This window comes from Cimex lectularius, unplaced genomic scaffold (assembly GCF_000648675.2).
Source record: "Cimex lectularius strain Harlan isolate CLEC.00 unplaced genomic scaffold, Clec_2.1 scaffold33, whole genome shotgun sequence".
In the NCBI taxonomy this organism is placed as follows: Eukaryota; Metazoa; Arthropoda; class Insecta; order Hemiptera; family Cimicidae; genus Cimex; species Cimex lectularius.
This window is the reverse complement of record NW_019392683.1, coordinates 1,959,119-2,020,066: the sequence shown is the minus strand read 5'-3', so window position 1 is coordinate 2,020,066 and position 60,948 is coordinate 1,959,119. Positions and strand designations below refer to the sequence as shown.

The window sequence follows — 60,948 nt, the reverse complement described above, 5'->3', positions numbered from 1 at the left end:
CAGAAACAAGCCTGTGCAGTTATTGCCAAAAATAATGAGAAAGAGCAGAACACGTACTCTGTTGGTGCGAAGACCTCTGTAGGCTGAGATTCCTAATCCTAGGAGAAGAAAAGCCAGGGTCTGAAGGATACCCATGTGAGCCCTTGAAAAAGCTTTTGGGCCTGCTAATAAGCCTTAAGCTCTAAAATAAATAAAAAAATGGAGATAGGCAATAGATCAATACTGGTCGCGGTGTACGGGTCGCTTGTATCTAATCTAATCTAGGACAAAATAGAAACATATCACACAGAATAAGCATAAAGAATGTCGAAATGTTTCTGACGTGTCAAACTTGCGTGCTCGATTAGAAAAATCGAGGACGATTAAAGTGGACAACTCAACACACCTCTCAATAAATTTTAGCAGTGCATCAGTGAAATATCAAATATTTTCATTCGACGAAACAACCGATCAACCACTGCCAGCGACTGCCAGAAATAGGTGGGTCAAGGTGATCGGAGACGATGACAATGCTGCAGGTTCATCACTGCGCACAACGCAACACAGTACGGTGTAAAGTTCTGTAATCAGATAATGTTATTCACAAAGGTGTTATTGATGACCGGTTACTTCAGGCGATTGGTTTTACCTGCAGTTCGAATGGCACACCAGGTCTGGTTTTTCGAAATGCAAACCTGCTCCCTCTCACTTTGCAATTTTCCCTTTCGGCGGGACATCGCTGGCTGAAAGTGGAGCGTATGACGATAAATTCTGCCGAACCTCCGCCTTGTGTTCGTTTAGACGTCCCAGTTTCGTACGGCCGAGACCGGTTTTCGGTCCATTCCCAGTTCCGCCCTCGAGGAAAAGACGATTCAGCCGAATACGCTCGACACATCATATCGATCAGTCTGGAACCCGCGGAACCAGGCCCTTATCAAATGTCTCGGAAAGAAAACAGCCACCCAAAAAAGTACCGTTGACGTTGAACTAGATATTCCTAGTAACTTTCCCAATCCGGATTTACCGCACCGGTTCCAAAAAGTAGGATCGATTATTCAAAACCGAAATTGGAGCGAATGTCATATATCAGGGAGCAGGATTGGACTTTATAAATCAGTGTTTCGTAACGAAGTTGCCTTTGTTCCTGACAATTTACGCCAGGCCTGTTTTTAACACCCTTATATAGCCCAAAAGAACATAAAACTAAAAATCAAGTTTTTTTAAGTTTATTGGGAGTATTTTTTTCCAACTTCTTTAGCGGATCAACTGGTAAATCAACTCGTTAAATTAACTCCAGATAAAACAATAATCATTAGGCTAATTTCAAAAATGTAGCGTCAATTTAGTATTGCACCAATTATTTTTTACCTAATATATCTATCTTTTGAATAAATACAATTTACATCGTTTCATTTTAAATTTCGAAGTTAACACTGACTCGTCGATCATATTTTGAGGAAATTTACAGAAAAAAACCCCGAGCATTTAAATGAGTCCTAAAAAATTTATAAACTACAGGCAGGCTAGACCTTAATTAAAAAGTATTAGTATCTACTTGGCTATTCTTTTGAATTTCAAATTTGTGCGTGAATGACAACTGTATTTAATTTTTTGTTTAAGTGTAGAACTATGCAAATAGAATTTTATGCAGAGACTGTAAAAAAGTATTTTTTCAAATTAATAACTATTTTTATTTAAGGTCTAGGTTTTTCAAATGTTTTTTCTCAAACTAAGTAATATCAGAATGCTTGATCCTATCAGCGAGTATTTGGGCACCCTGTTTCGACTTTTTGAGAAAATAGGACTGGTTTATTGTATTAAATATTTCGTTGTGTGTTTCCTTTTGTGTATGTTGAGAGTGAATGTATTTATTTGAGTAGATGTGTAGTATGAAATAGTGTGACGGCGGAATATTAAGTTCCTTGCACCATTGCATAATATGCTTGGAGGACTACCCTACTTGACTGAATGACAGGTCCAGGTTTTTAGTAATGATGTGTTGATGAGGGGTTTATTTTTTCAGTGAGTGTTTCGATATGTTGTCAAGTGGTCTGTTTAGTTGTTTGTATCGTCTTTTCAGTTCTATTCTTTTAAGTAGAGTTGGAGTTTTCTAGTAAATCATTTGTCGATGTGGACAATGGTCGTGGGAGAGTAACTAAGTTGCAGTAAATTGGAAAAGAAATTATACGCTGAAGACTTCAGGTTGTTTACTGGAATTTCGTCGAATCTGATCATCCATTTCGTGAATGTCATTCACCAGTCTTCCACAGAGGAATGTCTCCAGTGTATATTGAAAAGAGAATGGGACCAATGATGCTGTCTTGCAGAACATCCGCTTTGGCATTGGAAAAACCCATTACTGTATATACATTTGGTATGTAATTCAGTCAGTTTATTCTCCAAACGATGCTGTTTTTCTGGGTAGAAACATAAAACTAAAAGGAAATTTTATAAAAACTCAGCTTGCTTCCAGCAGACTGTTCTTTAAAGTCAATACAGCAAACGTAAGAAAAAGCCGACAAAAACATTCGCCGAATTATTTTTTCATTTGTAATGTTTATAATGGATCAATCAGCCATTGAAAATAATAAACATAATACAAAAGAGATAACACAAGGAGAAAAAGAAACAGTATAGAAGGTACGTTTGGTATGAAATTTAAATACTAAACTAATAAAATAAATGAGCATGTTGGCATAAAATGTTGGTCAATTCACTTAAATCTATATTTTTATTGAAATTGCGTGCAATAAAAAAATGTTGTGCATTGTGAAATAGATGATTTGACCTTTAGGTTTTAAAATTTAAACAGCTTCTTAACTTTGTGCCACGCTAAAACCACCAAATTATAATTTTGAATATAATGTTAGGACAAAATAGAATAAATATCACACAGAATAAGCATAAAGAATGCCGAAACGTCCTGACAGGCCAACCAACCAGCCAGATTAGAAAGATCGTGGACGATTAAACTACAGGTTCATGGCCTCACTGACCTCAACACCATAAATTTTAGCATTTCATCAGTGAAATATCCAATATTCCATTGATCGCGAATAAGGGTTGGAAAAATTTCAGTTCTGTACTTCTGAGGACAAAGTCCTGTATCAAACGTTTATATGGAAAGTGAACGCAATTACAATAATCAATTAAACAATTAACAAACATTGCCGATTTTCTCTCGAGATGCCAATGTTCTTTTTTGGCCGAAGCTATTAATTTTCCCGTCCCCAGTCGTCTGTGTCGATAAACGACTCTCCCTGCTTCCGGGAGACCCCCCCTTCGTGTCCTTGGAGGTTGACCCCCTAACACACATCCTTCCCCGAGCCAGGATCACTCCACCCAAGTTCAGTTCACTGTCAGTGCCCCAGGAGTTAGGAGGGACAGACAAGGAGGAGTTAATCACCATTAGTCACCACGTGGTATGTTGGGAAATTTTTTCCTCCATAAAATCTATTCACTGAAAGACATCAGATTGTGATAATTTTATTTTCGCTTGTTCAATAGTATAAAGAAAAGATTTTAAATTTATTTTATACCTTTGATATTTATTAGAAATTTATTTATTATATAAGTGACCAAATTTTGTAAAAATATTGTGTAAATTTGAATTTTACATATACATCTGAAAGGATTTCAAATTCTTATTCTACATAGGTCCATTATGTCACCAGTTCTTTCTATTCAATATTCTAGTTCTGTGTGTAGCTTTTAGTACCTCTAGGAAATAACAAAAATAATAATAATTACCTGGGCCTGACTGTTACCCTTTCATGGAACTACAAAAATACAAATAAATCTGATCAAATTCAAAATTGTCTTAATTGCTTAATAAATTTTGTCAAACATTATTTAATATAAATTTTTGTGTTGTTATAGTTTTAATAAATCACGTATTATATGTCTACATTATTGACTTTTAAATAATAATAATAAATAGGGTTTTTCAAAGTTGCAATGTATTTTAACTTATTGTACAAGAAAACGTGGAATTTCAAGTACAAGTCAAATCGTAAATTCTTTTGTATTGTACAAGTTCCAAAAATTTTTCTCGACTTCTAACACATTATCAACGAATAGTACGAGAAATTTACAAATTTTTGGAAAAATAATTGTGTATTACTTAAGTATACTGTAAAGCACAGTAAATTGTCTTGAATCGTTTTCTTTTTTGAAAAATAAATGAGATAAATCACAAGGCAAGTTCATTCTAAGGCTAGAGAAATTGCCATTGGCCTAGAATCAATCAAAATTCTATTCTAATTCCTGAGTTAGCTGGATAATCGGGCGAGAGTGATTTCAAATAAGTCTGCTATGAAGTGCAAATAGTTAAAACTCATCAATATACTTTTATTACTGTACTATTTGTACAGTAACTATAATTAGTTGGAATTTTCTCCATGTGTATAGTGTGATTACGTCATACGACAAATTTTGGCAGGTGCTTCTAACTCAAATGCAACAAAAAATATGAACATGGTCCTATTCTCAACCCTCACGCAGATATTCAACATTTTATGTTGTTTTTTTCCGACTTTGTACGATTTTCGTCATAAATCTACTCTTAGCTCTTGAACTATTCATTTTTGGGTAATAATTTTAATCATATCGGCCTGCACATCCTCGCTGCGCTGGTCCTTAAGGCGTTTACACTTTGAAGATGTCAACAACAGCAACTGGTCCTATAAACTTTTTGATTGATTTGTTATTTAAAAGGAAAATTGTGCTTTTCTTTCTTTTCAATCTTATTTTAACCACAATCATAAAATGGTTTAGTTATTTTGATAGCACAGTGCAAAATTAGAATATCACCAATCTTGACATGTTCCAATACTATTTGATAATAGAGTACTTGTTTTGTTTGTGTAATTTATTTTTTTAAAAATTTGCATAACTTAAAAAAAACATCCTTCAGAAACTCCAACTTGAAACTGAATAAATAATGTGATTTACACAGTTCAAAAATATATACATAGTAGTTCATTCCTTATTTAAAATGCGAATGTGAACAAATGTATATTTTTTTCCTACACCTGTATAATCGTTGGTAATGCTTGATTGTAAAATCAGGACAATTGTTAAGGTTTAAATTAATATTATAACAAATATTCTTTTACTTTTATATGATACGAAAGCTATAACTTAATTTCACTTTTTTACTGTTATACAAAAAAAAATTACACAAATATTTACATACACTTAAGAAGCTAGTTAAGACAAAAACAACATAGTGAACAAAAACGTAGTAAAGTATGAACTTAAAAAAGATCTATTTTAAATCTAATCTACCAAAACCAGCAACAAAATTTAACATGATAGAAAACGAAAAGCAATAAACACAGGCATAAAATAGCTGCATTAATGTACAGAACGAAATCAATGGATTTCTTGCAAAAGATGGTTCTACTTAGAGAACTATTGTTCACAACCATCCGGATTTCGACCATTAAACGCTCATCATCAGTTTGAACGAGCCGAAGGAGCCACAAACAATATATAGGTTGCATATCGTCAGGGGTAATTTATGGAATGTATGTTCAAAAAAGAAAAATTAATTAAAACCATCTCGAGGTGGCATTTAAAAATGTATTTGACAATAAAAAGAAGCCAATAATGAAATAGTAAGGTTTAAAAGAAAAAGAAAAAGAAAGGACAAAATATGATATAAAAGTCAATAATTTTCTTTTAAAAATTAAAAAAATCATTTATAAACTATAAATGATTCAATTATATATTTTTTCCCACGGGTTTAACGCCGTAAATACATTTTAATCAAATATTAGATGCGTTTAAATGATAAACTTTTATTTATTTAAAATATCTATTTATTATTTTTTATATGTATGGAAAGAGGCATTGATGAAATATATCGTCAATTTGTTTATGATAATTTATGATAATAACTTTAACGTTTTCGAGATTAAGCTTGTCTTGCCATCAGCAAATTTTGCAGATGCTGATTAAAAATACATTTTTCTCCTATAATATACATTAAAAATTATCATTCTTCTGTTTTTATGTTGAACAGGACTATTCCAAAAGAACCTGCCATCAGAAATCCCGGTTCATAACTGTCCAATTAATGTTTAATATTTTCAACGTTCTCACGCGTATTGTTAAATAGGGCAAAAGTGTGTGCTTTTCCCAAGATTCTATTTTCCCATCATTATCGGTCATCAGAAGCACCTGATAAACATTCGATGCGGAACCGCAGCATAATGCCAGTTTATATGTAAATAAAGACTCGAATTAATGGAAGTTCGACAGTTTAAATATCAGGTCAATAGATACCCAACAGATCATGTAAAATAGAGACAGGATCTTTGTATCTTTCTCTCTTACCTCGATTTCTAATCTAGTTAACCACCGCCCATAGAATTGGCAAAAACATAATTAGATTCTGGCCGGAACTTTCTTTCTGCGAATGAAGAAGTCCTCCAACGCCTTCCGGTTCCGATTAACCCCCATATATATAACACAATCAATTAAGGTTTTTAGTTGAGATGAAAAAAAGTTAATGGCACGAGAGGGATTCGAACCCACGACCTTCGGCTAGATACGCCGCTGCTCTACCACCTGAGCTATCGTGACCTCGATCCACTCGGACATCAACTTCCCATCCCAACCCCACGTGGGTTCGAATCCCTCTCGTGCCGTTAACTTTTTTTTATCTCAACTAAAAACCTTAATTGATTGTCTTGTATTGGTCAAGCGGACCACGAAAATAGTGAATTAACATATATATAACGTTTAACTTTGGAACTTTGGAATTAAAACAGATCGCGAGTTTATGTTTTTCAAATAAAAGTTACAAACGAAACATGAAATTATTATTAAAATTGTTTAACATTCATACCTAGTTAAACTATAATTAAAATTCAATTTATATGTAAATAACTACTTATATACCTTTCTCCTTGAACATTTATATACCTCTCTTGGAAAAATATTTTTAAAAATTAATTATTCTTTCCGTGTAACGTGTTGGTTGAGATAACAAAGTCAGTGTCACGAGAGGGATTCGAACCCACGAACTTCGGCTACATATGCTGATTCTTTACCACTTGAGCTATCGTGACTTCGATCCTCTCGGGCACCAACTCTCCATCTCAATCTGCAACCGTTCGAACCTTCCCTCTTTTAGCCATTTTCAACGTTCATTTTCTGGTTAGAAAGGTTGTAGGTTGAGATGGAGAGTCGGTGTCCGAGAGGATCGAAGTCACGATATCTCAAGTGATAGAGTAGCGGCGTATTTAGCCAAAGGTGGTGGTTTCGAATCCCGCTCGTGACACTGACTTTTTATCTCAACCAAGACCTTACATGGAAAGAATAATTAATTGAAAAATGTAACTTCGTCAATTGACCACTAAAACGTAAATGAATTTTTAAAAGTACTTATATCGATTTAACGGGGCTATCCTTGTCCAACAAATTATTTAAAAAAATAAATGCAAGCTGCCATTTATACCCTTGTTTATTATTCTTTTCTATAGTTAAATCGTTATATATTGATAATTAATAATTAATGCAAAATAATTCGTTATAGAATCCGGAAGTTATTAACTGCCAGTATTAATTGTTCGGTCAATGAATTGCAGTTTGATTGGATCTGATCATCCTGGTCCGTCTATCGTCGCTTGGTATTGTCCGTCAGATGCGTTTGGGCATTTTAATTGGTTGCCTGTGTGTCATTTTATCAGTTTAGATTGAATACGTTTATTGGTCTCCTTTGGTAAGGTTTTGTTAATGGTTTTTTCTGTAGTGTTTTTTTTATATTATCATTGTTTTGTATCCTTTTCTTTATTAGTTTGATGCGTATCAGGATTTCTATTGTTTGAATTTTTTGTATTTTTCAGGTGTTGCTAGTATTGATTTCATTCTATATGTTTTTAGTTCAGATACTTTATATCTGAGTTTAAGTCGTCACCTATGCTATTGTTTTTTGTATATGTCAAATTCCATTTTGCTAGTTTTGGTTTGGTTTTCAGAATAAATATTTTATTTTGTATATATTGGGCTTATTGTTAGGTCTGTGAGTATGTTGGGAAAGTTGTTGTTTTGTGTATTAAGGCTAGTATGAAATTATCTCAATATTTACGAGAATGTTTGTTTTGTTATCGTCCATTGAAAAAGGTGTTATTTTTTGAGAAATATCTCCAAAATTCAGATTTTGAAAAGAAAAATTCAAATCCAAAAATCCAATAGTACCGACTGAAAGAATAGCATCTTGGTTAATGCCGGCTATATCTGGTACACAGATGGCTTTAAGACCGAGTATGGGTTTATGGAAATAAACCAAGGACTTGGACAATACGACACTGCCTTGCAGATGGAGACTAACTATTGAATATTGTGACTGGGAGACCAAAATGACAATGGGCTAAAATAAATCCTCGGTTTAGTGGGAATGGATCAAAAGACAGAGGTTTTCAAAAACAATCATAAAAAGACCGTAGTAGGAAGTAACAGCAGAACGTAGGACATGCTTGTACTAGAATGATACTAGGACTGCTTACTAAATACTGCAAACTCCGTAGTCATATATACTCATAGGACTTGCAGTAGCAAAAACAAGACTGCAGATATTGCGAGGAAGGAGAATAAATAGACAAATACGTCCTCTGTTGTTACAGGTAAAACCAAGGCCTGAAGAATACACACTTGTGCCCATAAAAAAGCTGTTGTGATCTGGTAAAAAGTCTTAAGCTTAACAAAGCGCTATAGTTGCACTACAGACCAGTATCGGTCGCGAGAAATCGCAAACAAGCCGATTCTTAAACCTGAATACTGCAGTTGATTTATTTTAGGATTAAATTTATTTGATCGTGAAAAATAATTTTCCCAATTTCAGTTCAGCTAAACGAGATCATGCGTATCGGATCGGATAAAAAAAATGTATTAGCTTATAAATTACGTGACTAATCTTATGAGAAAATTGATTCATGCAAAAAAAACCTATTTGTTAGACTGGATCAATAACCAGTAACATCAAATTAACGCATTTCCAGCGGAAAGAAACAAAAGTGTATGTGCCCAAATTAACCTACATACGCAAGTGCAGAGAGCGGTGATAATAACATTAATTCTCGACCAATGACGACCTCAAGCAAAATACACACTAAAAGATATTAAACATAGTAATATCATGTTTTGTCAAGATATGATTGATAATGCGGTTGAATAACTTAAGAAGTAAAGGAAATTAACTTTTTTCCTTACACACTGACCTTTTTATTACTATTTTCTCAATCCTTCATCATCAGTCTTCTTTCATCTGTCCGACCTTCTCTATTTGTTTCACATTATCATAATTGACCTTTCTTCTCTACACTTTGTACCTCTCAATCCCTTTCTCTTCTTTCTTGTTTTCTTTTCTTCGCCTGGCATACTTCTTCCGCCCCACTCATCATTCTTGAGGCTCCAATGCGCAATTAGGCTTCAATTAAATTAAGGATTTCTAAATCAGTACGTATTCGTTTTTCCGCACAAAAACGTCTCCAATGTATAAATTAAAATAAAAGAAACGTTAAACTTTTATAATTTTGAACCAACTTGTCTACGAATTTAAAGTCAGTGGAATAACTGCTATTTAGTTTTATCTACTTGAATTCTTATTTCTAAGCTCTTTTCTTATAGTTTTGACTGTTATTATCAGTTACTTTTTAAAACAACAAATTGTAGGTTGAGATGGAGTGTTGATGTCCGAGAGGATCGAAGTAACGATAGCTTAAGTGGTTCGAGCAGTGGCGTATTGAGTCGAAGGTCGTGGGTTCGAATCCCTCTCGTGTCCCTGACTTTTTTTTATCCAAGACCTTACATAAAAAAAATAGTTAATTGAAAGAAGTAACTTCGTCAATTGACCCCTAAAACATAAACGGTTTAAAAACAATGATCATTCTTATGAACTAACGCCTGCTTTTACAGTATTAAATCAAATACACAAAGTACCATTTAAAATAAATAAAATTGAGCATAATTTCCGAATTTATAAAGGGTATTTTTAATAATTTTATTTCTAGCATTTGAAATTAAGTTTGGTAAATATACTTTAATTAGCAAGCTAAAATAATACACAATACAAATGTTCAGTGTACCTTTACAATTTAAATCTACATCATTAATATATTTCTAGGATTAAGAACAACCTGCATGAAATTATCGATTTAGGCAACAAAAAATCTAATTTTTGAAAATTAGAAGGTGTTACAATTAGAATTATGTTTCTGACTGTCAAACTGAGGAAGAAAAGTTTTCTTTTGTTAAGCAGTTTTGTTGTTATCAGCTAAGTACGGATTTTTATTGTTCGTTTTTAATTTTTAATTGGTATAGTGTTTTCAATGATTGAAATCATGTATGTAAACTGTTAATGATTTATGTGTTAATAACTGTAAAAAAATCGTGCGTGTATTTTTCTTTCCTTTTCTATGTCGTTTAATACTTTCATACATGCTTGTTTCTATTGTTGAGGATTTGTGATAGTTTTCCTTTTAATGTTTTGTCTTGTTAAGTTGTCGATTGTGTTCCTGTTTTTCTGTTCTGTTTAATTCTTAATTTGTTAAATCGATTTGTTAACTTGCACGTTTCTATCTCAATGCATGTAATTGTGGTCCATTTAGGGATTTTTTGGTAACATTTTGTTTTTTGTGTGCTTTTATTTAATAATTTGTTAATCTTGTTTCTGATCTAGTCATCTAGTCATTATTCTGGGCTATGGGTTTAATTTCTTTGGTTTTTATCAGCGGTACTGTTTTAGTTTATCTTTCATATCGTTTAGTGCTGCAATTTTGTGTCGGTGGGGGTGGTTTGAGTCAACGTAATTGAAATTGTGGTGAGTTTTGTGATTATTAGATCCCGGTGAGTGGGAATCTCGCAGGTCGCACGGAGAAATATCACAATAAATTAGAGCAATTTAAAAATTTAATTACGTCTCTATTCGTTAAAGTGGGTCTTCTTTCGTTAAAAAGACCCTTTATGAAATTATCGACTTAATCAACATCCAGAATGAAATTCCAATTTTTGGACATTTCCTTGAATATTACAGCAAAAATTAGAAAGTGTTACAATCTGACTTGTGTTTTGCATCTACAAAACTCTATATCCATAAAACTAAAAGAAAAAGGAGCTTCGTGTTAAAGTTACCCTTTATGAAATTTCCGTTTTTGAAAACACCTCCTACTAAAATCCCATTTATAGAGATTTATTTGAATACTACAGGATAAATTAGAACGTAGAATACGAATTGTGTCTCTATCTGTAAAATTAAAGAGAGAAGTGGGTTTTCTCGAGTAAAAATACCCTACATGCAATTACCTTTAATGCAGAGCATAAAACCTGCATAAAAATCCAAAATTTATATTTATACTAAGGCAAAATTACACGTAAAAACAGAACAACTCCGTTGGTTGACCGAACATTTGGTCATGTCTCATTGGTCTCTATATTTTTTTCTTTTATTGATGTTTACACGTATAAAACAATTACATAGGTAAAAATGCTGTAACAAAATCGGCACGAAAAATCTATGAGGAGAACACCCAGTGATGAGCCTATGGGACTCCATTATAAGAAATAAGTAATGACCAATTTTTCAATTTTGTTGTTCGGCCATCGCCATCAGTCGACGGGGAGGTTTATCTGGCAAGGAGGTGGAACTGAGCTGACGGACCAAGGCTTTGTGGTGTGTGGAACGGGATTGATGGAATTTTTTTGTAATATATTTTCGCCACTTCTAAAACAAAGGGAATATTAAGGTCTCGGAGTAGGTGAGGTTTGAAACATAAAGAAGTGGGTTCAAAACTTTTCTTAGGGCTTTTGGTTAGAGTGCTTGATTGACACCGAGAGTTGGATATCAAAAGTCCACATAGGTTTGAGAACCATGGTGTATCTATAAAGCTGATTACAACCAAAAGTATAAACAATTTTTTGCAGTTACATGGATGTTTGGATCGTCTGTCGAGTAGAGGTGATAACAGTTTGTAACGTCCGTTTAGTTCGTTTCATTTTGGTCATGTGTGCGGATTCCAATTAAGTTGTTGGTCCAGGTGAAGTAACTGTGTTTGGCAGGAGGTGGTAAAATCTCGTTAAAGTAAATAGGTGGTAGTGTTAAACATCTGAGTGTGAAGTTAATTATTGGTTCTTTGTTGCATTTATCTTAATGCCTCACGTTTGTGACCAAATGTCGAGGCACCATGTAGGTTTCTGTGTGATGTAACTCGATCTTTATGCGGGGAAAGGATTGCTGTATCGTCAACAAAAGTGGAGAGAATGTTTCTGTAGATTTATTTGAAGGATAGGAATGTCAGGGGTATATATCGTGTAAAGAAGAGGTTCAAGAATGCTCCCTTGAGGGATGCCAGCTTGGATATGAAGCCCTTCAGCTTCCACGAGAAGACCTGTTGCAAACCGTGTCAAAGGCTTGAGCAATATCAAGGAACACCCGGGCAACACTGTTTCTGCTAAAGGGAGCATGAAATGACGTTCACAACACTATGACATCGATGGATTGTAGAGTGTAGGGACCTAAATCCAAACTGGTGACTGGGTAGTTTCTTGGGATTGATTGGAAATAATAGGATATAGAAGTTTTAATAGGTGTTTCTCGTAAAGCTTACTCATAACAAGAAGGAGCTGAAAGGGAGATTGATAAGTTTGATTGGTAATCAAACCAAATCCAGGACTCTTATTGAGGGGGAGAAGGCTGATTACATGTTTAATGTCGGAAGGTGATAAGACTTTAGGAGGAAGAGAAAGCGGTAAAGAAGTCTTCAAGTCTTGTTCGATTTCTTTTGTCTGTAGAGGATTATGAATGTCGTGCGGCATGAAGATGGTGGATATTTAATTTCATTAGGCTTAAATTTAATTTTCAATGGACAGATGATGATCATATGTGTTCACCTGTTAAATTATTACTTAAAGTTGCAAAGTTCGAATGAAGGGGATATATATTGTGGATTAAAACCGAAAATGGCCCGTCGGCTATTCACTGCAGACATAACACCCAAAATAAATTATTGATCATTAATCTGGTGGACGAATAATTGGAGCTCAACAAAAGTAGCCACCCAATCACTAGGCAACATAAAAATATGAAAAGAACAACAAACCTATGAATCACAGGAGCAATGAGAACATCCCATACAAGTGCCCTAGAAATTTTCCAAACCTACCTCCACTGGAAACATTTATACAAGGAGAGGCTAGGAAAAACTCATTTAGGAAAACAATCAAATAGGAACTACGCAATTCAGACACCCATTCTTCCAGTGACTATATGATCCCGGAAATATTCATCAACATCTTGTAAAGTCTCAACGGGCTATAAAGGAGAGGAAGAACTCAGGAGAGTATTAGATACAGGGATATACAGATGGCTCCAAAACAAACGAAGGAACCGGATCGGGCATTTTTTATACAAGCCCAAGATATAAGCAAACAAACTAATTAGGGAAGTACATTTCTGCCTCGCAAGCAGAAATACATGCCATCAAGGCTTCTGTCCTAGAAAATCTTAAAGGAGGTTACACTAGCAAAATATCCTCATAAGATCGGATAGTCAAGAAGCCATTAGCGTGTAAAAAAATCAAATCAAAACTACGAATGCACCCAAAATCTTAAAAATCCGGGGAAACACAACCTGATGATATCTTGGGGCCAGGGCACAAAGGAATTTTGAGTAACGAAAAAGCAGACACTCTGGCCGGAGACATAGGCCCGTATCTATACTTGGGATAAGAAAAACATATATAGAATCCTCCATCGCACGAATGAATCCAAACAAAACAAAAGTAAAAGTGGGTAAACCCTGGCGGTGCTAGACACAATAAACATATGTTAAAACAACCCTCACCAAAACTGGCAAACATGCTGCAGTTGGAGAGGGCTGAGAGGGATAGGACTATTAACCGGACACTGGCAACTGAGACAACATCTACACAACTTGGGCATATACATTGATGATCCCATCTGCCGAATATGTAATGAGGAGGAGGAGGAAACAGCCACCCATATCATCTCCGAATACGCTGCAATGGCTCAATGGAGATTTAACCTAGCATACAGAAAAAAACCTAGAGAATGCAATTGCAGCAACAACAGCCAATGACGTAATACTTCTGAGCAGAAGGATTGAGCGATTGCACTGAACTAGGGACCTAGGGAGGTACACTAAGCCAGCAGGCTGCAGTACCAGGGAAGCAAAAACCCCACTTCCCAGTATCATCATCCTCGAAAGCGCAACGAAGGAACCATGTGCATTAATCTGATTAGCCAATTGGCCATGATCGTTTTTAATTTATAGTTATCCAATCTTTTTGGCTATATATTTAAATACTAGGCAAAATGTTCTTTTTTTATTCTTTATCCGGGTTGGGTTGTCCCAAAAAGTAAATGAAAGTTAAGTAAATAAATACTACAAACTGTTAACTTAAGATTGAAAATGAACACATAATAAAAAAGTGACTTGGGGCGGACTTTTTCATATTCATTTGACACTATAAGAAATTTTGGTTTTCAGTTTTCTTACATTGTACGTGTATACTTTGAATTCTTTAATTAATTCATTATTAGCTTTATTTACAAATTATTGTTAAGTTATTTATTTTTCACCTTTCTGTAGATATTTTACCAATAAATAATCATTTGAAAACATGAATATTACAAGTGACTATCAGTCCGTCAGAAAGATGGCACTTCGACTGAAGGTTCTGCATGCTAAAAGTCTCACTTAAAAAATTGTAAAAGAGGAACGGAAATATTCGGGGATGGGTGAAAAGTAAGCCAAAATTAGAATAGCATCTATTAACAGGCGTACCGTTTGTCTACCTCCCCTGACATGACTCTCCACTCCGAAATAAAAAGGCCGAAGTGTCACGGGTTGTAAGAGCTGCAGACGGAACTGCATTTGCCATTTGCCATTTATGTTCAACTCGTGTCTGCCCAAGTGGCGCATTCCCCGCATAGAGGTGCGATCAAAACAATTCTAATTCGGTCAAGACAATTAAAAATAATTAGAGATTCTGGAGGGGTTTTTGTTTTAAATTCACTCCGCATGAAGGGTTCTCGAAGGATAGGAAAGAGACTAATTAAATTTAGTTGGTTAATTATTATTTTTGTGTCTCCTTCTGAGTGGCATTGATGTTCACTAAATAATTAAAGTTGAACTTTTTTCTAATTGCCTCTACATTTTACACTAATTAAGGATTAATTTATGTTTTATCTTTTAAAAAGCGAAGATTTATAGAGCTTAACCAACTTATCAAGATAAATCAATCATAGATAAATTGTTTAATTGAACTTTATCCTTAATCACCTGAGGAGAGAGAGAGAGAGAGAGAGAGAGAGAGAGAGAGAGAGAGAGAGAGAAGGAAAGAAAGAGAGAGATAAAGAGAGATAGAGAGAGTGAAATTAAGAGAGAAAACTAAATTTTTTTTTTTTTAAAGATGTGCTAATATAATCAGAAGATATTTTTCTCGTTGATGGAAAATTGAGGACTTTAGAAAAGAAGTGCGAGAGAGAGAGAGAGTGAGAGGGGGGGGAGGGAGAGAGAGAGGGAGAGAAAAAAATAAAGACAAAAAGCTGTAGAGTTGTAGAGGAAGAATTTTTTTGTGTGGTGTATGGGGACAGAGAAAAAGAGAAAGACAGAAAGAAAGAAAGATAGATAGACATATAGATAGATAGATAGATAGATAGAGAGAGAGAGAGAGAGAAAGAGAGAGAGAGGGTGAAATTAAGAGAGAACACTAAATATTTATTTTCTTTTAAAAAGATGTGCTAAGATACTCTGAAGAACTTTTTCTCGTTGATGGAAAATTGAGGACTTTAGAAAAGATGTGCGAGAGAGAGAGAGAGAGAAACAGAGAGAGTGACGGAGAAAATAAAGACAAAAAGCTGTAGAGTACGAGATAGAGGAAGAATTTTTGTGTGTGGTGTATGGGGACAGAGAAAAAGAGAAAGACAGAAAGAAATAAAGATAGATAGACATATAGATAGATAGATAGATAGATAGATAGATAGGTAGATAGATAGATAGATAGATAGATAGATAGATAGATAGATAGATAGATAGATAGATAGAGAGAGAGAGAGAGAGAGAGAGAGAGAGAGAGAGAGAGAGATTAATATTTATTATTAAAAAGATGTGTTAAGATTATCATACTCAATATACGCCAAGGATGAAAGGAGAGTCTGACCTAAAATGCAAATGGTGAATAATTCTCCAATGTTGGTTTTGAAGAGGACTTTAATTCGACTAAGTCATAAAAGCTAATACCTCCAAGTTATGTGCAAGGGTTCAGACATAGTTTGAATGTGGTTTTAAATTTGTAAACCAAGCTAAATTCTTTGGATACCAACGTCCGGCAGCACTTTTGAATTAAGCTCTCTGCTAACGTTTCTAAACTGATGTTGGAATTCACAGAAAAATGCTTCTGGCTTCTAGCCCTATGACTTTCATAAATGTTTCAACTGAATTAAAAACCACTGAGGATATATAAAATGGGCGAATATAGAAAGAAATAAGAGGAAAAATAGGTTAGCAGCATAACTACAATGAGATTGTAGGAGTCCGTATTTCTTTTCGGGTTACAGAGGCGGACGGCTTTTTTCATTGCAAGGTTGACATTAGAAATCTGCTTCTTTCCGACTCACAAAGCTGAAAAGGAGACGACCCTACTGGCCACCTTTCTATTTATTCTGCGACGTTTTGGAGTGAAAGTTTACCGGACGTTTGAGGTAAGTTGGCGATGTGATTGACGCCGGGTTCAAGAGTCGGCTAAAAGTGGGCTTTTTATCCGGGTCAGATCCCTCACAATTGATTCACATAATGACGCCAAAGCCGTTAACACTCGACTGATGATCATAATGATTTTAACGATTGAAAGGTATTTTTCCCAATACTTATCTTATCTTGATCTCCATCGAGATGCATTATTGATTCTGTTATGTACAAACTTAATCGTGTCGCGTTCGCCTTACCTATTTGTCAAGCACAGATGGCTAATCTTAAAAAGAAACTTTCATCTTCTAAAAACTAAACGTATGAATAAATTATGTACCATTGTAGCGTAAATAATTAAATGCTAATAATTATATTGCAAAAATATGGTTGAGCAATAATTGTAAGTTTAGTGGTGCAATAACAAATAAAATCAGGCATCAATTATTCTAAACGTACTAAATGACCCCGGTTACATCATTTGCAACAACCTGTACAATTTTCAGAAATGGGAAGAAAACATCAAGAGAAAAACAAATACAATTATATGGTGTACCGAAGGCACCAAAACCCATGTTGAACAAAGTCAGATGTATTCTATGCAAAACAAAATATGAGCAATCAAACTGAAGCAAGTGCACCTCGGTCTTTCAAGCTGAAATACTTGCTATCAATGTTTGTACTATAGAAAATTTTCATAGAGGCTGAGAAAAAATTCTCCTAAGATCAAAAAGCCGAGCAGCACTAAATGTAAAAGCACGTAAATCACTGCCAGAATGGTCGGTGAATGACCTCACTATCCTCGCTGGGTTCGTCTGTCAGAATGTTTAGGCAATTAGCCAAAAAACCAACACTGAAGATGACGAAATTTCAAAACATCTGAAACACTACCCCAGCGAGGTTAGGCAGAACGAGATGATCGGTAAGGATCAAATTACAGGTTCTACAGGAGAAAATCGCATTAACATGGGTGCCAGGGTACAGACATATTTCGGTAATAAACAAGCGGACACATAGGACAGAGGATCTGCAAGAACAACTATAGGCCCAGAACCTAATTATGATAACAAGATCAAACATATCTAAGCAAGGTAAACCACGTCGATTCAAAAAGCTCTGGGGTCACTAGCATCTGAGAAGATACTTCCACACAACAAGGGTATTTTCAACGATGGGTTTACACAAAGCAAAAGGAGAGATCAACGAACTTTATAGGTGTCAGAGATGTTTAAAGAAATCGTTAAATCGTTAAAACGAACACATTGCTACATCTAAAAAGGGTAAAACTCTATAGATTTACAGATCCTAGTCTCTAGGGATCATTGGCATCTAAGAAACCACCTTACACAACATGGATATATGTTCAATAATGACCTCATTTGTAGGTCATGCAATGATGAAGAAGAAACTGCCACCCATATTATTATGAATGCAAGATGATCCGGCCAAAAGAATTGCAACAATGATAGTCAATGACCTACTGCTTACAGAAGAGATTGAAGTGCTTGGAGAATACTGTCTGTCTCCGGGTCTTAGTACATACCCAAATCATCATCATCAAGGCTTTTATTAAAGATAAATTAATTAAAAATGTCGTGCTGCCATTTCTCGAATAAAGACATTATTACGTTTTAACTGTTTTTCACCAACTTTATTAGGTTAATACATAATACAGAAAAAAAGATACAATGGGTACAAATTTCCTAGTACAAAAGAAAAATATATACATTTATGTAAAAAAAGTTGGAGTTACAGTCACCCTTGAGGTAGATCCTGTTTTATGGCTGCCAGCAATACAATGATAAAAGAAAAGGCATGAGGTGAAAACTACTGAACGGAGAACATAACATTAGTAATTTTTTAAAGGTGTCCATCCTAATTTTGTTGAACTCCTTAATGAGGTGATAGATAGGAAAGTATTATTGTGGAAAAGACAATAAATTTCTTACCCATCAACTTATAACATAACTAAACGTGGAGAGAAAAAATAGTAATAATAAACTTGTAAGAATAGATTAAACAAACTTGAAAAACTAGATTACCTTAGATACCTATATCTAATGATGGTACTCAAAGAGCCAACATTAGAATTCCTTAGAAAATGTTTAAGGTTGGTTACATACAGAAAACATAATGTTAATTTTAGTTGGTTGAATTTACAGCGCTTTCCCTGAGTTAGATATCAGGCTAATAAATAACAGTTGTTTAATATTTATAACTGCTCGCTCATAAAGGAACAGTAGTACTTTTGTAGGCACCGATGAAAGTAATTTTTGCGGCTCAGTGTTAATAGTTAAGTGAGTTAATTAAAAATTGGACTTTTGTTTGGTCGTCTCCGATGAATTTGATCTGTCTACCAGGGTACCGGTCTTTCTGACCAAGGAGGATAGAGAAATCATAATGATCCAGTAGACCCCATGATGAAATTTCAAAGTTTAAAATTAAGAACTTTTTAGTTTTTACCCTGTATTTGATATTTATTTTGAAAACTTGTTGATGAAATTTCATTAATACTGTTTTTTTTTCAGGCAGAGATGTTCAGTTGAGAATGATTATATTACTACTGCTTCTGGCAGGAGGGACTTTGGGTGATCCAACAGCAGGAGAGGCGACCACTATCCCTCCGGCGGCTGTTGGGCCGTCCATTGTTTCTGAAAATCCTCACCAATCGTCTGATCTCGCTTTGGCGACCAACTTAGTCGAAAATGCCGAAGAGTCGAAGAAAGTCAACGCCGCCGAGCCCGAGGAGGACTGGCCGGACTTCTCGTCGGCGGACGCACGTTTCATAGCAAATCACTATATTATGGACATCCCGCTGACCTCGATCGCCAACGCGACGTCCAATTTCATAAAATCACGTAAGTCAAATGGTAACCACACGTCGTTGTTAATGACATCTGCCGGCCGATTGCCCCCTGAGGCGGCTAACGGAGATTTCTCCTTCGAGGTTACAGTGACAACTACTAAACTGGCATGCTGCTCTACTCGAATGAACTTTTACAAAAGTGAAGATTGAAAACGATTATAACAAACCAATGAAACAAAAGTCTTAGTTTATGCCGACTACTAATCAGTCATCGTTTCCAATAGGACCTTAACAAATGACCTAACATACTATCCAATAACATAAAAGATTAGCTTGCATTTAGCTAATTTTATCTTTGGTATAACCATCGTCAAAATAGGTAAATTTTTATAACTTTTGTAACAGTTAACCATCATTCTGCCTAACCTTTAGCAAGATGGCCTAAGTGAATCCACCAGGACCACCTGTTTTCGCTGATTTCGTAGTTCGAAAGGAGACCACTAGTCTTCACTAACAATAGCTTTATAGTCTCAGAGCAACCAGAACCGATTATTTTTCCCGATTTTGTCCGAAAAATTGATAAAATTGTAAGTGGTTAGGCTGGAGAAATGCTCAAACGTGTCCGATAGACAAATCTAGCTTGAAAAGATGGACGAGGATGAAAGGAAACCACCATTCAGCACTAACCATTAGGTGGATGATCTCAGTGCATCCTTGATCGCTTATATTCGCTGTTTTTTTCCCGGCAAGTTGCATTTTAATTTATTAAGGATGGCGAAATTCTAAAGCGCGCCCGATCGACAAATCTAGCGGGGAAAAGGCGGATAAAATGTGAGATGATCATTCAACACTAACCTTTTACTTGACGATCTCAGTGCATCCGGCACCGCCCGTTTTCTCTGGTTTTGTCCGACAAGTTACGACATTTAGTGATTAGCAAAAATCTAAAACGCGTCCAACAGGTAAATCTATATAGCAGGAAAAGGTGTAGCAGTAGTAAAGTGAACCAGTTAACCAACCAAAGTGACTAGGTTAATGATGGATGTCATCACAAATGTTAGTCTTGGATCATGTTGTCATTTCATCCTGGTTCGCTTTATAACGCTAGATTTGTCGATCGGACGCTTTTCAACATTCGGCCAAACTAATTTTAAATTGTGTAACTTGTCGGACTACGCCAGTGAAAATAGGCGGTGCCGAATGCACTGAAGCCATCAAGCGAAAAGTTAGCGTTGAATATTTTTCATCCTGGTCCGCCTTGTCAAGAAAGATTTGACGACTTTTACCATTTCACCATTTAAAAAAAAAGGAAAATATCGAAAATTGTCGGACAGAAGCAGCGAAAATAGGCGGACCAGTTTATAAAATAAAAGATAAAATCGAATTTTTAATCTACGGCATCTACTGCTCATACAAGTCGCCTTAAACAAAATGTTGCGTGCTTCGGAACAAGTACGTGCTCACCTTCGTCCAAAGAGGAGATTTATTTATAGCATTGCTTGTAAATTTATAAATTCCGTATTTTTTCTGTTGACTATTATTTTCCACGCCATTCCGTGGGGTTTCGAACGAGCTGGATGTTACATGTTCTTTTGGGGATTTTTTTATTAGTAGGTTTGTATTTTGTGTTTTTTTTTCTCTATATTCATTCTTCTAGTTTAACTCACCTACATTCTATAAACTAGACAAGCCACCTTTTCAAGTTAAATTAAAAATTATAAACGAAACATTTCAGAAAAATAGTTTACAGATGGTTTTTGTTATAATAGAAGCTACAAGATGCCAAGAAATGCCAAAAGCTAAATAAGGATTTGAACAAAACGCCTCTACGTGACAACGTTAGGTGTGATAAAAATTCAGAAGACGTGACTGTGTAAATTTTTACTTTGTGCACCATTATTGAAGAAGCACGAAGAACATCACACTAATGGTTAGTGCTGAATGATGATCTTCTTTCATCTTCCTTTTTCCGGAGGGATTTGTCTATTGAACGCTTTTTAGCATTTCGCCATTTTAAATACCTGAAAATGTAAATTGTCAGTACAGTTAGTGAAATGAGGACGAACAACCCAATTGTTGAAGGCGCGGTATTAAAAGCTTCAGATTCGTTTAATCCCATCAGTTTCATATCACCCCATCAGCAACTAATGTTTTACAAAATTAATGTATTGTAAACTTTATTTGTTGTTTTACGAACCCTGGAGAGTGGAAAATTACTGAGAGTTTGATGGCTTTACTTTTAAATGGAGTAAAATTGAATCCTTTGATCTCGGTATAATCATAAAAAATTTAATAGGTCAATTCTAAGGTTCTAGAGGGTTGTAACCTGCCGGCGGTCGTACCAAGGCCGGATCCTACCACGATTAGTTTAATTAAAAGAATTAAGAGATACACGTCTCTTCGTGCACGTTGAGCAGCTGACGGTAAGTGGAGCGTCCCAAGGCTTTCAAGCTCGGCCTCTGACACTTCCTAAAAACTTTCTAACTCTCGAATGTTTTCTTTGACAACGTACAGATGGGCTTTGGGGCACCGCATCCACAGAGGGAATTCCATTTATTCCAACGTCGGCTAATAAATCAACGTATCAACCCGTTACTATTAGAACTATACGAATATTTTGGCCGTCCGTTCTTCTCGATTACGAAACGCATCGGAATCCAGACCGTTAGGGTCAAGTTAGTTTCCGCATGTCAGCACCCTCTACCCATGATCCATATTCCATTCGGGTTTTTGGGTGGCGGTTGTTTGTTTAGATGTCATAAGGGAATGACCTAGATAAAATACATCCTAGTCAAATATCCTATGCACCACGCCTTAAACCATTAGTTTTTTTTACAGTTGTTTATATACATCAATTACTGCACTAAATTTGAAAGCTAGTTTGTCATGTAATGTTTGTCGATCGTGTTCTTTATATACTTCAAGTTCATACCTCACTAACTTCTCTCTCTCTCTCTCTCTCTCTCTCTCTCTCTCTCTCTCTCTNACACACACACACACACACACACACACACACACACACACACACACACACACACACACCTCTATTTCGCGATTATAGTGTTGTCTTAAGAAACTTTCGCCATGGAGGTCCTGGCCCTTTAGGGTCGTCCATGGTCTCTCAGGGTAACATGAGCCTAAGGCCAGTGTACGGCACACATGCACACTCTGGGATAGGTTTCTGATTCCATGAAATGCTAATTCTCCTGGGAAGAGAGGGATCGGGATACCCGCTGTCGGGCTGGGGCGACTCGGTTTTGGAGGTTTCTGGTCACAAACCCATCAGCTAATCGATAAATACATGGCAAATTTGGAAGTGGCTGAGCACTGAAAGGAAAAAAGCTGATGTCTTATAGGTAATAGACCTGTACTTTGAACGTTTCTAATCGTCCTGTTCAGATTATGGAAAGTAGTCTCGGTCGAACCAATTAATAACCTATATAAAAGCCTTTAAAAATATATGTTTTACAAAGTACAAATGTAGAACTTATACTTATTGAATGGTCTCAATTAGAAAATGCCAGGGTTTTTAAGTTTTCGAAAAGATTAGTAACTATTTCTTAATTGTTAGGAAAGGCTTATTGTCAATAAACATCATAAATCGAAGTATCGATCCTCGGGGTGCCGGTGTTTTTGAACAAAAAGCCCATTTGTAAGTATGTTAGGTTCGAATAGACGGCCGCTGGATTCGAACCCTGGACCTTACACCTTACAGTGAAGAACGCCGTGTCAACGCCTAAACCATTGCGGCCACCGCCGCCCCCAATAAACTTTTATTATTTTGGGAAACATGATCGTTAGGACGTGATGATCTTTGATTTTGTGTCTTGTGATTCTTGTCCCATAGAGGCCCTTGGTTCAGTTCCCTGCTAGCTTTTGGCATTTATCTTGTAGCTTCTTTCACCGATAACTGTACTTTTGGGGTTTTGTAAAAATACCATCTGTAAACTATTTTTCTGCTATATTTAGCTTTTAGTATTGAGGTGGAAAGGTCTAAAGGCTACTGCACGCTGCATCGCATTAGAAAGGTGCATAGAAACAGAGTCCCGCATGGACGAAGTCGTGGGTAAAAGCTATTGTTTTGATAATGATTCTTCTTTAATCTTCAGGTCAAAGATGAGTGAACATTTTTGTTGTGTTTTTTTCTTCATTACTGTTTTAGCAATGTTATATCAAGTTAAAGTGGGCAGTTAAAGGTCTGAAGGAAGTTTAGCCAGGTGATCTTCTGTTTTATTGCCTTAATAACCAATGGTCACAGATCCATTGTAGAGTTATCTTCATTCATTTCTTTATGGAAATTTCTGTTATATTTTTTTGGTATGAATGGTCAATAATGTTGTAAATTTTTTTCCAGCTCGTATGGCGTTCGGAAAGAATTCGTTTTTGACCGGATTCGGTCTCGGCTTCTTGGCGTTCGGCCTGAAGAAGCTTCTTCTTCCTCTGTTCATCGGTGCGCAGATAGTCAAATCGGTCCTGGTCGCCCTTTTCCTCCCGACGATCCTGAGCCACATCGGCAAGCTCGTCGGCAAAGGGCTGACCAACGTGGCCACCCAGTCCGGCTCCTCCGGGTCTCACGACCAAGTGGCCGACTTCGAGTTCAAAGATCCAACAGGAGGTGCAGGCGGCTACGACGCTGAGCCAGCAGGATCCGAAGGGATGGCCTCTTGGGCGATGCCAGCCCAGAGCAACGCTCACGCCACCCTAGCTGCCCTCAACCCTGGAAGGACTCCTGGCTACCAGATCGGTGTCCTTCCGGCGTCGTCGCTCGGCAAGCCGACGCAAACACTTACTGAAAGGTACATTTAAAAAAAAATACGTAAGATAAATAACACGAGAAAAAGCTTTCTCCTTCTTGAAGTTCTTGTTGAAAAATGATCAATAAACTGAATTGATGGCCTCTTTAAAGACTGGTTTGCATTTTTTTACTTTCGTTCAACACCAGTCAAGATTATTTATATGGCAAAAGACCCTGATTTAAACTATCCACATTTCTCAAGTAAACAACGCAATTTGTCTTTTCCGATCATTATGGTCTGCCTATCCGCTTTTGATAGTTTTGGTCTGTCAGACACGTTTCAGCTTCTCTACATTATCAACAGAGTCATCGCTGAAAATGGTGAGAGACTAAATCAAATCGAAATCGAACGAACTACCAAATATATGTCTGTATTTGTGTGTGTGTGTATGTGTACATACAATTTTTACCTGTGTATGTAATTTTACATATTGCGTATTTCCAGTGAGATCAATGAGTCAGTTCATATTGATGAAAATGATGAAATATGTAAAAGAGAGAGAGAGAGAGAGGGTGGGAGGGAGGAAGGGAGGGAGAGAGAGATGAGAGAGTGAAAGACGTGGAGGGAAAGGGAGAGACAAAGAAAGGGTGAATGAAAGGGACATAGATAGATAGAGAGAAATAGAGGAAGAGAGAGAAAGAGAGTGAAAGATAAGGTGGGAAAGAGAGAGCGAGAGAGAGAGAGCGAGAGAGAGAGAGTGAGAGAGAGAGGGAGAGAGAGATTCAGAGAGAGGAGAGAGAGAGAGGGAGAGGGAGAGGGAGAGAGGCAGAGTCATAGAAAAAGAGTGAGAGAGGGAGAAGGATAGAGTCAGAGAGACAGAGAGAGAGTGATAGGGAGAGAGGTAGAGTCAGAGAGAGAGGAGAGACAGAAGGAGAGAGACAGAGTCATAGAGAAAGAGTGAGAGAGATAGAGCCAGAGAGAGAGAGAGGGAGAGAGAGAAAGATAGGGAGAGAGAGTCAGAGAGAGAGAGAAAGGAGAGAGAGAGGGGGAGAGACAGAGATAGAAAGATAGGGGGAGAGAGTCAGAGAGAGAGAGAAAGGAGAGAGAGAGAGAGAGAGAGAGAGAGGGAGAGCGGCAGAGTCATAGAGAAAGAGTGAGAGAGAGAGAGAAGGAGAGAGAGATAGAGTCCAGAGAGAGAGACGGAGAGAGGCCGAGAGAGAGATGGGAGAGAGAGAGAGAGAGAGAGAGTGGGAGACAGATAAAGTCAGAGAGAGAGAGAGAGAGCGAGGGAGAGAGGCAGAGTCATAGATAAAGAGTGAGAGAGAGAGAGAAGGAGAGAGATAGAGCCCAGAGAGAGAGACGGAGAGAGGCAGAGAGAGATGGGAGAGAGAGAGAGAGAGAGGGAGACAGATAAAGTTAGAGAGAAGGAGAGAGAGTGAGAGTGAGAGAGAGAGAGAATGAGAGAAAGAGAGAGTGAGAGAGTGAGAGAAGAGTGGAGAGATCTTATTTGTTAATTACTTTGTATCTGTGTTTTTGTCTGTTTGTATAAATAGTGATTTAACAGAAACGAGCCAGATTATTCAAAACTTGATAAAACGTTAATTTGACAGTTATGCTGGAGACAATTTCCAAAGGATATTTTTTCCAGCATAACAAACAAATGTTCTACGTATTTTCTCTTCTATTAGACGAAGTCAAGTATGTCGGTTCTGAAATCGTCCGGATTTTACCAATACACCTTCACTGGCGGCATCTGGGTTTCGGGGCTATTCGAAATTCCTGCCCAGACCGTTACAGGACTCGAAGAAATTAAGTGTTAAATCAAATTAATATTGCTTATAATTTTTCTTCTATCGGGCATCGCTTTTTAAAATGTTTGACTTTGCATCAAAATAACTGTTATCGCTGTTTAGAATTTTAATTGGTCGAGTGGCTGATCACTTTTTTTTCTGCTTTCTTATTTTATATTTAAATTGATCTATTAAAGTCATTTTAGATCCTTTAATCGAGCATTAAAGTTATACAAATATATGTAAACGACCTTTTTAGATTTTCAAATGCTAAATGTAGCTAGCCGACGTTCGGATCAGTTTTGTGTTTTTTTTAATGATTAATTGCTTTTTTTAAATTCCAAAGTAAAAAAAGTAAAGTGGATATGCTAGATTATACCCTTTAAACTGCCTTGTTGCCGATTCTCGACTTACAAGCTAAAACGATTAGCACAGTTTCCGTGAACCCCTGTTTCGTTAAGGTAAGCGAGGTGTTAAACCCGTACTTTTATCGTCCGTCTAGTCTCGCTGATTTGGCCAGTCATGGTTGAAAAATTTACTCATTTATTTCAAACGATTTTTAATTAGACAGAACTTTAAAACAACATTCTGCTTTATATATTAATTTAACGGAAAATGATTTATTTAGAAAAAAAAGCAGTCGGTCCAATTATGTTTGTTCAATGCTGATTTACACCAATTCAAGTTATCAGTTATCCTGTTTATTAAATAATGGTTATTAATTAAAATATTTAATTAACCTTTATGTAAGGTATTGGTTGAAAAAAGTCAGCGTCAAGAGCAGGATTCGAACCCACGACCGTCGGCTAAATACGCCGCTGCTCTACCACTTGAGCTATCGTGACTTAGATCCACTCGGACACCAACTTTCCATCTCAACCGACCTTTCGAATTTTCTCTCCTTTTTGCCATTTTTCAAATGTCGTGCATTCTATTCGATTCTCGGCGACAAATGAAATGGCCATGGAGAGCTTTAGTGAAGATATACTTCATTTTTTAAGGCCGACGGTCGTGGGTTCGAATCCCGCTCGTGACGCTGACTTCTGTATCTCAATTAATACCTTACACAAACATTAATTAATTGAAAAAAGTTATTTGGTCAATCGGACCATTGGATTTAAAGTATTTAATGCTAGATATTTTGGCAGTTTCTATTCGACCTACGAAAGCATCTCGAGTTTGCATATCGATAACAATTGTTTATCACTTAATTGCAATCCACTTGAACACAAAGACGGTAGGAGAGAGTGTTAAAAAATCAGTATTGATGTTCGTGACAGAGCAGTTTAGGAGAGCGTATCAAACATGATTAGCGACGGCCGATCAAAGTGTTCTATTAGATAATGCGATTTTCAGTCTTTCTGAGCATTCAGCATAATTCGTTATAGCCGTAAAATTCGCATCAAAGCGAATTGAAAAATTTAAATTGACTAGAAATTTGTTTTATAGCCATTTTGATGGTGATTTTTTTTCGCTTCGGAGAAATTAGGGCGGAATTGTAAAATATAACGCAAACCTTTCTCGATTCACTTCCAAAACATTTATTTGAGGGCAATTAAAATTTATAAACCGGAATAAACCGTAGCCAGGGGAAAATATGATTAGGCATCCGACGCCCCGGTAAAAAGGGAGATTTTCATTAGAAAGTGCACGAGAGTGGGCTATGAATGCAGGGTGACTGCAGCCTTGTTTCCGGTAGACCTAGATGCCCAGACCTCTTCGTCCACGCCCTTTTTCACTCTTCCTGCTCGCCGTATGAGCTTACTTTTATGAAGCAGACATAAAGATCCGTTAACATATCGCCTAAATGGACTGTGAACACGAAATCTCCCAAGAAGTTCTAATCACCACCACTTCTATACTGCTTGAGTTTAATCGACCATATAAAATAAGAAAACCTAGAGAGCAATGCCTTTTCACAACACACATAATACTGAATCGGGAAGTCTTTTATATAATTCATGTCTCATCATCAAATTTGTTCAATCTCATCGGAAATTCCCTCCATGTCAATACTGATTCACCATCACAGTGTCTAAAATCACATACGTGAAATAAAATGAATAACTATTAATAGTTACAGTTTTTTCGATTAATTAATCTTTTTATGTAAGGTTTGGGTCGAAATGAAAAAGTCAGTGTCACGAGCGGGATTCGAACCCACGACCTTCGGCTAAATACGCCGCTGCTCTAATACTTGAGCTATCGTGACTTCGACCCTCTCGGACACCAACTCTCTACTAATTTTCTGAAGGATGTTTTTTAGGTTTATGCAAATTTAAAAAATACAAATTATACAAACAAAACAAGTGGTTTTATTGTCATACTGCTATTGGAACATAACAAGAGGGGTAATATTCTATTTGCAATGTACTCTCAAAATAAATAAACCATTTTCTTATTGTAATTAAAATAAGATTGAAAAGTAAGAAAAAGGGCAATTTTCTCTTTAAAAAAAAAGTTTATAAGACTATTTGTTGTTGGTGACATCTCAAAGTGTAAATGCCTCACAGACCAGCCCAGCGGATACCCAGCCGAAGTTCGTGGGTTCGAATCCCGCTCGTGACACTTGACTTTTTCATTACGATCAAAACCTTTCATAAAAAGATTAATTAATTGAAAGAAGTAATTTGGTCAATAGACCACTAAATATAATGGAGTTATTTACAGTAACAAATAAATGTTTGAAATTGGGCCAAAAAACTGACATGGCTTCTGCCGTCTCCAAGGAGTTCACTATACTTAAGCTAAATCACAAATTTATGTATATTCACTCAAAGCCAAAAAGCGGACTCTTGTTTCGTTTATTTTACATAATAACTAGGAATTATTATTATTAGTTACTATCATTATTAGTTTACATAAAAAGTAAACACAACATTAATAACATAAATTTTTGTTTACCTTTTTGTATATGTTATTAATCCTTTCATACTCTTTAGATTAAAAATTTAAAAAAATCAGTTCTTTTTCGGTTTGGTTTGTGGCAATCAGTTGAGGAGGACCGTGTGGGGAGAAGACTTAGAGTACAAGCGTTCTTCATGTGCTTCTTGTTCTTCAACTACCTTGGGCCACAGCCTTTTCAAAGACAGTCAGTTAAGGTGTGGGGTGGAGTCCATGCCCGTACCAAAATGATTATCATACGGAATGGAACATGGATCTCTTACAACTTCGTGTTAATGCTAGCTCGAGTTGTCACCCATTAAATGGAGGACATAGGGATTAACACAATGAATTGGCCAACACATTGGTATTAAAACAATAACAAACGAGAAAAACCGCACGAACCTTTCTGGTTACGTAGTATTTAGAAACGCAGCTGGATCCAATTCATATAAATTCGCGCCAACTAGATGCATAGATACTATACGAACATAGATTTATAAATGTTATTGCAAAAGAAAATGTAAAAGAAGAAATGTTCATGGTTGGCTCAATGGATCACTTTGACTAAAAAATGTAAGGTGTCTCTGCATGAAGCATTTATCTCAATAGAAGTACTTAACCTAGAGGACGTTTTGCGCTATTCAAGTGTTTGTAAAAATAATGAATCGTTCATTTTAGGGAACAACCTAAAGTCGTGACAAACTTTTACACTTTGATTATTTGGAGGCTGTGAGATGCGGTCTGGTGTGACGTAGGTTTTAAAAAAAACATTTTCTTTATCGTGCCAACGTTTCGATCTTTATTGAGATCATCCTCAGGGCTCAAAGTGTTTGTTTTCCGTGTAGATGTGTCATTCTTGTCTGTCGTGTTGAAAATCAACACTCACAACAATCACTCTCAACACGACAGACAACAATGACACATCTACTCGGAAAACAAACACTTTAAGCCCTGAAGATGATCTCAATAAAGATCGAAACGTTGGAGACGGCAAAGAAAATGTTTTTCTAAAACCTACGTCAAACCAGACCGCATCTCACGATCTCATCGCATCTCAATCATTGACTAACGGTCACCACACACTTTTACAATTTCTTGTAATCAAATAAATTATTTCTTCGCTTCAGTGTGTTTTTTAAAAAGATCCTTTACGATCGCTTAACTATTGCTCTACAAAATGGACAAAAAAAAAAATCGTTTCAATATGATGAAGTGCTTACGAGAAAAATGTACTTAAAAAAAACTTTCCGAGAAAAGCGTTTTTCTGATCAAATTCAAATTTTCGACGGTAAAAACGCAATAGTTGAAACATGGTTTCACTCAATAGGTTTAACAGGATCCGGATTTCGAACATTAAATGCTCCACATCGGACTATGCAAATAGTCTGAAGTGACTACTTGATAGTATGTTAAATAGATGTCGATATTAGTTTTGATGATGAGCAATGCTCAAAATCCCTGTCTCTTGAAAATCAGTTCATGAGTAGAACCATCCTTTTCAATTTTTGAATTGGTAACTCCCTCCTAAAAAAAGTTTATTTTTTCTCCTTGACTATAAACAAATGTAAAATCTGGCAGTGTGTGTGTGTGTGTGTTTAAATATCAATTTATACAGGCACTTTTTGTCGGTTTAAATATAATATTGTTAGTTAAGCACTGTAGTTTTTCTTCTGTTTTCGTATAAACCGTAAAGTATATATTGCCTAAAGCATGCCAAGGATTCTGAATCAATTTTTTTAATCTGTGCCAATGGTGAAGTTTCGGAGATAAGTTAAGATTAAAACTGGCTAATTAGCAAGTCGAATTGATCCCATTTCGAAAGCCAATTTTTCTTATAGCTTCCCGGTAATTTCTTCTCGGGGCAGGCAATCGATGCCTCGGCTTGATCCACTTCCAAGTCCCGCCGATTTATTATTCAAGCCCCACACACATAGGAACGCCGTGATTAACACCAATATCATTTCGATTAAGTCCCGATTTTTCTAATTTTTTTTTTAAATTTCAGGTTCACGTCTAAGCTGCCGTCGCTGCAGGTGAAACAGCACTTCGGAAGCTTCTACTCGAAGGACCCCCATTCGGACTTCAAGGTAATTAATTAACTACGCTTAGCTTCTTTGGTAGAGAAGGCCGGTAAGTGAAATTCCGCCTCAACCTTCCTCAAGAAAATGACCCATTTCTTTTTCTTTGAAAACAACCTTATTATTAAAAAAAGCGAAGTTGGTCAGGAGAGAAATTATCCAAGTCGAATCGAATAAAAATAAGTTTTACCTAAGTATCAACAAAAATATTATAATCTGAGGATATTTATTAAATGTTTCATGTAATAATGACAACAGGGGGCGTCGGAGGCCGCATCGGTGCATTGACACGGCGTTCATCACTGAAAGGTGAAGGTCCCGGGTTCGAATCCAGCGGCCCTGCATTCGAACCCGACATACTTCAAACGGGCCTTTTTATACAAAAACACCGACAGGTTGGATATGACCTTTGCTGTTGCGAACCCTCATAAAAAAAAAAAAAAAAAAATCAGTAATAATAATAATCTGTCCGAGTGGATCGAAGTCACGACAGCTCAAGTGGTTAGAGCAGTAGCGTATTGAGCCGAAGGTCGTGGGTTCGAATCCCGTTCATGACACTTTTTCATTTCAACCAATACCTTACATAAAGATTATTAATAGAAAGTAGTTATTTGGTCAATCTGACCACGAAATATAATGGATTTAATAATAATAATAATAATAAGGGTCTAAAAATGAAAGTGGTAGGGTGTGGGATATTTGCTGATGAGTATAACTTCAGTTGGTCTCTATCGAATGAGGCTGAACTTCATGCAATCAGAAGATCATTGAGCATTATAAAGGAATCGCCAGGAATTTGTAATGCCATTATTTGATCTGATTCGAAAAGTAGTCTCGAAGCAATCAAAAATAATTTCTCGGTTTACCCTTACATCTTAGAAATTCACAAATATCTCTATGAAATCAGAACTCTCAACAAACATGTGATATTTGTTTGGGTTCCTAGTCATGTCGGCATTTCTGGAAATGAAAAAGCTGATCAACAGGCAAGAAACGCTGCAAACCATGCACAAAGAACAGATCAATTTCCTCTTCGCCCAGATGATAAGCCGTTTATGTTAAAAACATTATCAAACGAAAGTGGGCGGCAAGATGGAATGTCTGTAGAGATAGTATGAAAGAAATTAAGCCAGTTGTACATAAATGGCCAACTGAGGAATTTGAGAGAAAAGAACTTCTGATTCTCTCTAGATTGCGAATAGGTCATATCAGGCTAATCCATAATAGGCTTTTAATAGGCAACAATCTTCCAACTTGTCCTCGATGTATGCGAAGTGGAGAACGCATCATTTTGACTGTAAAACATATTTTGGTCGACAGTCCCACTTTACAACCCTTTAGGCAAAGGCTCAACCTTTTTAGTGATTTACAGGAGTTACTGGGTCCCCAGTGTTTCTTTCGAAGAGCACTTTTCAGCTTTCTCAAATTTATTGGAATTTATAATGAGATTTAGGCCTTTTCCCAAATTGTTATGCCATTGAATGCCTGCTAATGTTTGAATAAAAGTTGTGCGTGCAGGATTTCTTTTTTCAGAGGTTTTTGAGGCTGCCGGAGCGGAAAAATGAAATGGAAGAAAATACAAATTGCGGGGTAATGAACTGCAATGCCTAAAATCGCAATTTAAATAAGAAAAATAGCTCCCTTAAAAAAAATAAAGAAAAAGAAGTGTTATTGTGTTTTGTTTCTTATTATTGTTATGTAGAATTAGTTTATGTATCATATTTGAATGGAAGAATAAAAGGATTAGGATGAGCCTATACTCATGCTGAGGCTGTTGCTAGTCTGACTCCATTATTATTATTATTATTATTAGCCATACAAGCCTATGGGAAATGTTTAAATTATGGAACAAAAATTCACAATTGTAATTTAAAAAAAGGAACAGAAATAAATTTTATATGTAATTTAAAATGGGATTTGACCTTCCAAATTAAGAATTTTAAAAAGAAAAATTAAAGCTTGGATGGCAATAGGATAAATTAGTTTACGAGTGAATGTTTGGAGTCAGAGCTTTATAGCACTCAGAAGAGATATAGCTAACCTAAGATAGAAGGTTTGGATGTTAGGGCGTGAAATGACCTTAGCCGTTAAAACGCCTTTAAAAATTAATAATAATAATAATAATAATAACAAAACAGGAGAATAACTTGTTATACATTTGTACCAATATCAAAAGATTTGAACTTCAGCTTACTTTTTAATCACATATCTTCATATATTTTTTAGCTCCTAAAGAGTCATACCTAATTATAGAAAAATTAGTTTTATTAATTATTTATGCTTATTATTTATTCCATCCTGAGTTTTCAGTTTTTTCCAGGTGATGTTCTTAAAACTAGTACAATCTAATGCTGGTTCATTACCCTTCAAGCTAGCAGACGGTCTAAATAACAGTTTCTAATATATATATAATTGCAGTTTTTTCTAATAGCCCAAAAAAGCAACCAGCGAGAGGGGAGCAAGTGGAATCTACTTATTCCTCAACAACTGACCCAGTTGAGAGTGAAAGAACGACAGATAATTAAGGATCGGTATCGGTTCAATTGTTGATTGCGGGCGAGGCATCCGTTATAATGATAGATTGTGAGAAAATGTTTAACCTTTTGTACTGGAAGCCATTTTTCCCCCACATTTCCTTTCAACCAATACTTAGCATTATTCTTATATCAACCGGGTCGAAATCGCCATATTGTGGTTTATAAATTGGATTTTATGATTATCCACCACTAACCAACTTGTTCTCTGATTGTCTGAGTAAAGTTAAGTTAATGATTGCGTTGTATTTCAGGTTTTTAACAAGATACCCACATCTTCCCAACTTTTGGCTCACTACGATCCGTTTTATTCTCCTCTTCTTTCGAGGCTGGACGCGGTTTTTAAGCAGCTTGGAACGACGTCAGAAGGATGCAGGGAGCGTCTCGTGTGCGACATGTACAGGAATCCGGCTAAATTCGCCCCTTTCAGCAACCTCGTCTCCGCCCAGCTGTCCAGGTAGGGAAAGAAAACTGCGAACGTCAATCTCGAGTTTTCAAAAAAAAATTATTATTATTAATTTTTTAATTTACACGAATTATTCAATGCAAAAATTGATCTAGTATTTGATGGTTTGCAGAAGATATAGGCCAAAAAGGAAAAAACCTAGGCATTTTTATTCGAAACATATTATAAATTTAAAGATAAATATAAGATAAAAAATAAAGATAAATTTTGGAAAAATCCAAATGAATCTTACGACAATAATGATCCAGGTGTTTCCTGATCAACCACTAAAAATTTTGTCAAAATCGGCATAGGTTAATTGAGCCCAAATGAGTGAATAGTGCTGTGTGAGAAAGTAAATAGCATAAGTGAATAACAGTTTTTAGAAATATTATATTTTTTGGCTTTTATTATTGCTTCCGCTTAAGAAATCCGCTCTTGAAATATAAACAAGTAGTGCTTTGTCAGAAGCTCCTAAAAGCACATTTTCTAAGATTATCTCGATAGGAGATTAAATGCTATTATCCTACGATCTTATTAATTCTTTATTCTATTATGCAAGTAACTTAGGAATGTTATTAAAGAAAATAGTTTGGCGATAGCCTCACAAAGCACTTCTCGTTTATGCGTAAAGCAGATTCATCCCAAGGATTTCAGTATTGCAGTATTGTATTGCATTCAGTATTCAATAATTTAATCACTTATCAATATATTGAAAGCAATATTCACTGGACAACCTCTCAACAAGCGAGGTTTTCTAAGAGAGCCAAAAAGATAATAATTTTGAACAGTTTTATTCTATTATTCGATAGGATTAATGAGAAATTTCTTTCAGGAGCGTCTCACAAAGCACTATGTGTTTGCTCCTAAANAGCACCACCCAAAAACACAATATTTCCTGAATCAGTTATTCAATTATTAAGTAACTTATTGAAAGAGGGAGCCTCTCACAAAGCACTACTCGTTTATATTCTTAGAACTGATTGATCACCAACGATTCCGACAATATTTTGAGGTAATGATGAAAATCCTGAAAAGTGTTATTCAATCATTTATTCTCTTATCGATACAATCAAAGACAATATTCTTTGGGGAACCTATCACAAAGCATTACTCGCGTTAGCTCTTCAAGCGGATATCTCACAAATGATTTCCGTCATATTTTGAAGAAATAAGCACCACCCAAAAACACAATATTTCTTGAATCAGTTATTCAATTATTTAGTAACTTATTGAAAGAGGGAGCCTCTCACAAAGCACTACTCGTTTATATTCTTAGAACTGACTGATCACCAACGATTCCGACAATATTTTGAGGTAATGATGAAAATCCTGAGAAGTGTTATTCAATCATTTATTCACTTATCGATACAACCAAAGACAATATGCTTTGGGGAACTTTTCCCAAAGCACTACTCGCGTTAGCTCTTCAAGCGATATCTCACAAATGATTTCCGTCATATTTTGAGGAAATAATGACCACCCAGAAACACAATATTTCTGGAAACAGTTATTCAATTATTTAGCAACTTATTGAAAGATGGAGCCTCTCACAAAGCACTATTTGTTTATATTCTTAGAACGGATTGATCACCAACGACTCGAACAATATTTGAGGTAATGATCGAAATCCAACAAGACGATATATTTGAAAAGTGTTATTCAATCTTTTATTCACTTATCGATACAATCAAAGACAATATTTTTTGAGAAACCTATCACAAAGCACTAGTTTATTGTTTAGTAGTTACCTATCATCTTGGTCTTTTTCTACAAAAATCAGTGATCAGTTAGGCAGACCAAGACGATATTTATCAACCAGTCTTATCACTCTGCAGAACACAAGAGGAAATCTCATTCTTGTTCTTTTTGGCTTTGATTGTTTTTGCAAAATATGGCTTGAATCCGCCCTAGAATCATAAATGAGTAGTGCTTTGTGAGAGAGTTCCAAAAGCACGTTTCCTACGATTATCTCGATATAGGATTAAATAATTGAATAAACATTTTTTTTAAATATAGTATTTTGTGGTTTTGATTATTTTCTCCAAATATTGTGGAGATCTTTGGAGATGAATCCGCTCTAGGAACATAAACAAGTGGTGCATTGTGCTAGGCTCCCAAAAATTTCCACTGATATCTCTAAACTTTAATTAAAAAATTAAATGCAATTTGTTTATTCCTTGAAATTTTGGGATGTTATTATTGCTCAAAATATTTTCGATTAGTAGCACTCCTAGTCAAAAATGAGTACTCCCTTTTGCAAGGCTCCAAAACACATTTCATTTGACAACTCGAAATGAGGCTTCAAAAATTCAAAAACTGACTTAGAAACATTTTATTTTGTGTTTTTTCACTGCATACACAAGATGTATTTTTGAAAATATTGTTATAAATATGAAGCTTTATGAAAAACACATTTCCATTTATTCTCATTGGTATATGTATTATGGGACAAAAGATTAGGTCACATGATTCAGGCAATTGAGTGATTCAATTTGAACAGTGGACGGGCAAATTGTTAAGCATCCATCATTCCGCATAATCGACGTCTAGAGAAACGCAAGTCGACTTTGACGATCCAAAAAAATACTAGAATTGAGGTGAATGGAAATGAACAGGCGGATGCACATGTTCCTTAATGAGCTCCTGTGTGATGAATCATTCTGCAGAGTAGGAATGCACGAATAAAACTTTTTATAGCAGATGACAAGCAGTACCGAGTTGGTCCTGCCTACTTCTGAATTTCGTGTAAAAGTGAATGATATAATGCCTAAGAGCAATATTCATAGCATGACGATGATAACCAGAATGAATTTTTTGTCAGGACACTCCACTGAAAGACAATTGGCATTAACGAACTCATGTAGATTCAGTAGACATAGAACCTGAGACACTGCGGAGAATATTTGTTATTTTCTTTTACGAGGTCACCACTTAGAATGAAATAGTTCTTAGAGTCGGCAAATTGGCAGGGTTTATAATGGATGCACTAATTCCTCGATAGCCCTATTTAAACTTTCTATCGTTTGGAGATGAAAGTTTTTTTCGAACTAATTCAAAACGAGGCAAAACTTGAACATCTTACTTTCACCGGGTTATAGGAACACATTAATCTGCGACGAGGATCCTCGCAGGTTGACCGGAAGTCGTTTGAAAGCGGTCCCAGAATCCGTACTATGAGGTCAATCTCGCCACTGTTTTTATCGGTGAAGATTTAGAGAATGAAAGATCCACCGAGAGACTGGAATATCGTACATTTCCGAGCCGGAAACCTTTGTGTACGGAGTTAACTATTGACCTCGTTCGACTTTCGAAAACGACGAATGTGTGCCGGGCGTAGGCAAAGCCAAATAGGTCTTGACAATGTATAATGTTGATCAACGGCAGTTTATCAACAAGAAATTTGAACCTAAGAGCTTAGAATGTTTAGCAGTATTATATCTTCGTTTAGATTAAAAAATGGAATAACTTTATTAAGTAAATTGCGTAGTGATTCAACTTAAGTAACCAAAAATGCATAAAATTTTTAATTACTGAAAAATACGACTATTTTATTGCCAATGCTGCTTGAAAAACTTTCCATTTACTCTTAAATAGCAAAAAGGGAAATGTATTCTACTAAATTTTATATTACGTTACTATATTTTCATAGGAAATGTATTTTTCTGCTCCAGGAGAAGATTTCTCATTTACCATTTTGGCACAATTCTGGCTGTTAATATGGGCTACAAATGATAATAATTTAGTCAATTATTTAGGTCAGTTAGCGAAATATTTAAAACAAAAATGTTGAAAGAAGCTCACAAAGCACTACCAGTCAGCTGTACTAACGGATTTTTCACTAGCACTTGTGAAAATATTGTGAATATCGATAAATCACAAAAATCCGATAATTCTGAGCAGTTTTAAACATTTGACATGTATCGAAATATAAAATGAAGTATGTTTTGGGGAGCCCAGCAAAAAGCACTGCTTAATTCAACTCGACGACCGGACTTCTCACTATCGATTTGGAAAAGAAGCAAAAAATACGATAATTTTGAAGTTGTCAACATTCAACTATTTTATCATTTACTAATATATAAAATGAATCAGGTACTTTGTACTCTCTTCACAAAGCATTTCATAATTCATAAGTTTCATGACCGAATTCTCACTATCGGCTACAATTTTTTTAGTATTTATCGAAGCGTAAAAATGCAATAATTTTGAACGGTTTTCGACATTCATTTCGCCATACAGAAAAATATAAAGGGAAGTATGTTTTTTGTGAGCCTTTTATAAAGCATTGCATAATTCACCTTCAAAAGCCCCCCTCGAGAATCACTCACTATCTACTTCCAATATTTTTGATAATTTTACAAAGCTATAAAAATACAATAATTTTGAATTTTTAAACATTTATCGACATATATAGTTTTGTGAACCCCTCATAAAGCATTGCATAATTCAGCTGCAAAAGCCCCCTCGAGAGTCCATTTCTCTATATCCATCTCTCTATCGATTTCGAACATTTTTGATAACTTTTCAAAGCAAAAAATACAATAATTTGAATTTTTAAACGTTTATTTTTTCATTTATAGACATGTAAAATGAGGCATGTTTTTCTGAGCGCCTCATATAGCACTTCATATTTCAAGGTCCATGAACTGATTCATCACTACCGAATACAAATATTTTTTTTAGTATTAACCAAAGCCCAATAATACAATAATTCTGAATTGTCTCTAACATTAATTTTGTCAAAAATAAAACGAAGTATGTATTTTTCCTCACAAAGCATTGCATAACGCAGCCCCAAGAGCGAATTCCTTACTATCATTTTTTATCATTTTTGACAGCTAAAAAAACTACGATAGTTTTGAAAACTTGTAAACGGTTATTATGTCATTTAATGATACATATAATGAAGGATACTTGTGAGCCTCTCACAAAGCAATTCATAATTTAGGTCCAAGAGCTGATTCCTCACTAGATTACAAGCATATTTTTGAATAATTCACTAAGGAAAATTTTTAAACATTCAGTTCGTGAATTTATGAACGTATATTTAAATTATTTATAAAAGGAAATATTTTTTTTGAAATCCCTAACAAAGAACTTCATATGCTAAGTCTAAGAGTAGATTCATAACTAGTGACTTGGAACATTTTTTACTATTAACTACAGCCAAAAAAATGCAGTAATTCTGAAATAAACATTTTAAACAATTATTTTGTCATTTATCGATACATAAAAAGAAGTGTGTTTTGTGAGTCCCTCACACTGCTTATTCAGCTACTAAAATCTTGAAAATATTTAGTATATTAATGAAAGTTCAAAAATTCAATAATTCTGAGAATGTGTAGTGATTAGTGACCGTTAATCAATGATTAGTCGGAGATCGTGAGATGCCGTCTGGTGTGACGTAGATTTTAGAAAAACATTTTCTTTATGTGATGAGATTTTTAATGAATGATGATTTTAAATTAAAAAATGAATTTATACAATATAAATCCCAGGCCCTGAAGATGATCTCAATAAAGATCGAAACGTTGGCACGATAAAGAATATGTTTTTCGTCACACCAGACGTCATCTCAACATCTCCGAATAATAATTCTGATAATTTTGAATGCTTTGTGTCTGTTTTATTTCATATATTTTTAATTAGATTATATTGTTTGGTTAATGAAGACGTCAGATTGTCTTTGATAAACTTTTAATTGATAATAAAAAGTTTTTAAAGTTCTTAAAAATATTAATCACAATATAAAATGAATTATTTTTAAATAGAAGACATTATTTTTAAATTAAGTTTAAAATTTAAAATGAAGAATGTTATGGTTTGATTAAAATTCACATGCTTATTAGTATTACAAAGGATCGCTTACTAGTGGACTAAGTTTTAAGCATTACTTAGTAGAGATAATTAATTAATTGTGTCGCTTCAAAAGTTTTTATTATTTCAAAAATAAAAGTTTTTTTTATATATATTGTCGTGTAGGTAAGAGTGTCAAACAGGTCACGACATGTCCTGTTTGCTTTGAGTTATTGTGAAAAACGACTTTTCCTTCTTTCTCTCTCAGAGTAAGGATTTATTTCACGGTAAACGAGTACTACAAGTACTTTCACGTCGCTATGGTAAACAAAATATTGAAATTATCGTATAAAGTATATAACGACGAGACACCAGAGAATAGGACGACACTTGTGCGATTTGCAACTGTCTCCGGACACACAGGTGAACGATGGATCCTGGCTGTCACAACTGTCACTGTGTCGCACATCCTGAAGCGGCGTTTCGCTGTTCGAGGACGATAGTGAATTTCAATCCTGTGTCCTTTTCGGCGTTTGGAGAAACTAGAATAAATACCTAAATAATAAGGATACTTGTCGCGGAAATGACTTACTTATTTAGTAGAGAACCGTTAAAAAAATCACACGCAAGTTGAACCGCTAACAGTAATCATCTTCGAATAAAATAAGTCGTCCAATCTATTTAATTTACATATCTAGATCACAACGATGTGCGATTCTGTGGGTCTTTTTTCAAGTGAAAAACAGAAAAGAAAGCCAGATTTTCCTTTTAGCTGGACATTTCCATTTCTGATCTGTTTTCCACATTGTCGACGTGTCAGGAGATTAAACGGAGCGACTCCGAGAAAGAAAGTAAAGGGAAGAAAATGTGAGTGTCCCGGATACTAGGTTTTTTTTTGTGATCCTCTGATCCCGGCGGTATGTGGATCGCACGTGACATTCGGGCACCCACTGTTTATATGGTGACTTTCTTTCAATTTAGCCTCTTTCGGAGGGATCGTGACTCACCTTTTGATAGAGCGGTGTACGTGTCTTTATTTCCGGCCTGGGACCGACGCCCAACAGGTAAAATACATAAGACGGCTGAAAATAAATCAAAATAATAATATAAATATATAAAAAAGTAATAAATACCATAATTAAGTCCTTCCATTGTTCCGCGATAATTACATTCCTATGCTCTTTCAAGCAAAATAACAAAAGTCTGATATGATGGGACCTGTTCTATTATCCATTATTTTCCAAAGGATTGCTTTATTCTACTTGAACGATGTTACGTCCTCTTTCACAGCATATATTACAAAAAAAAGGCAAAAGTGGCTCTCATGCCTCTGGAAGTTTCGTATAAAATGTAGTTTAATTATACTCAAATATGAATATATATAAAATCGAACATACAAACAGGCTATGTAAAAAAAAGGACTGAAAACTGCCTACCATAAAGTACTTCATATTTCAATCAAAATACTATAATTTTGAACAGTTTAAATATTTATTTTGTCATATATCGGCCAATAAAATTAAATATATTTTTTTTTGGACCCCACACATAAAGGACTGCGTACTTCAGCACCAAACAAGGATTCCTCACTATTGTTTTGAACATTATTTGACAATTCAACAAAGCACATAAATATAATATTTTATCTATTTTTTTCCTTTCTTTATAATAGTGTTAAATATTTATGCTGCTATTTATCGTATATTGCTTTATATAATGCACTATTTGGTATCACAAAGTACTACAAATTTCAGCTCTAAGAATAGATTCCCGAACGAATTACAAACATTTTTTGAGTAATGATCAAAGCGTAATAAATACAATAATTTCGAACAGTTTTAATTTTTTTTCCATTTGTGGTTACCTATATACTCGAGGGGACTTTCGCCCAGTACATTTCAATTCCAAGAGCGGATTTCTCACTATTGATTTGGAATATCTTTTGATAAATCGTCAAAGCACAAAAGTATGATATTTTTGATCAGTTTTAAACATTTATTTTGTCATCTATCGTCGTATAAAATGAAGTGTGCATTTGGGAGCCTACCCACAAATCACTATAAAATATAGAAAATATTTTGATATTAACTAACAATAACTCAGAAATTTAATAATTTTAAAGAGTTTTAAACATTTATTTTTTAATTTATCGACTTATAAAATGAAGTATGCTTTTGGGAGTCACTCACAAAGCACTGAACATTTCACCTCTAAGAGCTTAATCCTTATTATCTATCGATATTGCAAATGTTTTTATATTAACTAACAATGAACCCAAAAAGGAAATAATTTCGAACAGTTTTCAACATGTTTTTTTAATTTATCGACTTATAAAATGAAGTATGTTTTTGGGAGTCACTCACAAAGCACTGAACATTTCACCTCTAAGAGCTCAATCCTTATTATCTATCGATATTGCAAATGTTTTTATATTAACTAACAATGAACCCAAAAAGGAAATAATTTCGAACAGTTTTAAACATGTTTTTTAAATTTATCGACTTATAAAATGAAGTATGCTTTTGGGAGTCACTCACAACGCACTGAACATTTCACCTCTAAGAGCTCACTCCTTATTATCAGTCGATAGTGCAAATATTTTGGTATTAACTACCAATAAACCCAAAAATGAAATAATTTCGAACAGTTTGAAACATGTTTTTTTTTAAATTTATCTACATATAAAATGAAGTATGCTTTTGGGAGTCACTCACAAACCACTGAAAATTTCACCTCTAAGAGCTTACTCCTTATTATCAGTCGATAGTTCAACTATTTTGATATTAACTACCAATAAACTTACAAAATGTAATAATTTTGAACAGTTGTAAACATTTTTTTTATTTTTATTTATCGACACATAAAATGATATATGCTTTTGGGAGTTCCTCACAAAGCACTAAACATTCAACCTAAGAGCTTATCCCTTATTTATCTATCGGTACTGCAAATATTTTTATATTTACTAACAATGAACCCAAAATTGAAATAATTTCGAACATTTTGAAACATGTTTTTTTTTTTTTAATTTATCGACGTATAAAATGAAGTATGCTTTTGGGAGTCACTCACAAAGCCCTGAACATTTCACCTCTAAGAGCTCAATCCTTATTATCATTCCATAGTGCAAATATTTTGATATTAACTACCAATAAACCCAAAAATGTAATAATTTTGAACAGTTTTAAACATTTTTTTTAAATTTATCGACTTATAAAATGAAGTATGCTTTTGGGAGCCATTCTCAAAGAACTGAACATTTCTCCTCTACGAATTCATTCCTTACTATCGCTATTGAAAATATTTTGATATTAACTACCAATAAACCCAAAAATGTAATAATTGTGAACAGTTTTAAACATTTTTGTTTTATTTGTCGACACATAAAATGAAATATGCTTTTGGGAGTTCCTCACAAAGCACTAAACATTCACCTCTAAGAACTTATCCCTTATTTATCTATCGGTACTGCAAATATTTTTATATACTAACAATGAACCTAAAAATATAATAATTTTGAACGGTTTTAAACATTGATTTTTAATCTATTCATATATAAAATGAATTATGCTTTTGGGAGCCATTCACAAAGCACTGAACATTTCTCCTCTAATTCCTTACTATCGCTGTTGAAAATATGTTGATATTAACCAACAATAAGCCCAAAAATTTAATAATTTTGAACTTTTTTAAACATTAATTTTGTCATTTATCGACATATAAAATTATGTATTCTTTTGCGACCCGCTCACAAATTATAAAGTAAATGGGTGAAAATTACTTAGCACATCTCGCATAGAGTTATCATAACCATGGGCAGTTAAGACATGTATAAAGTTCGGCTATAACTCGGTCAGTGCCAACTGATCAGTGTTGATCAGTTTTATGTGTTCATCCCAATACCTCAAACTTTATTGTAAGGCTGTTCTTGATTGAAGTGGTTAAATACAGACGAGAACTTTTCTTCCTCTCAAAATTTTGGCTATGCCAAACTATGGTATTAAGACTTTTATTTTCCATGCTAACCAGAACGTTTTAATTAATTGTTTCATTTTGCTTTAAGGGAGCTTAACGAACTTCGTAAGCCTTCGTCTGACAACCCGGAGATCCTGAGGTTCTTCAGGTACATGAAAGCGGCCAAGGACGGCCAGGACGGCATCAAATGCGAAGCGGTCCACAACATCTGCATCGCGCCGACGACGATCGCCGACAACTCTTCACCCATGGTGACGACTTTCAACGACATCAACAAGCTCGTACACGCGAGAAGCTTGAAAGCCCAACCAATTGAAACGATTGCTCAGTGATGTAGTGTGTTTATGATTTCTGATTTGTTAAATTCTACCTGACGACGAAATCCGAATGATTTGTCTGTATAATGAATTGGCACACTTACGAATCCTACGCGATGACACCGATTGAAGGCCTAATAAAGCCTACAAGAGGGGGAAAAAACGTTGATTCCTAAAATCGACATCGTGTTATTAATGACAGATGTAATTCTATTTTCCGACGTAACGTCTCATTTCTTTGACCTCCCCGACGTACTATTTGGAACGTACAAACAGACCATGAAATTACAACAACATACAACATTAGAAATCTAGTCAAAGCCTTCGAAAGCTGTTAATGTAGAACACTTAGCTTCTATAAAATTGTGGTTGAACAACATCGCCAGTTATTTATCAAAATTGAACTTTATCAAGACCGTACATGACATTTTTGAAAATCGACCGACCAGAACGATCACGCTAGATGAAACGGAAATATTTCGTGCTCGCTGCTTTTTATCCTGGACATGACAACTTTCGATCGAAAAGATTTTCTTCACTTCTCAAAATCTCTTGGGATTTCGACTTACCTTAAATCCGCGAGAGGGAATTTCACGGCGGCTTGGTTCATCTAGCCCGGCTGAAATTTGGTGGTGGTAGTAGGGGAAACACAAATATTTGTGGTTTATTAATTTATTTTTTATTTATTTATTTATCTATGTGTGCAAAGTGCGGACGAATGATTTTTACATTAGAACTATTTCCTAGAGTTTGTGTATTTATATTTGTTTTTAGCTGTATAGAGAAATAAATATTTAGTATGTAAATAATCTTTTTTTCTCTCTTTCATAATATATTTTGAAAAGATCCCATCTTAAAAACGATTAATTTGTGCAGTTCAACCAAAATATTTTCTGTCAATAATACTATTTTCACTACCTGTATACACTATATGTTTACAAAAATGAACATTTATTACCAAATCACCCAGTAGTAAAAACTAGTGAGTTTTAGATAAACAAAAAACTGAATGGAAAACTCTATTTACAAAAAGAAAATACCTAGTCATAAAGTACTTAAACAGCATAGATTATAAAACGGTCTGCTGGTGGCCGGAGGAGTTTACTTAAATTCAAAATATTATTTTCATTTAAAAAATTAATAATAAAAACTTAAAATAAAATTAAATTAAAAACTATAGCACATCCCAGTATAACATTGATAACTAAACTACTTCAGTGCACTCTTTGCAAAATCAATGTATCTAAGGAACCAGGGAAATTTTTGCGATCAAACACTCTCAAAACTCTTGTAGACCCCAAAAAAAGAACCCGGAACTCTGAAGAAAAGTCCTGCTTTTTCGTTACCCAAAATTCCCTTATGTTTCGGATCCATGACTGAGATCTAAAGAAGGCTCCATCATGAAAGTTTTAAGTTCAAGGGTATTCAAGATCAAATTTGGTATAGGCAGCATGCCATAGTGAAAACATGTTTAATGCTCCTTATAGCCTTGGATTCAGTAGTTGTGTCTCGTAAAACTTACTAAAAGTCATTTATAAAAAAAATAGTCTAAGGCCAAGTCTGACTACAGTTACAGGCAATACTGAGTCTGATAACCAATACATAGTCATCTTTGGTTGCAGACTCCTACTTTTGTCCTTGGCTCTTTTGGTTGAACATTCTTGTCTCTACTATTTTTCCTGGACTTAGTTGATAGGAACATTTTACAAAAATTAGTAAAGGCATTCCTTCCGACCCACTTTTAAGCAGTAATATCGTGTGTGTGTTTTTTTTAATCATCATTAGTTCAAAAAGGATATTCTGATCATTAGGCGGACAATACAAATGCGAAAATTCGAAAAAGGATTCGAGTGGGGATGAATATCCGGCTGAAAAAAACCGACTAGGAAACAAGTGTGTCTATAACAGTAAAATATGAAACAAATACAATAACCAGGACTGTTGTACTTCCTGTTTCGAAGGCAATATTTTAGCATGAACACGATTTGAAAGTTCGATCAACTTTTGTTAACTAATTGAAAACTTTGCAACGAAAAAGAAAACCATTAACCACTTTAACAACAGCGAAATATAAAATTTAGTCCCGACGATTGAACTTAACTTTACTCCTCTTTAACGACAAAATATAGCTCAAATATGGATACAAATGTTTTCCAGTACTGAGAGATGATGTAATGTAACATGTCATTGACACATTGTGTTGGTCTAACAGATAGGTTTCTGCTTTTCGTTTTGTGTGGTTTTCTGTTCAGTTGGGTCTTTTTTACATGTTCATATGATGATGATGATGATAATGAAAGAAGACTAGGAAATGGAGATTTTTGTTCCCCAAGCAACTAAGTTCCTTAGTTCAGTCTGTCGGCTCGATCCTTCTCTTAAGAAGTAGTAGGCCATTGACTGACGTTGTTGCAATTCCATTCCCTAGGTTTTCATTGTATCCCTGATTTTGTTTCCATTGAGCGGTTGCTTCGCATTCGAAGATGATATTGGTGGCTGTTTCTTCCCCCTCGTCGTTTAATCTACAGATTGGCTCATTATTAAATATGCCGGTGTTGTGTAGATGTTTTCTCAGATGCCGGCGACCAGTATGTAGTCCTATCACTCCTCCGAGCTTAGTGAGTTTGCCTGTCTTGGTGAGAATTGTTTTAGCATGTGTTTAGTGTATCTAGCACCTCAAGAGTTTATCCACTTCTACCTTTTATGGAGCCATTCTGTGATGGAGAATTCTGTGTTTGTTTTTGTTATTCCAAGACTAGGTTGAGGGCCTATACAGTGTGCTTTTTAGATGGTCCGGCTGAATTTCTCTTGAACTAATGACGCTATAAAAAAAATCTTTCTTTGGAGAAAAATTATGCAGACTACATCAGGCCCAGTTCAACTTCAAAATTTCAAATACGACCCTATACATCATTACACATTATTTTAAATGTTTTTCTACGCTGAAAACAATGGAGCAATCGGATTTTAAATCGGTCAAAAAATGGCAAAGTTATGACAAAAAGTTATTACGTTATTACAATTAATTAAGGTTTTCAGTTAAGATAAAAAAGACATTGGCACGAGCAGGATTCGAACCCACGATCTTCGGCTTGATACGCCGCTGCTCTACCACTTGAGCTATCGTGACCTCGATCCACTCGGACATCAACTTTCCATCTCAACCACACCTTTTGAATTTTCTCTCCTTTTTGCCATTTTTCAACTTCACTTTTTTATCTCAACTGAAAACCTTAATTAATTGTAATATATTAATTGGTCCAGCGGACCACGAAACTAGTGAATTGAATTATTATGTTAGTTAAGTTAAGACAAAAAATATTAAACGCCTATTTTTTGATCCTCCTCTGGCCAGTATGTCTGCTTTTTCGTTACCCAAAATTCCCTTATGTTCTGGTACCCAAGATATCTGGTTGTTATGTCCCCCTGGTTTTGGAGATTTTGGTAGCATACACTGACTAGTTTTGGTGTGATTTTTATATGCTAATGCTTTAATAGCTGTTTGGCTATCCGACCTTATGAGGATTTATTTGGTAGTGAAACCTCTTTTAAGATTTCCTAAGGCATAAGAATTGTTGCCATGTATTTCAGCTTGAAAGACCGAGGTGTATTTCTCTAGTGAGTTTGATCCCTCATGTTTTGGGCTTGTACAGAAAACGCCTGATCCGATTCCATTATTTATTTTGGATGTATACCATATCATTGTATCTGATTTCCTCAAGAATTCTTCTTCTACTTTGCAGTCTGTTGAGACTTTATAGAATGTTGTAAAGAGTATTTCCGGGATCTTGTAGGCAGTCCCCATTTCTAGGAACGGGTGTCTGATTTTATTTGTTAGTTGTGTGCCCGAAGTGTTTAGTTCCCATCCAGTTTGATTGTTTCTCAAGGCTAAATGAGCTTTTACTCGTTTTTCCTTCTATAAATATTTCTTCTAATGGAGGTAGGTTTAGCAAAGTTTCTAATGAATTGAAGGGGATGTTTTTATTGTCATATATAGGTTTGCCTCTTTATATGCAGCCTAATGTTTGGGTAGCTAGTTTCTGCAGTGCTTTGGTTCACCGGATTAATGAGCCATAGGATATTTTGAGTCTTAAAACTATATATATATATTACACAGGGCGGGCGACCAGGACCCGAGGGGTTAAAAGCCTGAGTAGGCCCGTACCCCATCCCTAAAAGGTCCGGGACCTGGTCGGCTCACGAGTCCTGCATAAACCTTTTGGACCTATTTACAAACCCCAAGATTGTGGACCATTTTATCCTGGGGAGTGTTTTAGTTATGTCCTCTCCTTCGAAAGTATCAAATCTTTCCCTAGCATACCTATCGCATTCTGCAAGGTAGTGTCGAGCCGTTTCTTCCTTTGTTTCGCAGAAGCGGCAAAAAGGGTCTGGTAGAGTACCCATTATGAAGAGATGTCTTCTCAAGGGGCAATGGCCCGTTAGGATACCTATCAGCCTCCTAATTCCCCTCCTAGAGTGAGAGAACAACCATTTCGTTTCTTTAGGTTTGATTTCCTTCAGAAACTCCTTCGATTGCCTGCATCCGGGGGACATATTCCATTCTTTAAGGAATTGTTTCATGCTCCAGCTACCTATACTCTCTTTTGCTGTGCTTAAAAGTGGGGTAATACCGGTTGTGGTCCGACAAACGCAGTATTTGATCCTTCCTTGGCCAGGCTGTCCGCCTCCTCATTGCCATGGTGCCCCTTATGAGCAGGTATCCATATGAGGGTTACCTTATTCTCATACCTGGTAGTAATCCTATTAATGAGTTCAACGGTTTCCTCTACCAGCCTAGATGTTGATAACTCTTTTTGTAGTGATTTCAGACTGGCCTGACTGTCGGAAAAAATTCTAATATCTTTTCCCTTAATATTGTTATCCATCAGTGTTCTACAGCAAACATTAATGGCCCAGACCTCTGCCTGAAAGACCGAGGTGTTATTACCAAGATGATAGGAGATGCTGATCCCTAATTTAGGTATGTGTATTCCAGCACCACTTCCCTTATCCTTAATGAGTGAGCCATCGGTGAAGCAATCTAGACTACGATGGTCATCATCAGACCTATCACAGGGAGTAACTACACCGCCTACATACTCATGACGGGTCTCTAGGTCGCCCAGGATGTATCTCAGTCCTTCAGGACTTGAGTCTCCTCGTGCGAGTAGGGCCTAAGTCTGGTTGTTTTGGCTAGTTCCAGTTGGTCGTGATCATCGGTTCTTTTTCTTTTCCATTTTGAAAATATTTCAATTTTCAGATTTGAGCAGTGTTTTAATAGTGCAAATAATTTGAGCTTTTGTTGATCTTAATAAAGTTAAGACTTCATAAGTTGTTTCTTGAAAGCCGAGATAAAAGAATACTTCGTATTGGCCATTCGTACACCATCGAGCAATTTTACGCTTGTCTGTAATGCTGTTTTTTTGTGATCGTTTTGTGTAAGGTGAGCTCTTGCTTTCTGTACTTTCTTCGTGTCTGACTGATTTATGATATCAGCCGATTTTGTGTAGTAGATTAATGTTGCTTTAGTTGTATTTCTATATTGTATTTTCTCCCTTTGATAAAATTTTGAGTAGAAGGTTTCTCAGAATAGAATGTGTTTTTTAAAATATTTTACGAGGGTTCGCAAGAACAAAGGTCATATCAACCCTCGGTGTTTTTGCATGCTGGGCCGCTGGGTTCGAACCCGGGACCTTTCCTACCCCCTACAGTGATGAACGCCGTGTCAACTCCAACGGTGCGCCTACCTACGCTCCCAAAAATTAGTCAAATAGAATGAGTAAATAGAAACAGAAAATAGAATGAGTTCTGATGCCTTATTTTGTGTAGATTGGTCGTTTTACTTTCCTTATGTCTTCTACTTGCTGGGTCTAGTTGTCTATTTATTGCTTGTAGTTCCTGCTTGGATTTCTCAGCAGTTAGACTTACTTTGTCGTCTGTTGCAGTTGGTTTACAAAGAGGTTTTTCAGTTCAGTTCTGCAAGTATGTTTTCATTGATTTATACGAATCAAAAACGAGAAATGTTGAGTTGGACTAGAATTGTTGGGAATTTCTCTTTCAATTTTTGTGAGAAATCGATTTGTAGATCGTCGTTAGCTGTGTGTCTATACCCTACCTGGTCTGCCTGTTTGGTAGATCAACATGTCACCTTCGCCAAAGATTAAGTAAGAATCCTTCCGGATATCAACAAAAATATCTAGTCAGATATCTAAAACAAGTATGAATGTTGGAGACAAGCGACACCAGGTTTTTGACGAAAGGGTTCGGATGGGGTAGTTTGGAATGGAACGTTTTGTAACGGGATTGGGCTAGCTCGGTAACAAGAGGGACGTTTAGGTCGGTATGGATGGTGTGAATGGATACATAGAAATGGGTGTTGACTATTGTTCTGAGGATTTTGGATTGAAGGCGTTGGATTCTATTGAGGTTGGAACGCTTAGCAGTCCCGTAAAGTTCAAGTCCGTATGTCCAAATGGGGAGCAGGAGGGCAATGTAATGTTTTCTTTTGTTTGTTAGTGAAAGTTTTGATCGTCTGTCGAGTAGTCGTTTAAGCATGAAAAATCGTATGTTACAGTTTGTGCGCTTCAGTCATGTGTGGGGGTTCTACGTCAGTCGTTTGTCCAGGTAGAGTCCGAGATATCGTACATCGTTCGCAATTGGGATGGGAACGTTGTTGAGGTATACTGGTGGTATTTCTTGTTTAGGGTAAATATTATGTTTGTTCATTCGGTTTCGTTAATTTTGATTTTCCACTGAAGGAGCCAGCATTCTAGTGGTTAGGTGATTTTGAAGATTGCAAAGGTGAAGGTGCTAGTGTTAGGTTGCGTAGGTAGGTCGGAGATATAAATTGAGTAAAGGAAAGGAGCGAGCACGCTGCCTTGTGGGACACCTGCTAGAATAGGATGGAAAGGAGACAATGAATTTATGTGGGATACTTGTAATTAACGGTTAAGATAGGATTTTAGGATAAGGTAATAGGATGTACTTGAGCTTCCACAGCAGCCCAGAATGCCATACTCGGTCAAAGGCTGTTCTATATCCAAGAGCACATCCGGGGCCGGCAATACTGGTTTAGGTCAAGGGATGTGGAAATAACGTCGATTATGCGATGTGCTTGTTGTACAGTTGAAAGCCGAATTGATGATGGGGAATTGTGTTTGTAGGAATTTTCCTTGGATAAGCGGATCAATAGGAGTATTTTGCCGATAATGGACAAAAGACGGATGGGTCGATAGAAGCTAGGATGGTGATTTGGTTTCCTAGGTTTTGGGAGCATCCTGATGGAAGGAAACGTCCGAAAAGCTTCAATTTTCTAAAAACGTAAGTACTAGTAAGTAGAAAAGTAAGTACTTCTGGGCTTTTCATTGTTGTAAAGTTAAAATCAATATAAATAACGGTGCAATGAAGCGTGGTATGTCGATTCGCTTAGTAATATGTACAATTAAAATATTTGCAATCATGCACATGATGTAAGAAGATACAATCAAAATAAATAGCACGTTCATAATTTAATATGGGTCAGAAGAAACTGTTTTCGTCAAATTTGTCTACAAGGTCGACGGTCGAGCCATCTCGGTACATATTAGGATAGTGTCCTTCCGCCTCACCTTCTCTTTCTCCATTCTTCCGTGTATAATCCTAAGTTGTACATTCAGCGTTAAAAGCTTAATTATAATAACAGAATTTAAAAATTCCACATTTTATTTTACTTTCTAATAAATTGAAAAACGGCGAACGACCCGAGCGAAAAAAGATTGGCTCATAGTTAATGTGTGGGCAGCGCGGAAAGCTCGAAGGTCAATCATGTGAAAGTTCATTTGGATCAAATTTGCAATAACGCAATGAGGTGTTTAAGAGTGAATGGGTACGCGTCAGTTCGCAAAAACTAACCGTCTTTGGTCAATGTTTATAAAATAATTGATCCAAAACAGTGTATATAATTAAATCCCATGATTTTTGCCTTCAAAGTAGACAGTTTTCAATCGACATCCATCCTTATTCACTTGGACGAAAAACACTTAAGATGATCAGAAAAACTGAACGACACTTGAAAAATCGAACAATAATTTGGAACCTTTTAAAAACATATTTGAAACCCTTTGTTTACATTTATTGATTGATGAATTGATAAACAGTTCAATATTTAAAAATGTGTTATATGGTGTCTATACTAGGGGTGATTCGAGACGAAGGGGAATAATAAACATAACAATAATAAATTGCACATTTGTTTATTTTATGGCACAGGCTTGACATTTCTGAACCCAAATGGTATATTGTTTCAGGTTTGACTTTTAGGCCAAAGCCCGCGTGTAGGTCTAACATGTGTATGTCGATGTGTCCCACTTATTTGAATAGAGCCATTCCTTGGATCTATATAGAGAGCGTGTTGGAATGTCATCTGACAAGGGAATTGTGATATAGCACGACGGCGAATCTTTGTTGCGATTTTTGGAGACTTTTTGGAGATTGGACTGTTTTATTGTACAGATTACCTGATAGTTTTGTATTTTGACACTGAATGTATTTATTAGTGTGTGAAAGGGTAGAAAGTAGAATATTGAGTGTTTAAGTAAGTAGGGAGAAATCGATATATTGTTTTGTGTTCCCTTTTGTGTATATTGAGAGCGAACGTATTTATTAGCGAGAATGTTTTATGTGAGAGGGAAAATTAGTGAAATATTTAGTACCCGAACCTTCAGACATGTTAGTTATGTAATATGAGTAAAGGGTGATTGGAAGGATATCATTCTACCAGAAATTGGAGAAGGATGTGTAAATAGGAAGGTATTTAGGACGGATTTTGTAAGTCATGGGTTCGATTCTGTAAACCGGTTCAAAGCCAGTGTGTCCAGTATGTAGAGAATTTTCGATGTATCCCACCTAAACGCACAGTGTCATTTCTTGGCTCTATATAGAGAGCGTTTAGGAATGTCATTGGATCTGAGAATTGTGCTTGAGCACGACTGCGAATTTTCGGGCCCCATGTTCCGATTTTTGTTCGAAAAAGTACTGTTTTATTCTAACTAGTACTGATATATNTATATATATATCGTTTTGTGTTCCCTTTTGTGAATACTGTGAGTGAATGTATTTATTAGTAAGAATGTTTTATATGGGAAGGCCAATGGTGTATTAGGAATATCTCAATATTGTATTTCCTCCCTTTAATAAAGTTTTGAGGAGAAGCTTGAAGTTCGCAGAAATGAATTAGTTTTTTACGAGGGTTCGCAGCTAGGGGCTTAGCCGAAGGTCGTGGGTTCGAATCCTTGTGACACTAACTTTTTCATTGTAATCAAGACCTTAGTACCTTAAAAAAGTAAAAAAGTATAATTAATATGGTCAATGACTACTAAATATATATGTAAAAATAATACTGATACTAAAATAATATACTTGATTTCTGATTAATCCTTTGTCCAGTTTTGCTTCTTTTTTACTTTACTTTTTTGTGTTGTCAACCAAACCTTACTCATTGGTAAAAAAAAAAATATAGTTTTGCCCGTCTAATCTTGCTCGTTTAGGGGATAAACAGGAGGAAGAAAGAAATAATTCAAAATATTATTCTTACGTTTACAACAAAACTGGGTTTATGCAAATCTGAGAATTTAAAAAAAATTATTCTACATTTTATATTTTTCCACGACTCAAGTGGTGCCTTGCGAGTAACTAAAATTGCATAGTTTTTGTAAAACGTGCGCCAAAGGGCTTTTGTAAATATTGACATGTTTTGATCTTTGAAATATGGTATTTGAATCTAGTTTTCCAAAATGCAAAAATTTATTTTCACGATGTATCGACATTGCTATTACAACCTGAATACGACAATGCCTTCTGGCGACGCAGGCTGAAAAAATAGGTATTTCCTTTAAAATGTAAATTCAAATGGATGGGCAAATAGAGGGTCGGGCCGGTTGTTTCATCACTGACGATGTCGGACGGAAAACAAAAGATAAGACAGTTTGGCTTCAACAAACAGTTTCACTTTTCAAACAAGCATTTTCGATTTGAAGGAAGGACAATGGTTCAATCGGATTGGTCGGAGAAGGAGACAAACAGGACGAATAATTAACAATAGGGATTAAGTTGTTTTTTTGAAGAAAAAGCAAAATATCTGTGATTGCCAAATTTATTTTTAGAATGAATCGCGTTTTTGAATAAAAACATACCGTAAAAGACAATGATTTTTTTGGTTATGAAACAAATTTCCGCAATTACAGCATAAATTCCTTATTAATGAACAATCGCGTTGCATACGGTTGTGTCGGACTTGCTTGTCGAATTTGCTATTTAATAATTTTTGCAAGATCAACGTAATACAGTTTATTCGGACCGTGATCTAAATAATAGCATTTTAAAACGTTAGTTCATCCTGTCAAAAGTTTCTCTTGCGCACTATAACAAAATTTTAGGATAGTAAAGTAGTTAACGTGTTTATCCACAATACAAAAATTATTATAATCATACTGCACATTGGCAATACAGACTATTATATAAATCCAATTTTATCAATTAGGGTTTTCTAGTGTACTGTTAAATTCCACTAATTAAACTACTATGACAACTTTCATTTCCCTTTGAATAAACAGGTGAATAATGGAAATTAACCGCTTCTTATAAAATTATTTTACTTAAAATTATTACTTACTTTGTCTGTTTTGACTAGACAGTACAATTAAATTATGCGTGCATGAGTGGGTCGAAGTGTGCGCGAAATAATTAGTAAATTCAGGCGGAACTCTTCTCAATGAATTCTTGGTCAAATATGGGCGTGCGTGAGTAAGTTAGAGAATGGAATGTGTATGTGTGATGTGACATATGTACATAATATTACAAATATGAAGACTGAGTGTGAGTGTGAGGGGAAAATATTGGGAATGAGAAAAAATAGAGGGGGAGTGAGTTAGTGAGTAGGAATGAGTAAGAAGGGCGAGAGTGAAAGTGTGAGTGAGAGAGAAAAGTGCGAGTGGGACACAGGGATAGAAAGAGAGATGGAGAAATAGAGCGTGAAGAGAGAGAGAGTGAGAGAGAAATAGGGAGAATGAACAAGAATGTATGAATGAGAAAGAGAGAGAGAAAGAGAGCAAAAAGTTAAGAAGAAAGAGAGGGAGTGAGAGTGTGTGGAGAGAAAGAAGGAGAAAGAATACGTACATAGACAAATAAAATAGAAAACGAGAGAGCGAGCGGGAAAGAGAAAAACGAAAGAGAGCAAGAGCGAGTGAGATAGATAGATGGACAAAAGAGAGAAAGATACAGAGAACGAAGGAGAGAGAATGAAATAAATAGATAGGTAGAAGAGATGGTGAGAGAGGGGGGAGAAAGAGAGTGAACGAAGGAGGGAGTATAATATAAATAGATGGATTGGAGATAAAGGTAGATGTATAGAGAGAGAGAAAGAAGGAACGAAGGAGAAAGAATGAGATAAATAAATGGATAGAAGAGAGATGGTGAGAGAGAGAAAATAAAGACAAAAAGCTGTAGAGTACGAGATGGTGAAAGAATTTTTGTGTGTGGTGTTTGGGGACAGAGAAAGAGAGAAAGAAAGATAGATAGATAGATAGGGGGAGAGGGGGAGAGAGAGAGACAGAGAGATTCATATACAATGAAAACAATTGTGAAGACAACGAGGCAAACAGAGAAAGAGAAAGAGTAAATGAGAGTGGAAGAGATATAGAGAAAAGGAGGGAGAGAGAAAGAGAAAGAAAGAATGAAAGAGAGAAAGAGAGATGAAGAAAGAGAGAAATGGATAAATAAAAAGAATGATTGTGAATGAACGAGTGGTTAATATATGAAGTGAAAAAGAGAGAAAAAGAGAGAGAAAGAGAGAGAGAGAGAGAGAGAGAGAGAGAGAGAGAGAGAGAGAGAGAGAAATATAAAGAATGAATGAATATGAATGTGTGAATGAGAAGGGGAGAGAAAGAGTGAGCGAGAGTATTTCAAAATTCCTCTCAATGAGTGGTACACAAATAAAAAAAATATTTATCGTTTCTTTACTTTTATAACGTCATTTTGGAGTTGTCTGCCAAAATTTCTTTCCGGTCCGTTTATTTTTGCTATTTCCTTTATAAACATATCTGTCTGTCACACAATACACTGTGGTAATTCACAGAAGAAGCGAGAAAAACAGAAAAACTAGATAAATAAAGTGTGAAATAACGTACTGCCAATTAATTATTAACATTATCACATTTATATTTTATTTTTTAATGGGTAATTTAATCTGGCATTTGGCCAGTTTGATCCTAGGTTCGATTCCCTTTCCGGCTCTTGGAGTTTTCTTTCGTTATCTTATTTTTGTAATAACAGCCAAGAGAGTAATTTATATTATTTTATGATGTTTTCTCTATAATTCCTGGATTCATTAAGAATAAATACCACGCAGATATTAAGCGAAGATTGTGTTTCTGACAAGAAGATTTGTAATAGACAATTCCGGAACTATTTTAACAAAGTATCTACAATCATTCGCAAAATATGCATCAAATAGTGAAAACTTTTTTGGGATAATTCTTGGCATATCAATAGTCAATCATTATCGAAGTGGCTCAGGTGTTTTTCCTCCTGTTTACAAATTACGAATGCAACTACTCGCATCGACTCAAAAATTACGCAGACCTGGGATGATCTCTGTTTATCGTCGGTTTGATATGCCAATTCATTATTTCCATTTCCATTTCAATCATGAACACACTCGGCTCAGATGGAAAACAAAATTCTTCTATTACGTCTCTTTCCTTTCGGACGTGACCTCCTTCCCAGATCGTCCCACGTGCTTGAGAAAAATCGAGAACACCCCTGGCCCTCAAGTTCCACTGGAAGACCTTTTAATGGTAAATTCGGAGGATAAGGGACGGCGAGGAGAGGGAGGCGGGCCCGAGTATTTAAACGTAAGCCGGCCACCGGCTCATTAGCAGTATGTCAACTATCGCAAACATGAGAGGAACAAAGGTAAGTCGCATGCGAGATGTTGAAACGTGTGGGCAATTTCGTCCTCGAGGACCCATAAAAATTTTCAAATCAGTGGACTTGCGAAATGCAAAATAACCGACTTACACAACTTGCAGAACTGGAGGATAGACAATGACAGTTCAGAGAGCACATCTTTCTTTTAAATTCATTTGTAGTCATAAACAAAAAACGTCATTTTATATATTTTTATTTATTTTACAGAGTTAACTTGATTTATCTTCACTGTAAACGTGTATTAAATGTGAATATCAGAAAAAAAATTCATCAAAATGTTATATGTTAAAATCTTATGAAATAAAAATAATTAAATTTAAAATTAGAAAGTTTCCCATCTGTCTTTAAAGAAAAAAACAACAATGTCATATTAATCTATTTTTCAATTATACAGCTGTCATTTTAAACTCGTAGTTGGAACCTTGATGAACTAATCGATATTTTTTAAACTTTGATATTGTATCAAGCATTTTCCTCACCAATTTCAATAAATTTTTGGATATCTAGGTCAAAAATATTAGACGAATATGCGTACATGCCAATGTGTCCCAGGAGTCCAGAATAATTTATAGAATTTTTTAAACTACTGTTTTCTGTCTTTGTTATGCATGCATTTCGAGATTATTATTTTATCTAGGTTAAGAAAATTATATACAGGATTGTATTAAAGGAGATTACATACATAGAAAGTCATAAAAACGAATGAAAACTTCGTAAAGTAGACCAAAAAAATAAATTTTGAAAAATACCGAGTTTTAAGCACTTTATAATGCTTTTAAATATGAATTTTTACCGCAAAAAATACACAATTTTTGGTGTTTATTCGTTGGGGGGTAATTTTTTTCTCGCAAATGTTCGCTTTTCTAGTTAAAAATTCATAACATCTCTTGATTTTACCCAATTTCTATGTTTTAAAACCGTTGGAAAGCTGTATTTTTTTTCTTTGAGTTAATATAAAACACTCTTCACGTTTTTATATTATTATAAGTAAGAAAGATAAGGTTAAAATAAAGAAAAATTCCCTAAGATCAATATTCATCAGAATCCAATTTTGTTTAGTGGTCTAATTGGCCAAATTACTCATTTCAATTAATTATTCTTTTTGTGAAAGGTCTTGGTTCAGATGAAAAATTTCATGAAATGAAAAATTCATCACAATGTCTGTGTAACACTAAATGTGACAAATTTCATTCTTTCTCCATGAAAAGAGAAAAATTTTCCTTTTAAATTGCTTTATGAAAGAACTGAATTAAGACAAATTTACGGGTTCGCAAATTAATCTTTGTAAATAATTTCCCCCCAAAAAAGGAGGAAATCTTGGTTGTTGGGAATTTTGTTGAAATATCCTAAAAAGTAATCGTTCTGACCTTCCCTGAAGATCAGCATCATCAAAACATCCGAATAAAACCACAAACCACTAAAAATCCTTGAATACAATTTTTTGAAAAAAAAAAAATATATTTTTCTTAGATTAATGTTTCCATTTCTTCAATTCCAAATGGCCATAACTTCAAACCACTCCACCGATCTACCGGAAACATATAAAATTAGAATTGTAGATATAAAATAAAACGTTGACGTTTGACTCTTGAGTTTTTGTCATTTGTCTCATTTATAATGACATAAAATCTTGTAGCCGAAAAGGGGATAGAAACAATTACTCAGCGAGACTTGGCGGACGCGTTCTCCATTTAAAATATTCAAAGATTTATGACGCATTCATGGAGTTATTAAATAAGAACAACATAAAATGGATTTTATGTTTAAAATCTGGTTTGGGTTTAAATATATTTTCTAACTACTTTTTATATTTCTTGTTCACAAAATAATTATATATTTTATTTCAATAGATAAGAATTTGTTCCCTTGTATTTGTTTGTATTTTTGCAAAGAAGGTTAAAATATTTTTCTAGCAAGAAACTAAATTGACATGCGTTTAAAACAAATCGGTTCTGTTTCTGATGGATGGATTACTCAGCGAGACTTGGCGGACGGTCGAAACGCGTTCTCTATTTCAAATATTCAAAGATTTATGACGCATTCATGGAGTTATTAAATAAGAACAACATAAAATGGATTTTATGTTAAAAATTTGCTTTGGGTTTTAATATATTTTCTAACTACTTTTTACATTTCTTGTTCACAAAATAATTATATATTTTATTTCAATAGATAAGAATTTGTTCCCTTGTACTTGTTTGTATTTTTGCAAAGAAGGTTAAAATATTTTTTTAGCAAGAAACTAAATTGATATGCGTTTTAAACAAATCGGTTCTGTTTCTGATGGATGGATTACTCAGCGAGACTTGGCGGACGAAACGGGTTCACCATTTCAGATATTTAGAGATTTATGACGCATTCATGGATTTATTAAATAAAGACAATATAAAATGGATTTTATGTTAAAAATCTTCTTTGGGTTTTAATTAACGAAAAACATTTTAAGAAGAAAACATTTATAATAAAGTAAAGACGATAATAATGAATAATACTTTTCAGACAGTATAAGATATAGAGCATAATATCAACATCAATGTGTCTGGTGAACGTACATCCGATAGTGGTATTGCCAACTGTTCTGTGGGCAAATAGTTGAGGACGAATTCCAACATAAACTTATTGTTTCTTGTCCAATATCTTTTCGCTTGCTGAGAAATTCCAAGCCAGAAAATTCTAATACAAATGAGACTCCCCAGCTTTGAGCTCAATCCATATTGACCCAACATCATATACGGTCATATGACACAATTGGCCCTTTTACGGTATCATCCATGTAATTGTTACCAGCTCTATTTTATCTACTGACATCACTTTATTCACGATAGCTGACATAATTTTTAGGGAACCTTTAAACCAAATCCAAGCCTTGCCAAAAATATATGCTTTCTGTTTAAATTTTACAACCTGAAATTTTCACAGTTTTCACACCTATAGATTTGAAGGTAAAATTTGCGTAGATCTATACATCGTACATTTTCTCCCATGCGCCTCCACTTCTTAACTTTTCACGACAAATATCACTCTCATTTATACGTCTGGAGATACTGGTTCAATTCTCTACAGTCACTGGCTTGACTTTGTCCTTGTTTGGGTGAATAATTGCCATTAGAACCTTCATGTTCTAATTCAAAAGGCTGAAGCCATCCAAGTTCTATCCATTCTTCTACTTCACGATCGGAGGCAGTCTGACCTTCGAATGAAAAGCTGTATTGAACCACATTTCTCTTCAACACAGGTTTTTCCTTCCTGCCAATTCCACCTCACCCACCATTTTTATGAACTAATATGAACTCCCATCATTGGTCTTCTACGTCCTAACAGGATCTTCTACTTCGGCAGCAACTGAACAGTCAAAAGCAGTACATACGCCACGAATCCTGACTTGTGTGTTGTAAGAAGCATCGCAGACATCATGTTCACCCTTTGTGTTCTTTGTGCACAACCTGGGCATGCTTGAAAACAATTGATCTGGAACAACCTGTATCTAACAAGGCATTAACACATAAACACTCTAACTGTGATTGTCGGTAGTTGCGCTACCCACGATGGAGATCCAGCCGCACAAACACAAGGTGACCCCATTTACTCATTTATTGAATCCTCATTAGCGTTATTTGGGCATCATGAAGCAATAAGCCCTATAGAGCCACAAAAAAAGCAACATTCTTCAACCTTGAACCTTCTGGAGAAGCTTTCCCTTTCTTAAAACTTGAAATCGTCAAATGACCCTTCCTTCCGCTCCAGAAACATTTGTCATGTCTGATCAGGTTACTGCACCAACTTCAGACTTCGAGACACTCACTTGTATTCGACACCTTTCGTTAGTTTCGGCTAATATCGTCTGGTCCAAGCTACACTCAGCTTTAAGCTACTGACGGACAGGTACAGGTAACCCGCGTACCATTAGGACCCTGAATCCAACCATTAGAAAC

The 60,948-nt window shown here is 35.4% G+C and overlaps 2 protein-coding genes across 6 annotated transcripts in view; both read left to right on the top strand.

Moving 5' to 3' along the window:
• The first annotated feature begins 3,296 nt into the window (after positions 1-3,296).
• On the top strand, positions 3,297-44,838 carry LOC106662672. The gene is made up of 6 exons (XM_014386905.2): positions 3,297-3,401; positions 19,219-19,548; positions 23,851-24,292; positions 30,914-30,995; positions 33,775-33,977; positions 43,828-44,838. The coding sequence occupies exons 2-6, from the start codon at positions 19,239-19,241 to the stop codon at positions 44,069-44,071; spliced, it is 1,281 nt and encodes a 426-aa protein (XP_014242391.1). The 5' UTR covers positions 3,297-3,401; positions 19,219-19,238; the 3' UTR covers positions 44,072-44,838.
• A 12,063-nt stretch (positions 44,839-56,901) lies between these two features.
• LOC106662434 (prisilkin-39-like) overlaps positions 56,902-60,948 on the top strand; it is a 12,824-nt gene continuing 8,777 nt past the window's right edge. For all 5 annotated transcript variants that reach the window (XR_001339900.2, XM_014386526.2, XM_014386524.2 and 2 more), the window contains exon 1: positions 56,902-57,001. Coding sequence is in view for 4 of the 5 variants with exons in the window: in XM_014386526.2 (XP_014242012.1) it covers positions 56,969-57,001 (33 nt within the window). In the remaining variant the exon portion in view is untranslated. The remainder of the gene's footprint in view (positions 57,002-60,948) is intronic.

What these genes read in the sequence shown, in the direction of transcription:
- LOC106662672 (XM_014386905.2), top strand. Translation starts at nt 19,239, where the DNA reads ATGATTATATTACTACTGCTTCTGGCAGGAGGGACTTTGGGTGATCCA. An exon ending in ACGCAAACACTTACTGAAAG is followed by an intron (nt 24,293 to 30,913) that starts GTACATTTAAAA and finishes TTTAAATTTCAG; the next exon opens with GTTCACGTCTAAGCTGCCGT. An exon ending in ACCCCCATTCGGACTTCAAG is followed by an intron (nt 30,996 to 33,774) that starts GTAATTAATTAA and finishes GTTGTATTTCAG; the next exon opens with GTTTTTAACAAGATACCCAC.